The sequence below is a fragment of the Bidens hawaiensis genome, unplaced genomic scaffold, assembly GCF_021521415.1.
Source record: "Bidens hawaiensis isolate Kalapana, Puna unplaced genomic scaffold, B.hawaiensis_p1.1 tig00031815_1, whole genome shotgun sequence".
NCBI lineage: Eukaryota > Viridiplantae > Streptophyta > Magnoliopsida > Asterales > Asteraceae > Bidens > Bidens hawaiensis.
In genome coordinates this window covers 56,012-128,100 of record NW_027505225.1, presented here as the reverse complement: position 1 = coordinate 128,100, position 72,089 = coordinate 56,012, and the positions used below count along the sequence as shown (strand labels likewise).

The 72,089-nt window shown below is 38.9% G+C and overlaps 4 protein-coding genes and 1 pseudogene across 6 annotated transcripts; 1 reads left to right on the top strand and 4 right to left on the bottom strand.

Moving 5' to 3' along the window:
- Positions 1 to 19,445: 19,445 nt before the first annotated feature.
- Positions 19,446 to 20,066, bottom strand: LOC143611641 (uncharacterized). Its single transcript, XM_077085818.1, has one exon. The coding sequence runs from the start codon at positions 20,064 to 20,066 to the stop codon at positions 19,446 to 19,448; it is 621 nt and encodes a 206-aa protein (XP_076941933.1).
- Positions 20,067 to 26,499: 6,433 nt separating this feature from the next.
- On the top strand, positions 26,500 to 26,865 carry LOC143611640 (uncharacterized). The gene has a single exon (XM_077085817.1). The coding sequence runs from the start codon at positions 26,500 to 26,502 to the stop codon at positions 26,863 to 26,865; it is 366 nt and encodes a 121-aa protein (XP_076941932.1).
- Positions 26,866 to 37,508: 10,643 nt separating this feature from the next.
- On the bottom strand, positions 37,509 to 39,515 carry LOC143611630 (large ribosomal subunit protein eL30). The gene is made up of 5 exons (XM_077085807.1): positions 39,461 to 39,515; positions 39,054 to 39,094; positions 38,061 to 38,166; positions 37,835 to 37,936; positions 37,509 to 37,746 (listed from the first exon to the last, which is right to left on the bottom strand). The coding sequence occupies exons 2-5, from the start codon at positions 39,072 to 39,074 to the stop codon at positions 37,637 to 37,639; spliced, it is 339 nt and encodes a 112-aa protein (XP_076941922.1). The 5' UTR covers positions 39,075 to 39,094; positions 39,461 to 39,515; the 3' UTR covers positions 37,509 to 37,636.
- Positions 39,516 to 41,643: 2,128 nt separating this feature from the next.
- On the bottom strand, positions 41,644 to 45,395 carry LOC143611631 (chaperone protein dnaJ 49-like). 3 transcript variants are annotated; one of them, XM_077085811.1, is made up of 3 exons: positions 45,321 to 45,395; positions 42,111 to 43,238; positions 41,644 to 42,024 (listed from the first exon to the last, which is right to left on the bottom strand). In XM_077085811.1, exon 2 carries the CDS (start codon positions 43,163 to 43,165, stop codon positions 42,113 to 42,115), a length of 1,053 nt encoding a protein of 350 aa, XP_076941926.1. In that variant the 5' UTR covers positions 43,166 to 43,238; positions 45,321 to 45,395; the 3' UTR covers positions 41,644 to 42,024; positions 42,111 to 42,112. The 3 variants fall into 3 exon arrangements, with proteins under 3 accessions (XP_076941926.1, XP_076941924.1, XP_076941925.1); XM_077085809.1 differs by having other exon boundaries at positions 41,644 to 42,034; positions 42,122 to 43,238; XM_077085810.1 differs by lacking the exon at positions 45,321 to 45,395 and adding an exon at positions 43,371 to 43,497 and having other exon boundaries at positions 41,644 to 42,034; positions 42,122 to 43,238.
- Positions 45,396 to 61,187: 15,792 nt separating this feature from the next.
- LOC143611638 (uncharacterized) lies at positions 61,188 to 68,319 on the bottom strand (annotated as a pseudogene).
- Between the last annotated feature and the right edge of the window lie 3,770 nt (positions 68,320 to 72,089).

Here is a 72,089-nt window from a genome sequence, read left to right as displayed (position 1 = left end):
TCTTAGCGCGCTGCGAGAAGAACTACAATTCTTAGCGCGCTGCGAGAACAGTTCGCCTCGCGTATCGCAGGAACAACTGGTCTTCGCGCAGGCTTCCTTGTAAGGAGTCTGGCGCGTGGAGCTGCGCAGACAACCTTAGGCGGGAAGAAACAAAGGACACAAAAATAAGAGAAGGGGTTCAAGGCTTAAGGGCGGGACGGCGACAAGAGAGAGAAGGCGGAGAGAAGAAGAGGGACGGGACGGAGGAAAGGAAAAGAGAGGAAGAGGCGGGAAGGAAAATATTATTATTAAAAATAAAGTATAAATATAAATAAATATTAAATCATAAAAGAAAGAGATCGGATCGGAGAAACGGGTACCTGGGTCGGGTCTGATTCGGGCAGATGTCACAGTCTCCCCTACTTTAAGAAATTTCGTCCCGAAATTTATCTCGAAGTAGGTTGCGCAGAGAACAGGTGTGGGTACTTGATCTTCATTTGATCTTCCCGTTCCCATGTAAACTCGGCTCCGCGCTTGGACTCCCAGCGAATTTTCACGATAGGGATACGACTGCGCTTGGTTTGCTTTACCTCGCGATCCATAATCTCAACAGGCTTCTCAACGAAATGCATAGATTCATCAACTTGAACTTCATCAAGTGGAATGTGAAGGTTCTCGTCAGCTAAACACTTCTTGAGATTGGATACATGGAACGTTGGATGCACATTACTGAGCGCGGGCGGCAGGTCAAGTCTGTAGGCAACTTTTCCCACACGCGCGAGAATCTTAAATGGTCCAACATATCGAGGAGCAAGCTTACCTTTCTTCCCAAAGCGGACAACACCTTTCCAAGGCGACACTTTGAGGAGAACAAGATCACCAACTTGAAATTCGAGAGGCTTTCGCCTGCGATCTGCGTAACTCTTCTGTCGGCTTCTGGCAGTCAGCAGATGATCACGGATCTTGGCGATTTTATCGGTTGTCTTTTGAACAAGTTCGGGTCCTGTGATTTGAGTTTCACCTACTTCGCTCCAACAAATCGGGGAGCGGCACTTACGACCGTAAAGTGCTTCAAATGGGGCCATACCAATACTGGAATGATAGCTGTTATTATAAGAGAACTCGATCAAAGGCAGGTGTGAATCCCAATTACCTCCAAAATCAAGAACACAAGATCGGAGCATATCCTCAAGAGTTTGAATAGTTCGCTCAGACTGTCCGTCAGTCTGAGGATGATATGCAGTACTCATGTCCAAGCGAGTTCCTAGCGCAGATTGGAGAGATTTCCAAAAGCGAGATATAAAACGGCCATCGCGATCGGATATGATGCTCAAAGGAGTACCATGACGGCAGACAATCTCCTTGACATAAAGCTGCGCGAGTTGCTCAACACGGTAGTTTTCACGAATGGGCAGAAAGTGAGCAGACTTAGTCAAACGATCCACTATTACCCAAATGCTATCATGTTTGCTTGCTGTCAAAGGTAACTTGGTAATGAAGTCCATCGCTATACCTTCCCATTTCCACGTAGGAATTTCTGGTTGTTCGAGCAAACCAGATGGGCGTTGGTGTTCAGCTTTTACCTTAGAACAAGTCAGGCATCTAGCTACGAACACAGCAATATCCTTCTTCATACCGGGCCACCAATAAGAAATGCGCAAATCCTTGTACATCTTATCAGCGCCAGGATGAACGGAATATCGAGATTTATGCGCTTCACTCAGGATATCAGCGCGAAGATTCTCATCAAAGGGAATCCAGATGCGATTGAGATAGCAGAGAATTCCACTCAGATTAGGGACAAAGTGAGCTTCCGCGCCACACGCCAACTCGGCGCGAAGGTTACCATTACTGATGGATGCGCGCTGCGCGTCACGAATGCGCGATTCAAGGTTGTTTTGGATCGGCGCGAAGTGAAGCTGCGTGCGCGGCAAGATACAGTTAAGCTGGCAGGGTTTTCGGCTGAGCGCATCGGCTACCACATTAGCCTTACCAGGATGATACCGGATCTCACAATCGTAATCGCTGATGAGTTCATTCCATCGGCGTTGCCTCATGTTGAGTTCCTTTTGATCAAAGATATGCTGAAGGCTTTTATGGTCAGTGTAGAGGATACACTTAGTACCATAAAGGTAGTGTCTCCAGATCTTCAAGGCAAATACGACCGCACCAAGTTCGAGATCGTGAGTCGTATAATTCTTTTCATGAACCTTAAGTTGCCTTGATGTGTAAGCGATAACCTTGCCTCGTTGCATAAGAACACAGCCGAGACCTTGGTTGGATGCATCGCAATACACGACAAAATCTTCATTACCCTCAGGTAGCGCAAGAACAGGAGCTTCACACAACAAACGCTTGAGCGTCAGAAAGGCTTCTTCTTGCTTCGAGCCCCAAATATACGGTTTACCTTTGTGCGTTAGAGCTGTTAAAGGCAAAGCGATCTTCGAGAAGTTCGAAATAAATCGCCGGTAGTAACCAGCTAAGCCCAGAAAGGAACGGATCTCGGTAGGAGTGGATGGCGTGATCCAGTTCTTGATTGCTTCAATCTTGGATGGGTCGACATGGATACCCATCTTGTTAACAACATGGCCAAGAAACTGTACTTCATCCGACCAAAATTCACACTTGGAGAGCTTAGCAAAGAGCTGCTAGGCTCTAAGCTTTTGCAACACCAACCGAAGATGTTGCTCATGCTCGGCCTTGGTCTTAGAATAAATCAGAACGTCATCGATAAACACAATCACGAATTTATCCAAGAAAGGCCTACACACCCGATTCATTAGATCCATGAAAACGGTGGGTGCGTTGGTTAAACCGAAGGACATGACCAAGAATTCAAAATGGCCATAACGAGTTCGAAAAGCAGTCTTCGGAACATCTTCATCGCAGATGCGCAACTGGTGATAGCCAGAGCGGAGATCAATCTTGGAAAAACAAGAGGCACCTTGGAGTTGATCAAAGAGGTCGTCAATACGCGGTAAGGGATACCGATTCTTAATGGTGAGTTTGTTCAACTCGCGGTAATCAATACACATGCGAAACGAACCATCTTTCTTTTTAACGAACAACACCGGAGCACCCCAGGGCGAAGAGCTAGGGCGAATGAATCCTTTAGCAGTCAACTCTTGAAGTTGGCTTGCCAATTCTTGCATCTCAGCGGGTGCAAGACGGTAAGGAGATTTAGCTACGGGGGAAGCACCAGGGACAAGATCAATACGAAACTCGACTTCACGAGCGGGAGGGATACCAGGAAGATCATCAGGAAAAACTTCAGGGAAATCACGCACAACAGGGATATCGCGAAGCTTCTTCTTTCCTTCATCGGGTTTAACCACATGGGCTAAAAATGCAATACACTTCTTCCGCATGAGTCTTTGGGCTTCGGCGCAAGACATAAGTTTAAGACCACTGGAGGGTTTTTCGCCGTAGATGTGAAGATCACCATTTTCTCGAGGAATGCGAATCAACTTCTTGGCGCAAATAACTTCGGCGCGATTCTTTGAGAGCCAGTCCATGCCAATAATAACATCAAAGCTTCCAAGAGGCATGGGGATGAGGTCGATCAGAAAATCGTTTTCGTTAAGGTTAAGCGTGCAATCCTTAATCACTGAGTTAATTAAAACAGTTTCGCCATTAGCCAATTCAACTGAAAAATTTTCTTTTAAATCGCTGCGCGGTCGCGCAAGCTTTTGCTCAAACGCGCGAGAAATAAAACTTCGATCGGCGCCAGTATCAAAAAGTACAGAAGCATAAAATCCGTTAAGCAAAAATGTACCATTAACTACGTCATTATTCGCTTGCGCTTGGTGCGAGGTTATGTTAAAAGCTCGTCCGCGCGTCACTTGGTTCAAAATCTGGTTCACCGGATTCGCTTGCGTAATCTGAACTTGTAATCTCGGGCACGCGTTCCGGAAATGACTGGGATCACCGCAGTTAAAGCACGATCTGGGTCGTGGGTTTTGGTAGGTTGGTTGTGGGTTCTGCGGGTAGACTGGTGGTGTTGGCGTAATTGGATTGGTGGGAAGAACTCTACAGTTTTCCGCCATGTGACCAGCGCGGCCACATCGGTGACAAAGTCGACACGGGGTTTGGGTTGGGTGGTGAAATCTTCTGGTTGGGCAAAAGGGGTGGTTTCCTGTGTAAGGTTTCTTAGTTGACGGGGCAGGGAGTGCCGGATTGGTTAAGGCATAGTTATGGACTACAGGAGTTGGGTAAGTCGTCAGTGGGTTAGGCGCGTAAACTGGAGGTTGGTAGGTGGGTTGCTGGACAATGGGCGGGTTGATAAGCGCATAGGCTTTGCGCCTGCGCTTGAGGTTGTTACGGTTAGATGGTTCAGGTTTGGTTTCTGTTGGTTCTGGGACAGTCTTGGTGGGTTTAGTCTTCTCAGCTCCCCGCAGGAACAGGGTTCCTGCTCTAACATGGTTGTCGCTGAGCACAGCGGCCAACTCAATGGCGTCAGAGAGGGTTGCTGGGTTTCTGGCCCATACAGAATCTTGAATTTCCATGGGGAGACCCCCAAGGAATTTCTCGATGGCTCGGCGGGAAGGGGTAACAAGGTGAGGGACAAGCAGGCTTAGTTCATGGAAGCGCGTCGCGTACTCGCGCGCTTCGCCACTATACTGCTTAAGATTCCAAAATTCTTCCTCCAGGCGCTTAACTTCGTTGGGAGGGCAGAATTCTCGCGTCAGAATTTCTTTGAATTCCTCCCAGGGCATGCTAGAAGCAGTTTCTGCGCCACGCGCATGAGCTACTCCATTCCACCATGTAAGCGCTCTAGATTCCAGGACACTGGAAGCATATAGGGTTCGTCTGTCTGAGGGGCATTGGGTGTGGAGGAAAGTGTTTTCTATCTTCTCGAGCCATTGGAGCATTACGGTGGCTCCTTCAAGACCTGTGAACTTTGGAGGGTTACCCGCGTTAAAGGACTTAATGTTGTAACCAGAGGTGTTAGCATTGTTTTGGCTCAAAGCTTGGGCTATCGCGGCGGCCATTTCCTGGGAACGTTGCTGCGAACGTCTGCGCGAGGCTTCTCTCCTCTGATGGCGGCGAGATAGCGGAGGCATTCTATAAAAGTTTTAATTTTTGTTAATATCTTGGTTTTAGCGCAAAGTATAACCTTATAAAGCTTGGTTTCGCGGAGTCAGTTACTGTCAAAAGTTAAAGTAAAATAAATGACCCTAAATGCAGACTTAATAAAGGTAACAAATTCGAATCAAGAATCGACAATTCATGTATCACCATGACTTTCCGAATTCCCAATTTAAAATATACGAGCAAACGAGTATTGGGGATTGACGATTCATGCATCACCATGACTTTTCAATCCTCAATATAAAATATACAAGAAAATGAGTATTGGAGGTTGACAATTCATGTATCACCATGACTTTTCAAGTCTCCAACCTCAGAACATAATCGTAAATGGAAATTGAAAATCACTATTCATCTATCACCATGACTTTTCGGATTTTCAAATCCCAACAAACGAATATGCAAAAAAAATCAATAAAAATCGAAATTCAGCAAAAATCGAAATATCGCGAAATAAATCATAAAATCATATACTGCGCAAGCGCGAGCATATTTATAAACGAGTAATTAACAATAAGCGCGCAAACATGAGATTTCTCTCATGCGCGAGAAGGGACTCTTAGGTATTCTAGGCCGTTACGTCTAACCACCTATCCTAAAGTCAACGAGCTCTGATACCAATCTGTAACACCCCGACCAAAGGCGGATTATACATCGGGGCGCCACATATTGTTTCATTACTCGTGACACTATTGGGTGTCAATATTTAATAAATACATTCATTCGCGCACGCGCAAAGTATACACAAGATAACATAAAGCAACATAATTCAATATATTATAAGGCAAAATATTCGAACAATAATAACTTGTCTTGATACATTTTAATCTAGGTCCAAAAGTAAAAACGTCCTACGTGTCCACAAGCTCCAAATGTAGTTACAGCAAACCTGAACATGTGTTAAAATAAAACGTCAAACACTTGCGTGTTGGTGAGAAATCAAGTTTTAATACAATACATAGATAACAATAAATCTGCGCGCAACATGTGTATGTCTGGTTTTCAACAAGGGTGTATTCTGATCGGGACCAACTCTAAGATTCATAGACTGCCAGTGCTCCCAATTGAGCTCACAAACAAGAAAGACTGTGCAAGTGTAAACAAAAGAGAAAATCATAAACGATTGTTCTCCCGTGTTCATCTAATGGTACCATGAGAACTGCGGAATAGACCGACAAGACGGTTAATGATCCACACATACAAATAAACAGCCAAGTCTACGCCCTCAACACATGGGATACTGCGCGACTAAAGTTCATAAACAAGTTTAAGACTCTAAGTTTGTATGAACACATGAACATCCCAAAACATTAAAATAAAAAGGGATTAGGTACGAGATTACTCACTTGATAAACGATGCGGTGAAAGATAAAGCAAGAACCAACTTTAAACAAGCACAAGTTAACCTATAATTAAAGATTATTGTTTTAACGATTTGCTTTAAGTCTTGATTATAAGTTAGCATAATTAATAAGTAAATTATTATATATAATATATATACCGGAAAAGCAGGGCAGAACAGGATAGAAGGCGAAGGCAAAGAGAAAGGAAACGGCAGAGGATCAACGGCAGAGAGCAAGGAAGAGGAAGATAATAAGTGTTTGTGTGTGCAGTGTTAAGAAAATAACATTATTATTTATAGGGAAACCCTAGGGAACACAATCCCTAGAAAAGGGGAAAAGATCTCCAAAAAAAGCAAAAGATTCCAAAAGCAAAAGATATCAAAAGATATGGCAGCTGCAGGAAACAAGGAAAAGCTGACAGGTAACAGTAAACAGGCATGGGCGGGTCAGATAAAGGTACTGGTCAAGCATGGAAAAAGCAGATCTCAAAAGATAATGTCAGTCACTTTTTCTGTCAACCAATGGGGTTGGCGCGCATGCTGCGCCGAAAGTAACTTTTCAGACATAAGACAGGTTAGGTCAACAGCACAAAAGATAAGACAACACAAAAGCAAACGGCTAGATTAAACAGAAGGAAACTCAAAGGGTTTAGCGCGAGAAGGCTCGAGCGCACGCGCGAGGGCGAAGGCTGACAGAGCAAACCTTAGCGCGCCGCGGGAAGAACTATTATCCTTAGCGCGCCGCGGGAAGAATTACCATTCTTAGCGCGCCGCGGGAAGAACTTCCGTTCTTAGCGCGCTGCGAGAAGAACTACAATTCTTAGCGCGTCGCGGGAAGAACTACCGTTCTTAGCGCGCTGCGCGGGAAGAACTACCGTTCTTAGCGCGCTGCGAGAAGAACTACAATTCTTAGCGCGCTGCGAGAACAGTTCGCCTCGCGTATCGCAGGAACAACTGGTCTTCGCGCAGGCTTCCTTGTAAGGAGTCTGGCGCGTGGAGCTGCGCAGACAACCTTAGGCGGGAAGAAACAAAGGACACAAAAATAAGAGAAGGGGTTCAAGGCTTAAGGGCGGGACGGCGACAAGAGAGAGAAGGCGGAGAGAAGAAGAGGGACGGGACGGAGGAAAGGAAAAGAGAGGAAGAGGCGGGAAGGAAAATATTATTATTAAAAATAAAGTATAAATATAAATAAATATTAAATCATAAAAGAAAGAGATCGGATCGGAGAAACGGGTACCTGGGTCGGGTCTGATTCGGGCAGATGTCACACTGGCTGCCCCAACAAGCGTCATTTGGAACATATAACACCACGTGGGTTCCGTCCAATTGCTGACGGTTGCCCCCGCTATGAATCTGTTCAAATGATCGTCTGGATCAGATATACCATCATAAGTGCCGATGTTGGACATCTGTTTAGCACTCTTCGGGGCGATTGCTTCCGCAATGTCCCTTGCAAACTTGGACGTTCCCGCATTTGCAACAGTCGGTCTAAAGGTTTTGGAGAAGTCACGTGGGTTTCCCCCCGCGTTCCTTTGTTTGAAGGTTTCTCCAAAATTCCTTCTTCGTTGGAAGTCCGTTTCCTTACGCTTCCCTTTCGCCCTATGGCGAGGGTTTGCGTCGCTGTCGGACTCCTCCGAATCATCGTCCCAGTACTCGCACTCATTGCTCATGTTGAGCTGTTGAGTGCTTCCGAATTCGTCAGCCTGTTGGAGTGAACTTAAGCGTTCATCCAACTCAGCTTGGAATCCCTATTGACGTGCTTCCGCCCACGCTTTAACTTGATCAAGTGTTTGGCGGGGGAGCTTCGTCTGTCGTCTTTCCACCCGGGTGTCAATGAATCCCAGGGGAGGATTGTTTACTGCACTTGCCCCGGCTTGGGTAACCGGGGTAGTGTTCGTAAAATTTACTGCACTTGCCCCGGCTTGGGTAACCGGGGTAGTGTTCGTAAAATTTGTGTACTCTCCGGTGTTCCCCCCAGTAGCTGGGATTGTGGTTACCGGAGTTTCTTGGTCACTCGTTGGCCTTGGCAACGGAGTAACCTTAACCATCTTTCCAGAAGTTTTGAAAAAACTGAAAAAGAATTAGTTCTAGCTTTTATGCACGGATGGCGCCAATGAAGAAACACTAAGTGACCCCGGCTATTTACGGTTAATCTTAGGGTCAAGTAGATGTTTCCACGAGGGTTAGGTCCGGCAAAGATGGTTATTCCTCTGATGACCTGCAAAACAGACACCGTGAGCTCGTCACTGAGAAGGGGGGGTACCTCCTTGTGACCACCCTCCGGCGTGAGAATCAGACTAGATTACTCTTGAATATAAGTGTATATTAAGAGAAATTGCTAGAGCAGATATCAGATAATATATGGAGATATAAGATAATGATACCGTTCCAAGGTGTTGGAGTATTTATAGCCGAAGGTAGGTGTCCAAGCAGGTACAGCCAGCTGTATAATATTCCTTTTCTACCAACTGTGGGCTACGCACGTGCCGTGCTGGTGGTTGGTGGGTAGGCAGCGGCTGATAGTGACATGGCCGGCTGTGTACTATTCCTTTTCCACCAACTGCAGGCTATGTACGTGCCACGATGAGGGTTGGTGAGTAGGCAGCGGCTGATAGTGACATTAAGTACTAGAGCGTGCTGCTCGTCGTACTGTTGTCAGTGAGCTGTCACCCTGTGATTGGTTCATGGGCTGCGTTGGTCAGATCTTGTCTATTTTGTCCATACCTTGGCAGGTATAGTACAAAAGAACCTCCAGAAGCGTACGGACTGGCTCATTTGGGCGGGAGTATTCCCGCCTTGCTCATTCCTTCTTCAGGTGACATTACTGAATTATTGAGTTAGTGCCTTGTGCGTGTAGCCTTGCTATTAGTGCGGGTAGCCTTCCCTGATGGCTTGTATCCGCAGCTGCGGGAACAGGCGGGGTACTTCACCGTTGGGAGGCTTTTCCTGCGGGAACAGCTGGCGTACTGCGCGTAAGGTCTTCATCTCTCTGAGCATGGTGGGTCCTGCGGAACCAGTTGGTCTTTGCGCAGTCGTCCCTCTTCAAGGTGAGTCTTGCGGGTCCAACTGGGCCCTGCTGGGACCTACCTCTTCACAAACTGAAGCACAATTATCTGATCGTGCTCTTATTAATGTGTTACACATCACTGGAAATGTATCTTGTACGGTGAATGGCAGTACCTTAGTTGACAGCATAGTCCCAATACCTCCGTTCCCAAGTAAGATGACCATTCTAGTTTTATATTTCATACTAACTTTTATCCCCGTTTCACGAGGATTGTTTTGCATTTGTCGTTTCTAATACTGTGAATATATTTTTTGGATTATAATTTAATTTGTTATAAGGAAGTTTGTAGTATGTTTGGATGTATTTGATTCATTTAGGTTCAGTTATGTTCATTTTCGGATGAAACATTTAGGTTCGGTTATGGTCAACCAAACTTCCAGCCAATGATCAAGATGCACCCCCCCCCCCCCACAACAAGTAAACAGGGTCTTGTATTTGTTCATTTGTGTTCATTTAAGTGTGTTCGTTTATGTTTGTTCATATATGTTGAGTTATGTTCGTTTACCTTTGATCATTTATATACTTATGTTCGTTACATTCATTTATGCTTATGAACTGTTCATAATGGCAATTCAGATTCATTTATGTTTGGTTACATTCATTTATGTTAAAATTTAGATCAAACATTTAATGAATCATCTAACTTTTACAATAATTTTTAGTCAAATATTTCACCATAAATCGTTTGTTATAGTTTGGCTATTATTTTGTGAAACGTGTTGTTTAACATAAACTTAAAAAGAAAAATAATCACTAATGTAACTAAATCTATATAGATAAATTAAATTAGAGTTTGATGATGAAAGGGTTTCTATATGGCCCCATTCTTGGTGCCCTACTTTAGCGTTGGATTTACTCATAAACATAATTCTAAATATTAGAGTGAAATAAAACTTTCGCAAAAACATTTAATTCAACTATATATTACATAACCATTCAAATATTTTCGTATCAAATAACTCTTGTCTTAAACATAATATGAAAAGTCATTTAAAAACATTATAACATGCTTCTCAAGATGTCAGCCTCTTCAGTCCAATGTCATGTGCTTTCATTCAAACAAACTGTCTTAGCCTATTTTTCAGCATGCATACTAAAAGTCAGCTACACTGAGTGAGTTCTAGTTAATCAGACAACATGCATTATGTTCACATACTATATACTTAATCTGCTTTACTTTCTTTTGTACATAAATAAGTATATACATTCATTCTTACTTTCGTTCTTTCTTACTTTCATACTTTAATATTTTATCTTACTTTTACATACATACTTATACGCTTTAAAAAGCATTTCGTCCTACTGCCTCGAGAATAATTAGGGCTTGGTTCCCTTTCTGCCTCAGATATTATTAGGGTCCGGTTTCCTTCTGCCTCGGATATTATTAGGGTCCCGGTTCCCTCCTGGGATATTATTAGGGTCTGGTTCCCTCCTGCCTTGGATATTATTAAGGTACAGTTCTCTTATGCATTGAATAATCGTACAACCATACATTAGGCATACATATGTTCATATATGTTTACTTATATACTTCTAATTCTTTTTACATTCAATATCATTCATATATCATCATTAAACATACAAATAGCATACACTTACCACTTAATGTAAGTGTATTAACAAATCACATTAAGTATGCACACAGCCTCAAAAACATAACAAGAAAATGGGGCTAGAAACTCACATGTGTCATGTCTTCTCCGAGTTAACAGTAATACATTTCCCTAGTTATGCACGGCTAACTGTGTAATAATTATAAGTATCAATTAACCACCTCTAACTATATCATACTTATAGGATAGTGAAACCCGGAGCTACAAGGATCCGGGGAGGCAGCGCCCCTGGCAGCGGGGTCTAGGGGCGGCAGCACCTAGCACGGTCCAGGGACAGAGCCCGAGAGCCCCTGGCCAGGGTCGAGCTAAATTTTATTTTCATTAATAGTCCTATACTAAAAATTCATTAGAAAACTAACTATCCATGATTCTGGGTCAAGTCAAAACCAGTCGAATCAAGTCTAAAAATTAATCAAATTGGGTCTAAAAACCAATCGAATCGAGTCTGAAAAACCAATTGAATCGGGTCTAAAAACCAATCGAATCGAGTCAAAAAACCAATCGAATCGAGTCTCAATTAGATTGGATTCATTTCCATTTGATTTGGTTTGTTTCCATTTGATTCGTTCCCATTCGATTCGATTCATTTTCAATTCGGTTCGATTCATTTCCATTCGGTTCGTTATATCTTCAAATGAATCGAGTTTCTCCATAACTTGATTTAAACATGGTTCTTCGTTTCTTTCCTTCCTAATCACATCTGTACATCTCGTTATGCCCGTTTTAATGATAAAACGTGTTCCGGGCAATAACGACTTCATTTACTCAATCTAACACGGTCCAAACATCACCCGTTCGTCCCGTCTCATTCCAAACATCTTGTTTACATTCAAGTTTATATTTTTCTTACATGATAAGGCCCGATTTATCTTGGTATCACATTCTAGGGCAAACCGACTTCAAAAAGTTAGCCTTTACAACTAAACGTACCTTTTAGGGCTTCCGTTTGGTTCGAATATGGACCAACATGAGATCTTAGACGGATTTCTTGTGTGCTTCGAACACGAAATCCAACCTTTCTTCAGCTCGAATATAGGTCCAAAATGATGAGAGTTTTTGTGTGTGTTTCTGAGTGTGTTATGGAGGCTGGAAGATGGAAATGAGGGTTTTAGGGAGGTTTAAGGGTGTTTATATACCCCTAAGCCCATAGACCTAAGGCCTATCACCATCCCTTATTCCATCTTTTATTGTCCAATCCTACACTCTATTATTTTTATCTAACTTAATTAAATAATAACGCATCACTAAGTAAACAAAATTCTTTTATTTATTATTATAAAAAGTAGGATGTTATAGTTTCACAAATAAATGTGATCTTATAACCCGTTTAAGGGATATTCGGGTTTGGTGAGACCCATGACTCGTTTATTTTTTAACTTAAGGAGATGGTATGACGCGTTTAAGGGCTATCAAGAGTTTGGTGAGACCCGTAACCCAAAAAGATTATTGTTTGATGATGAAAGAGTTTAACAAATAAATTAGATGTTATAACTTGTTTAAGGGTCCATGAACCGCTTAATTTATAACTTAAATGGGTCTAAACCGGGTCAATTGAATGAGAGCTCACAATTTAGAAATAAAGAATTTTGGTAGCACAAAAGGGTGGTGGGGAGCGACCAGAGCGCCACACGTAGGATTTTAGAGATTTCGTTTATATATATTATATATTCTATTCACATCCAGGGGCAGACCTACCCTTGTGGTATGGTGGTCGGTCCTCCCTGTATAAAAAAACATGATTGACCAATGGTAGTACATAATGATAGTCAAATGAAAAATTCCCGACCCTATGAGAAAAAACGTTCATAATCCTACTTAATCTATTTTTGCTTTTATTGAACAAGTAATTAAACAGTTGAAATATATAATTTAAAGTGTTTGTATGTGATTTCTGTATTTTCTTGTTCACTGATGCTCTTGTCCAACTATCATGTAACGGGACTGTGAGAGGCGCTGGCATAACAAATACACTAGGAGCATTTAGCATCATTGTGAATTCGATTAATATAAGCAATAATCTCACCGCCATTTTAACTAATTGTATGGCAGTTGTTGCTACACCACTCTCGGCTTGTAACGCAACCCTCCCTTCAACAGGAACTCTTCGAGTGCCACTACGGTTTGTGGGGGACACCGTCGTTGGGGGTTTGAAAATTACGTGTATATTGGTAACGATGTTAAGACTAGTTGTATGATTCCGGTTTGCTTCTATATAATGTATGAATAAAGGAAGATAATGACTTCTATAATATCATCCATTTCGTAACAATGTGTTTAATGACGTAATATACCTCTATATATTGAGATGTAATATCTACCTATATAATAAAAGAGTAGATTTTAAGCAACCATTTACCATATTATTTCTTTTTACCACATGGCATTCAAATCCAATTCTTTGTCCACGTGGCATCTTATTTTTCATCCTATTGTTTTTAAAAATATCTCACGGGTTAGACCCGGGTTTATTATAACCCAACCCGGTTATGTGGAACCCTCTTTTATGGCATCTTATTCCTTATTCCACGCACCTTTCATTCTACAACAATACATCTCTCTCAATTGCCTTCCTCTTTGTTGAAAGCATCAACCTCGATCATCATCTATTCCACGATTGAACGAGGTATGTGATCTCATTTATCGATTAATTCTTTGTATACTAACAGTGTACACCCAATCACAACAAACCCAAGCTTTGAATGATTTGATCGCGTCAGTTCTTCTTCAATCTCTTGAATTCATATATTACTCTTCAAGGTTTAATTGTTACACGATTTCACGGTTCAGTTGGTTATATTTTAAGAACATATATTACCAATATTTTTCAGGCATATTAGTGGAGAAAGAATATTTGTAAGCATCACTATTCTATGATTAAGCTTGGAAATTTTTGATACATTATATTCCATCATCGCAAAGAAAGACATTTTTAATATTTTGAACTTATTGAAAAAGGGTTATGATAAGAATGAGTTTAGATCTAAATAAATTGTTTTCAAAATATTTAAATTAAAAGTTTTATTTGGATCTCCGAGTTTTGTTAGTTTGTCAAATTTTAGGTGGTTACAGTGAGGGAGGAGGGTGACAATGATTTGGTAAATAACTTAGTTTGTGAAATATGGTTAACTGTTGGAAAAGTTGATCACTTTACTAAATAAAAACACTAAGGAGGTTGCATAAATAATTCGGAAATAATTGGAGCTTATATGTTCTATGTAATTCTATTATATGAATACAAATGTTTGTAATTATTTATATTATTAAATTTAATTGTTTGTTGTTGTTTTATTATCAACATGTGTATCACATGAGTTATAACCTAGTAACTCTATGTCATGTTTGAATAAAGGTAGATATAATTATATTGTACTATTACCTATAATTACTATTGTTATCATTAGCCAATTTTTTAATACAAACTATTCAATATAATAGTAATATTTAATAACGTTAATGATGCTAAAATGAAATAATTAATCTAACCCACCACAATAATTAACTGGAACTAAAGTTGTTTTTTTAAAATATTAAATTAATATTGTAGTAAAAACATGCAGTCAAATAAAGTTTCATGTTAACTAGCGGGTTTACCCCAATGGCCAGAAACATGATGGATGACCCGGATGTTCTGGGTTTGAATCCTGATTTCGACCGGATTTTAGCAGAGCATTAAAACGTGTCATGCCTTCGGGCGGGGTGAGCTAACTGGGATTTACCGGGATCTTCAAGCCAAACTCGAATGCCAGTGTGGATCCCGATCATGTCAACATAGTTGGCCTGAGTGGGGTGGCAGGACGCGACGTATTTGCACAGTGAGATAACTTAACTATGAAAGAAACTCATTGGAAAAATAAAGTTGCATGTTATGTTGAGTGTTAAATGCACTTTTAAACGTATTGTATAATTTTGGGCTGAGTAACAAACAAAATTTTGTAGGCCCACAAGAGTGATTTGAATGGGAGAGTTGGTAAGGCGAAAATTCTTGTATTCCTTATGTACACGTTCCTGCGGCTCCTATTTCAATCCGTGTTCGACCGATCGATATACCCATAATCAATTCTTCAGTTTCCACATCGCATCAACCTGGGAGCATTAACCGATATGGTACATCAATACATGTTCCTATGCCCATTCCAATCGTGTCTAACTTTGCTAGGTAGACTTTCGAAAAGATTAGAGAGGGGGGTCGACACTAGAGGTGCACAAAAAACCCGAACCTGAACCGGACCCGATAAAAATACCCGGAACCGATTTTTTTATATCCAGGTTTTTAATACCCGAACTCGTACCCGACCCTACCCGTAGGGTACAAATAGGGTATGCATTTCGATACCAAAACCCGTACCCGGAACCAGACCCGATTTGTACCCGGTAATACCCGAAAACCCGAACTGGTTCCATACCCGAAACGGGTTTTTCAAATACCCGATATTACCCGAAAAATAACCGGAAAAATAATCCTAAAATGTGCAACCCCTAAGAAAATCCAATATATATCCGAAAAATACCCGAAAATAGGGTTTTTTTTCAATACCCATAAATTGGGTATTCAAATACCCGGTTTTAGAAGGTCGGTTCTATACCCGAACCCGATACATAGGGTATGATTTTTAGAGACAATACCCGGACCCGGACCCGGGTATTTGAGAAACCTGATTTGTCACCTCTAGTCGGCACTATTTTCAACGAATAAAATAAAAGGAAGCGGACACACGGGTAGGAGGTTTACAAGTAATTGGAATTAATAAGAAGAAAAGAAGGCAAGTAGGAGAATTAATTTACGCTATCACTGGACAATAAATTTAAGCTCGTAGTATATTAGCTGAATTATTTTGTTAGTTTTTTTTTATGAACCGTATTATTTGTTTTATTTGTTTTTCGTTCATGGTTGTTGGCTAAACCCCCTAGCTACCTAAGTTTGGATGAACTTTTGTTAACGTGTGACGCTTGTTTGTATTATGCTCTTGTTTATGGTATTTTGATTTAGAAAACAGTTTGAGTTTATTCATTCGATGCATGCGTGTGCTTAGATTTTCTTGATGATATTTATTGTTTCAAAGAGTCTTTGGTGAATGTCTTTTATATAATAGGATTCTGTTAGGTCGTTTATTATGTGTTCTTAACTAGTTTATGGTTAATTTGCAATAATACTATAGAAACAATAATAATTAATCAAATAGATATAAGTGTGCTGCTAATCTAAATATATGTGAGGTGATAGATTATGTGATAAGTCTTGTTTGATAAATTGCTAGATTTAGTTCTTCATGAGGAATCCGTATAGGTTTGGTTTATCGATTTGGTTTATCTAGACGAATTAATACATAAACTACCTTAAATACCGCGTAGTGAGGTATGATTTCGTTTAAAGGTATTTTTTTCATAACTGTGAGAAAGTCTCACATTAAAACTGGTGTTTTCAATAATTTAATAGAAATCCATAGGTGGCTTCTTTAGAAGGTTCGAGGTCATGTTCGGGTTTTCTTTAAGTGACTATTTTACGATCACAGTTTCATAACAAAGCATTTTTCGATTGATTGATAACTAATACATTGGGGATTCTAGCCTAGGTGGTTTCTTATCATCATTTGTTATAAAATTATATTAAATCGTCCTTTGTTTATTTAATTTGTTTCTATTTAGTTTTCATTACCCCCCCCCCCCCTAAAAACATAAAAATAAAATAGTCACGTCAGTTAGTTGAGTCTAAATAGCTAGTTTACGTAATTTAAAGAGTCATGTGGGTTCGATTATCCCGACTTACTTAGCTAGTTTACGTAATTTAGAGTGTCATGTGGGTTCGATTATCCAGATTTACTTAATTGTACTAGAGTCGACCGCTACACTTGCTAGTTACTGGTTTTAGTTAAGTTTTAAAAGCCTAGAGTTATTACTTAGTGTCTAGATTAAAATATTTTTAATTAATAAATTATAACTACTTTTAGCACATCACCCAATTATAGGGATAAAAGTGTGATGGTTAACGTTGATTCAAGATATATTCTCCGCTTCTATAACATGGTTTTCATTTGATTTGACACAAAATCTTGAAGCGTTATATAAACTGTTTTATTAAGCAACATTTTTCAATAGCATAACGAAAACAGTGGCCTTTAGAAATGTCATCAAATTGATCTTTGATAATTTATGGTTTGGAAAACCTGATACTTTTAGTTCATTTAAAAAATCAAAAGTGTCATCTAATGCTCTGTTGACAAATACCATATATACGTAGGTATTCCATTGAATTTTCTGAAAACATTGACATCAAATTATTATTAACTCTTGTACGACATCATTTTTTGACGCAACTATCACTTGTTCTTGAAAATATTATAAATTAGATGCATGGTCAAAAATAAAATGATACTTGAAACCAATTCGACATGAAATACTATCAAATGAATCATTTACAAGAAGATGATCAAGTATATCTATAACCGGCTCTCATGTCATTTAAATCACCAATTTTTCTTTCCTTCGCATAATTTCAAAAGCCAGTTTGCAAAGATTTTTGTTTCTTTCTTATCAAATGATTTACTTCCTAGACTTAAGATTAGGTTTTTGGTTCATTTAAAACGTACATTTTGCCCATGTAAATCACACAACAAATTATAATGTGTTTTTATAAATATAGTTAGCAAATTATAATAATTAAATAGTAAATTTAAAATATCATGACTTTAAAAAAATGTCTTTAAAGTAGAATATCAACTGTTTCATAAAATATTTATATAAGTAAATGGGTTTTAATCTAATAACATAAAAAAAGTGAGAAAAAGAACTTTATTTAGGAAAAATATGTATTTTTGGGTTTTTATTGCCAATTTATAAAATGTCATAAACACGTTTATTTATTTGTTAATTTATTATAATAAGATCAATTTAACAAAATATTGAAGGTTTACCATAATCTTTTCATTTTTGAACTATCGTTATTTGATTATTGTGCATGTTGTTAAAAACTAATCTTTTTGTTTACTAAAAGTAATTATATTTGTTAAATAAATTTGAGTTTATATAAAATAAAACGATTTAAATTACGAGATGATATAAACTTAAGTTGACTTTTATAACTAAAATTTGAACTTAAATATAAGATTTTGGTAGATATAGGTTGTTTGGTACTCTCTTAATGGCTATTAAGAGGCTACATCTTAATGGTTTATAGCCTCTTAGCGATTAAAAGGTAGCCTTAAGTCTGAATGGTTAAAAGATAATCATTAAAATGTAGTCTTTTAACCATTCTGATTTAAGGTTGTCTCTTAATCATTAAGAGGTTATGAACCGTTACGAGGTAGCCTCTTAATGACCATTAACAGCCTATTATGAGTAACTTATATAGCAAATATATATCAATTATAATTAAATATCTTAATTTATAAGATATAAAAGTAAAGACGTTTTGATAGGGAAAAAAATAGTAGTGAAACATGATGATGACATGTGACACAATAGATAGATTAGACCCGTGTTTACAAAAAGGTAAAAACAGCATAATATGCATAATTAGGCCATTTCACCGTCATTGTGATTTGCTACTGACGGCTAACTGTTGCACTTTATAGAGGATTGAACATATGAGTATATGACCTATTTTATGCCTTATTATCCTACCAAATAAGAATGACCAAGTTGCCACAACCCTAACACTAAGAGCATGTTTGGGATTGAGTTTGAAAACATTTTATTGGCTTATTGGTGTTTTCAAAGATCTAATAAGTTAACATGTGTTTGACAATCACAAAAATACCTTTTTATATTAACTTTTTGAAATAGTTTAAAAACAGTTTTCTAAAAATCACAAATCTTGATTTTTCAAAATGACATTTTTAAAAATTTAACAAGCTAATAAACAATTTTCACAGTCAATTCCAAACAACTCCAACACTAAAACAACTTTAATAATCTTTTTAAATATAATCTGCCAAAGTTTATTTATTTAATTGGTAAAATGGATATCTATGATGTGAGAAGGGAAGGTTTCAGCTACTTTTTTCATTATAAATAGTTTTTTTTTTTTAACAGCGAATTTCATTAAAACTAGCAAGAAGCTAGAAAACCAAACAAACAAAAAATTACAAGCGAAAGTTACACCAATCTTTCCACAACAAGTTTTTGAAAGATGAGCGGTTTTTAATCCAAAGAAAGCCTAACGATTTGATATCCTCAACGGTTTTTGAAAGACAGGCCGGCTTATTAGAAAAACTGACCTCATTTCTAGTCTTCCAGATGTACCAACACGCCGTAAGAATAATGCTGTTTAAGACCTTGTTTTTGTGAAACCCCCAATTAGTATCATGAACTTGAAGAAGATCACGCACCGTAAAAGCAAAGATGGGGAAATATGACATCAATTGCTAACAAATTGCCAAATTAACGTGGCAAAGTAACAAGACGTGAGGAGATGATCACTCGATTCTTCATAGTCTCCGCATAATCTACATTTCACCGGACCTACCTCAATGTTTCTTTTGGATAAAGCAACTAGGGTCGAGGGCCTATCCATTTCCGCTTTCCAAACATGAATGTTTACCTTTTTTGGGACCCAACTATTCCACTTCAAAATAAACGGAGCAGACGGGTTGGATATATTGAACAAGATCTTCTTCATAGAATTCACCGAAAAAACTCCGGAGGGATCGTTAGGCCAAACCCAACGATCCGGGGTATTAGAAAAGGAAGCTTGTTGTACCAAATTTAAACATTCCGAAAATTCTATAGCTTCATTTTGGGACAAGTTCAACCGCTTCCAATCCCACTTCCAAACCGTGTCATTACCAACTCTCTCATAACGAGAAGTAATTAAACATCCTTTATCTCTTTCGTTTAGAAACAAATTAGGGAAAAGATCTCTAAGTGGATCTTGAGCTGTCCAAGGGTCAATCCAAAATCTCATTTTATCACCCACTCCCATCTCCCCTTTGATAAGGTTGCCCAATTTTAGATTGGAGAAAGCAAGATGATTTTCCATTTTTGCAATATTATTCCACGTACCCGAAAGACGTTTCAAATGAGGAAGGATAGGCCAAGACCTATTAGAAGAGTGTAATGCCGAAATCACCTTCTTCCAAAGGGCGTTCGGTTCATTCTTGAACCGCCACCACCACTTGGTAAGAAGCGCGATGTTAGCGTCTCTAAGAGTGGTGAGACCCAAACCACCCGCCTCTTTTGGAGAAGTTACCCTATTCCAGTTAACCCAACAAATTTTCCTTTTATCTTCGTTACTTCCCCAATAAAGGTTTTATTGTAAACTCTTTCTCCCAACTCGTTTAACAAACTAGACAAATCGCCGTGAACAAAAGAGAATAAAAATGTCTGATCTTAAATACCATCAATTAATTTATGGTATAAATTTGTATTATCTATCAAAGCCGTTTCCGAGAATTGTTAAAAAGTTTTGACTCAAAGGCGAAAAAATTGGGCTTTAAGTAAAAAGGGTTTTTCTTTGGTTTAAAAAAAATATTTTTTAAATGAACTTACTTGGTTATGATTTGGGGTTTGTAAAAAAATTTGTATAAAACTAAATCACGTCTCTCAAGTGAGACTAGTTATCACTTACCACAACCTTTTGGTTGGAAGTCATAACAGTTGTATAATTGAGTTTAAACATTAATTACACATACAATTTTCTTAAAAAATATAAAAATATTTTTGGGTCTAACGGGATGTCGGGCCGGGGACCACCCTACCTATATTATAAACCAATGTCATGGGGGTGGGCGACTATTGATTTTTATATGATACCCCTAAGGTTCTAAAAGGTTACACAAACAACCCCTAATGCTTTAGAACAACCTCTCAAGTCTCACTCACATGTTACATAAATAAGCCATCAATTTACATGAGGTTACGCAAATGATACCGACCAATTCCCAACCCGTTCGTGTCGTAACGAAAGGGTTGATCGTAACTTGTTATACATAATTTAAATTAGTTTGGATTTGGTAACTAAATTTTGTTGAAACTTTCATGTTTATTTGGCCTATATATATCGTACAATAATTTTGACTAGTGTGTGCCCACCCCACCAATTTGATTTGATAATCAACTTTTTGAAATTTGTGATAGATGGGAAAGACGACATGACTGGCTAAAGAATGTTATTTTCATACATCAAGGTGATCAAGGTGTTGGTGGTTTTTAGTGTTACTAACTATTTGGGTAATAGATTTTTGCTTAAAGAGTGAAAAGAATATAAGAAACCACAAATAAAAAAATTAATCGGGTTACGAGGTGTGGAGTACCCACTCTATCAAGAGTATTCTGGTTTTCCGGTACCATGGAATCTGAATGGTTCTAAGCAATGATTTCGTGACTGGGCCGAACAATGAACAGATCTCCTTACTAGTTCATTGTCGGACCGGTTGACTGGATTTAGGAACCAGATAACGTCCTAAATTATATAAAATGAATTAAAAGTGTATATATCTAGTACACAACAAAATATGAAAATAGTTTATGTTTTGGCCTTTTGGATAATGTTTTCATAAAAGATATACACATCCCGACTCTAACTTATTGAAATGCTTCAAGAGCATTCTCAACCTGCTTCATAAAATTTTGTGAATAAGTTTTATAAATTATATGATGTGGTTATGAGTGAAAAAACGAGAAAATGTTATGTAAGAAAGTTAAATTTGAGAATACACTCACATTCTTTAATTATATTTTCTAGAAATAGTAGTGAGTGGATGAGCGAGAAAATCTAATGGTAAAGATATAAAATCAAATGTATCATTATTATTTGAATTTGAAAGAAAGAATGCAATGATTCTTATATTTTAGTGTAATTATGTGAATGTAGATACGTAACGGACCAGGCTTGTTCCAACACAACACTAATTACATGATTCATAAATATCAACTAATATAATCATAAGATCCATACATGAAGGAGCATAGAGCCTTCATAGTCATCTCTTTTTTTCGCCCCCACAAAAAAGGTTTACGTTTTTTTTTTAATCACAATTTCCCCTTTATTATTACTTTTTGCATAAGAAGACAAAACATTGTGTTCGACATGTGAGTGGATGTTAACTTGTTTTTATAATTACGGTCTAGTAGTGGAATCTGGCCCCGGTTTAATAATTATGGTTTAGTAATAGTGAGTGACTAATTTCCTGATATTAACAAAAGGTCACTGGTAGTGATCACGAGTTAGCTCGGGTGGTCATTGGGTTTTTTTCATAAGGTTTCCTTTTAAGGAGTTTTCGGGTTTGATTCTCACAAGTGTATGTCACTTACTGAGGAGAAAACCAATTTAAGAGAATGCCAACTCGGGTAAAGAGCGGTTGATGTAGAAGTTTCTCTTTGAAGACCTGTCAGTCGGACTAACGCCATTAAAAAACAAAATGTTAATTGTGAAGAGAATGGTTTGTGCCATATGAATTACGTTCAAAAGTCCATCAAGCATTGTGTTTTGTTTTACGATTAATTAAGTCAAAAGTCAGTCAACCATTATGACATTTTTGGGACCATGTTTTGCAAAAGGAAGTTTGGTTGGGTAAAAAAAAAGTTATTGTGGAAAATGGTCGAGAATCAAATTCATATCATAAGATTGATAATCATGATGGAGAAATGGACCAATGAGATAATGTCATACCAAAAATAAGGTGTGCGGAGATTTATAAAAAAATTATAAAAAGAAAAACAAAATCAATCATTGTTCAAACTCCCCCCACCCCCACCCCACCCACACACAAAAAAAAAAAAAAAAACCTCACCTCGGGGATCTTTGGCCTCGCCAAACCAGATTTCATACCCGAAATGCAATGCCAAACTGTTTGGGTGCCCAGAGGGAAGCAAAGCTCCACCCCCTGAACACCCTGTGACGAGATAAGAAGGCGAGCAAAAGACAGAGGGCTCAAAGTGTTAAAGACAGGAAGAGATGCCAAATAAGATTGGTGATAAAAGCTATACAATAATTTGGAGGGAAACACAACACAAAATATGTTGGTAATGCAACAAATAAAAGCGGAGAACAAGACTACAACTAGCCTATAAGAATTAATGTACTCTTGATTGCCAACGTTAAAAAGAGGTTTCACAAACATTAAAATAAAAAAGGGTTTTTCTAATTACATCGTAATTTAAATCGAATAACACACTTCTATACAATATTAAATAGCGTTAGAGCATAATTTTCTGTGCAAATTAATTACTAAAGAAAATCATTTGATCAAGTGTTAAAATAAATTTCCGTGTGAACTTAGTTTCTAACATTTTGTTAAACTAAGGGTAGTGGGGGTGAGCGGGGGGCGCGGCCGCTTACATGGCTCGCGAAAACCGCTACACCCCTCAGGTGGTTGGGGGCGCGGATGGGCGGCGTGGCTGTGACCACGGGGCGAAATAGCCGTTGGGAGGTTTTGGTTTATTAAAAATAACCGTTAGAGGCTATTAAATGTATTTTTTTTTAAAAAAAAATTCAAACCCACTATAAATAACTATCCATTTTATAACAATAACACACAATTTTCTCTACATTTCTCTGTAATACTTTAAAACCTCTCTAAGTTTCTCAAATTTAAAACCATGTCGGGCTCGGGTTACGGTAATATCAACACACAATCGGAGCCGGCTAAACCCGCAGAACAATCCCAAAAAGGTAAGGAGAAGAAAACCGGAGAAGCGGGATTGGTGAAGCTCGAGATAAAATTTAACGAATTGTCAAGTACCCACCTCTCGATTAGTGAAGCTCGACATACAAAAAATCGGTTAAAGAGTTTGGCATTTCTAGCTAAAGACTTTAGCCACCTACCGCTATCCGATCAAGCGATAACGGAGGAAGAAAAAGATTATATTCGGAAGAAATTGGCGGAAAAAAAATAAAAACGCTATTTTTATCTATTTTAAATTTATGTTTTTATTTTCATTTTTATTTATGTTTTAATGAAGTATTTTAATTTATATTTGTGTATATAACAAAAAAAATAATAATAAATAAAAAATCAATCAAGCTCCTGATCAAGCCCCTGATCACCTAGACCACTACACCCTTTAGGGCTTGGTTGAGGGGCTTGATCATGTGCCACATCAACGCTTACGTGTCAGATTTTGCTTGGCTCACTTAGAGCTCAACCAAGCCCCATTACCCTTAGCCTTAGTAACGACGAATTTTTTTAATTTATTGTTGTTATGGGATTTTACCTAAGACATCTCATTTATCAATGAATCACCAATTCACCATCCCATTGGTTTAGTTTCAGTGTTAAACCATTTAAAAAGTTATTATGTATTCTTTTTGTGAAAAACTGAAATAAAAATATTTTTTATGTAATCATTTTTAGAAAAATAATAATGCCAAAATGGAAGTAACAAAGGACTTAAAATAAAGTATTCTTGTTAAAACCGTTTGAATAAACCATTAGACGTTTGAACGTTGAACACGGACGTTGGTAAAACCTGGTCATTACGGTTGCCAGTCGATGCGAATTTATTCGACATCGGTCATGTTTGTTAAAGTATAGACAACAAAAACAAAAAAATAATATTAACAACCAATCAATGTCGTAAAGTTTACTATTTATCTGTAGGGGTTGAGTTATAATAAGAAGATTAGTTTTCCTAGGAAGGATAGAAAATAATCTTGTCCATTCATTTTAAAATTGAATGGTTGATATTAGATTAGAGATATCATCAAGTGTAAAACAAGGATACTGGCATAATAGGGATTACACATTTGTTGACTTTCTCTCTCCACATGCAAGGTAAATGTCAAATACCCCCATCATTTTAAAACGCCTATAACTTTTTTATACGACATTTTTTTTTTCAAAACAATTTCACCGTAATAACGAGTGTTTTTATCTTTTATATGAGTACCATATTGCTATATAAAAATTAAAAAAAAATTCATGGGTTTTTTACAAAGTGTGTTTTACCAAAATTGTGTTTTACAAAATTGTGTTATATAAGTGTGTTTTATTTTTTCATAGTGTTTTTTGCATTGTGTTTTTTACATTGTGTAATTTAATTGTGTTTTTCATTGTATTTTTGTCATTGTGTTTTTATTTTCATAGTGTTTTTTACATTGTGTCTTTTTCATTGTGTTTTTCATAGTGTTTTATTTTCCGAAGACTTTTCCGGCAAGGTGTGGCGGTGGGCCATGGTGGTTGTAGAAGATAAGTGAAAATTTAAGTGGGTTTTAGTTAAGTGGGTTTTTGAAATTAAATTAAGTGGGTTTTCAATATTAAGGTATTAAATAAAAATACTCTCCTTTCTAACCTTCTTAGGATAATCAAACTTCTTATGATCTTTTCTCTTATACGTAGTATTAAATGTTGCATAAATAGTTGTAACCTATTCTCAAAGATGTATTTAATAAAAATATTAAAATCAATGAACCCATTGAAGTTGTCTATCTGAATATCATTTTCTCTCACAAAGGTCATCTTTTTCAAATTAAACCGCTGACAAACACCAATAAACATTCAGTTAATTATTATTTTATAATTTTGTGATTCATAGATATTTTTAAAATATAAACAATATATATTAATGTTTTCGGATATTTAGAGAGTGGATTAGAGTGTTGTGAGTAAAGAAGAGAGAAAATATATTGATTTTTCTGTATATTTGAAAAGTTTCTGTAACACCTTATAAATTTTTAGATCTATTGAAAGTGGTTGTGAGTTAAAGAGAAAGAAAAATTATTGATAAAGGTATAAAAAGTATTATTTAATTAAAAATGAGAAAGAAAACATAGTAATTTTTATTGTAATTTTGGATTTGAAGATAAGAGATAGGATGCGAATGCTGTAAGACTTTGTACAAGATGTGTATTCTAGTAAGCAAGTGCTTAGTATTTATCTTAACGGTCTAAATCGTGTAATTAGTTTTGATGTTTCATATCTGACTCACTTAGAAACATCATCAAAGAGAAAACTATCCACTTAATAAAACTTATTTAGTCAGGTTTCTAAAACATTAACTATCACCCCATACCATTAGACAAAAGCAAAATCAAATGACCAGCAATAATGACTAAATTTAATGTGTATAAAATTATAAATGAAATCTCTAAATCTTTAATAATAACAATATAAATAAAAAAAATTGTGTTCCATATATTATTATAATCTATTTGTCGTCATTTCTAATGTGATGTAGTGGTATGAATCATGTGTTCTTTAATGAAGACCATGGGTGTCTAAATGAAGGAATATTATAAGACCGTGATCAATCTATGTGATCACCGATTCAATCCTAAGAACGTGTGAGTTTTACCACATCCGACGAGTTTATTACTAGACAATTCTCATTATAACATATTTGTCAAAGATGTATTTATAAAATTGATGAACCATTGACATATTATACCATTGACAAAGCACTTCAATAAAAAAACACTACCCACTAACCCACACACCCATTCACACTCCTCAAACCAACCCACACACAACACAATGATAACAACAGACGACCACCGGCGAGGAGCACCATACGGCATCCTCCTCGCCCTAGTCGTCGTAACCCTCATCGGCATACCCATCTTCCTCGGCGACGGCGGCGAAGCCTTAACGGAGTTCATCTCCGAGCTTCTGAGCCCACTGGGCCTCTTACTGCTTCCAATTATTCTGCTACTTGCTATACAATACCTGTCTTCTGATACCGGATCCTTTGTGTCCAGTATATTCTCTACCGGTGAACCCAACTCCATCCACCGTGCTAGTGGCTCCCCGGTGGGTGTGGCGCTTGTGCTGGTGATTGTGCTTGTGTTGCTTTATAATAAGTTTTCTATATTTGGTGGTGATGATGGTGGTGATGAGTAGTTTGTTTGTTGGAGATAGATCTGGTTGGGTGGGTAGTATTATGATATGTTGTTTTTGAATTGTTGTTGTTTAGTTTTGGAAATATAATTAGTTTATATACTTACAGTGAACAATTGTAAAACTGAAGATTTACAGTTTTTCGTGGTTTAATCATATTGCAGGTTTGATCTTTGGGTTTTAAAAATTGTTGATTTAGTGGGGGTGTAAATGAGTCGAGCTCGAGTCTGAGCTTGTTTAGGCTCGAGCTCGGCTCGTTTTGACTTACAAGAGCTCGAGTTTGACTCATTTTGAGTTTTTTTTTCAAGCTCGAGCTCTTGTGAGTGATTTTTACAGGCTTGTTTTGACTTACACGAGCTCGAGCTTAACTCCTTTTGTATTATTTTTCAAGCTCGAGCTCTAGTGAGTAATTTTTTCAGGCTCGAGCTCGGCTTGTTTTGACTTACGAGATCTTGAGCTTAACTCTTTTTGAGCTCTCATTTTTTTCAAGCTCGACCTCGGCTTGTGAGTAACTGATCATTCCGACGAGTAGATTTGCCGCAGATCTGGTTTGTTAGTGCACTCCGATCTGTTGTTTTTTGTTTTTGACTTTTTGTTTTTGTATTATTGTATTTTTTTAATGAAATATGTTTAGTTTATACACATGAAAAGGAAGGACTAGGGAGTATAGTAGTATGCTACAGTGAAAGTTGCATAAGTGATCCATTTGGTTTGATCATATTATAGATTTGGTCCTCGTCTTTTAAAACATGCAATCTTAGTCAAATACTCTAACTAGGACTGAGGTCAGCTCGTTTTGACTTAGAGAGCTTGAGCTCGACTCAAAAGTTACTTTTTCAAGCTTGAGTGGGCTCGGACTCTAATTTGTGTAGTACCTTAAATGAGCCAAAGCTCGATGGTGTGGTGTGAAATCAATACATAGAAGTCTAAAGGCATGAAAGTAAAAAAAATACACGAGGCTCAACGATCCATAACGAGCTTTTCAAACAAGGCTCGAGCTTAGCCTTGTTAACTAAACGAGCTTTATTTGAGACTTGAGCTCGAAAAGGCTTGTCTCGTTTCGAGAATACAATCTATCCAATCTCGAGTAGTCCCCATCATTTACCTGGTTGGTTTTTAACAAATAATGATGTCATGTCCCATTCATTTGAGCCTAACTATATTTTTATTATTATTATTATTATTATTATTATTTTGGATACTAGTATAAATTATGTTTCAAATTCCTAACATTTTACTTCATCACCTCTAATTATGTACCAAACCTTCAGTTTTTTGAAGTTTGAAAAAGTATTTTATTAGTTCTCCAAATTTGAAAAGGTCACACACGAATGACACATAACGTTATTTTATAGTCAAAAACAAATTATGATAACGGTCAGGACTAAAAACAACTTTTCACAAATGTTTGTACTAAGTTTGCAAGTTTTAGTATTTTAAGACCAAACTTGTAATATGACCATCCACAATGATCATTAGTATAAATAATCTACTAATATAATCACCACTGGTACGTTCACTCAACCACTAATTTACAAGGCGTGTGTTTCTCTTTGGAATTTTCATTTACCGCTATGGTTTATAAAGTTAGTGATTCGATCTCGATCAATTACTGAATCAATTGAGCCGAATCAATAAAATGTATGTAATTCTTGAGGAGGAGGAGGTTCAGTTATTGTTTCGTATTGCTCCATGGATTTTTTTTATTTTTATTTTTTGGAATTTAAGATTAGGTTTCACCTTCTTTTCATGTTGATTTTTCTGTTTTGTTTGTAAACTCATTAGGTGTTGATATCAACTAATTTTGAACGTTTAGGCTTTGCCGTAGAACAACTGCATATCAAACAAAAAGCACACAATGTAAGATGTGTACAGATGCAGTATTTAGTCAGAAGAATGTCAATTCTATCCCTGATCAGTTGACTTTATAACTTGCATGATTTAATGATAAAGGTTGGTAACTAACGACTAAATGAAAAATTCAGTAAATAATCTATTTCTAAAATTAAACTATTTTGAGAAGAACTAAGAATAGCAGATTAATATAATATAATATAATAACAAAATTTTACATTATTATATCAGATTGCTAGGCGAAATATACCATGAAAATGTATATCACAGTACCATCAACTTGTAATGATTAAAGCAATATTACTAATAACATGTGTAAAGAAATGGTTGTAGTGAAGTAATGTTTATTACTTGAAGGTGTTAGAAATACATAAACAACTACATCTATTTATACACAAATAAACCCTAGCTATCAACCCATAAAAAGCCCATGGGCTTTAGCCAACTATATGGGCTAAAACCCTAACTAAATACAACTAACACTCCTCCTCAAGTTGGAGCATAGATGTTAATCATGCCCAACTTGTTACAAATAAAATTTATCTGAGATTTCCGGAGCGGTTTAGTTAGAATGTCTGCTAGCTGAAAATTTGTCTTCACATGAACTGGTTGAATGGAAGGAGGATCAGTTTGTGTGCCTACTACTCGATCTCTGATAAGGCGGCAGTCAACCTCAATATGTTTTGTCCTCTCATGAAATACTTGATTCTTGGCTATGTGAATGGCTGACTGACTATCACAGTATAACCTCATCAAGTCATTAGAAACAACCCCGAGCTCTCTGAGAAGACGAGAACCCATGTCATCTCTGATGTTACATCTGCCATGGCTCTATACTCCGATTCGGCACTCGACCGGGAAACCGTGTGTTGCTTCTTACTCTTCCATGATACAAGATTTCCTCCAACAAACACACAATATCCGGTGGTAGATCGTCGAGAAATTGGACAACCTGCCCAATCTGCATCTGAGAACCCTGATATCCGATCATCTCCTTCTTCCGTGAAGGCACCTACACAACAATGACCCTGATCGGAGTATAATATACCCAAGCCAGGTCTTAAGATATCTTAAGACACGAAGGGCAGCATCCCAGTGACCGGTGTATGGTGTAGCCATAAATTGGCTCAGAACACTGACAGTAAAGGAGATATCCGGTCGTGTGACAGTTAAATAATTAAGTTTACCAACCAACCGTCTGTATCGCTCAGGATCTTTCATTGGATCTCCTTCCTTTGGGAGGAGTTTCTTGTAGGAAGCATTGGGGTATCAACAGGTTTACAACCCAGTAAGCCACATTCAGTTAACATTTCATGAACATACTTTCGTTGGGAGAGAAGTATTCCTTGTGGAGAGCGGGATACTTCTATGCCAAGGAAATACCTCAATCGACCTAAGTCGCTGACCTGAAACTGAGACTGAAGAAACTGCTTGAGTTCGGTAATCCCGACCTCGTCATCACCTGTGATTATAATGTCATCCACATAAACAACTACGATAATCCTATTTCCTTTCTGGTGTCTAAAGAAGACAGAGTGATCGTAGGCATTCCGAGTCATCCCAAACTGTCCCATAACACTAGAGAATCGACCAAACCATGCCCTGGGAGACTGTTTAAGACCATATAGAGAACGACGTAGTCTACAAACTTTCGAGGCCTCATCCTCAACAACGAACCCTGGGGGCTGCTCCATATATACCTCCTCCTTAAGAACACCATTAAGAAAGGCGTTCTTGACATCAAGCTGGTGGAGCGGCCAATGATTAATGGCAGCAAGAGCGATACAAATACGGACCGTTGGCATTTTAGAAACCGGAGAGAAGGTTTCATCGTAATCAATGTCATATGCCTGAGAATACCCTTTTGCAACCAACCGAGCCTTTAAGCGGTGTAAGGAGCCATCCGGGTGTAGTTTAACCGTAAACACCCAACGACAACCAACAATACGCTTCCCTTTAGGAAGTGTTTCAAGATCCCATGTATGATTGGACTTTAGAGCCCCAATTTCATCTTCCATAGCCTGTCTCCATCCTGGGTGAGCGAGAGCGCTCGTCACATTTTTGGGAATCGGGTAGGAATCAAGGGTAGTGGTGTACGCATGAGATTCAGGAGATAGGTGGGTGTAGGCAACATAGTCCTGAATTGGGTAACGAGTACATTTACGGGGTTCCTTGCGAAAGGAAATAGGTATATCGGGAAGTGGGGCACCAAGAGGATCATAAACGGGTGTATCAGAGGTTGTTGGATCGGGTAAGGATGTATTAGTGAGAGGTGTGGATTGCTCAGATGTAGACGGAGTATCGGAGGGTATTTCGGGGTCGTGGCCAGGGTGTGAATCAAGAGTCGCTGATGTTTGACCCCTACCTCGCCTAGCATATGTGAAAAGCAGTGGCGGAGATTCTGTCGGTGGGTCAGAATCAGTAGAGATTGGATCGGTAGAAGGAATTGACACAGGAACGGTGGGGATGAAGGGAGATGTGGGTATATCGAGGTCAGGAAATGGGTCAAAAACAGGAGTGGAACACTCAGGAAAGTAAGGACAGGACTCATTAAAAGTGACATCGGCACTAGTAAAGTATCGGTGAAGAGATGGGCTATAGCACCGATACCCTTTTTGAACCCGTGAGTAACCAACAAAGATACAACGAAAGGCTCGGGGATCAAGTTTGATTGTTTTCGGACGATGGTCATGAACATAGGCAACGCAACCAAAGACTTTAGGTGCGAGAGGAAAAGGAGTACCGGTGGGACATAGTACAGAAAACAATCAAACTTGATCCCCGAGCCCTTGACATTCTAGAATGTCTGCTAGCTGAAGAAAACAAGCAAACTTGACCCACCGACAGTGGTCCTCCTTGACTGAAGCAGTTGTTGTAGAACATGTAGGACCTGACGGGAAGATTAAGCGGTAGAGGCATCCAGATTCAAAACCTGTGCCAATCAGACGGTTCGTCCCTAGTTCCTGAAAGATACAGTGAGTAGGATAAAATTTAGCGGAGCAATTGTGTTGTTTAGTAAGTTGGCTTACCGAAGGTTATCGGGAAATTTAGGAACATATAGAATAGACGAGAGATTTAAGTTGGATGAGGTGTTAATGGATCCAACCCCCAGTACAGGACAGGAAGACCCATCAGCCAGTCGAACAGGTTGGTGGGAGACTTTATTAAGGTTGGACAGAATACCCGAGTTCCCAATCATATGATGAGTGGCACCCGAATCAATAATCCAAGATGAAGAAGGACTAGGAAGCGTACCTGAATCGGCCGTATTGGCATATGGAGCAGGAGCAGGAGTCTGAGAGGCTAGAAGCTGCTGGAGACGACAATAGTCTTCTTCGCTAACTGTGTAGGTGGGAGTGGAGGTTGGATCTGAAGTCTCACCAGCGGCAGCCAAACGAGCTTTGGGACGAGGAGGTGGCTGACTTCCAGGAGGGCGGTTCGGGCAGTCCCATTTCGTATGACCTGGTTCCTTGCAATAGTGACAAACAAGACCACCGCCCCGTCCAATACCCTTTTTGTGGATCATATGAGAACCTCGACCAGTACCCCGACCAGTAGATGTATACATAGCCGATGTATCAGTAGGAGGTAGAGTTGCACCATGATCATACATTTCCCGTAACAGGTGAAAGGTTGATCCAACTGAAGATGTAGCAGCGGAGTTGCTCAACAGTAGGGGTCGGGCGCTTGAATACTTAGGTGATATCCCGGCAATGAAGGTCATGACATCCATCTTGGCGTTTCGCTCCTCCTAAATCTTCAAATCAGTAGTGGGTGGAAACATAGTGCGAAGCTCATCTCGGAGTTTGCAGAATCGTGTGAAATAGTCGGTAAATGTAGAATCACCTTGCTCGGCCCGACCACAGGCTTGAACCACAGAATAAGCATGAGAGATAGACTCCTTAGCCGAAAAGGATGAAGAGAGGTGATCCCACATTTCCTTTACGGTGGAAAAGTTTTGAGCAATAGTAAGGATTTGTGTATCCATAGCATTCCATAGGGCCATTAAGATTCCGCTATCATCAATTTTCCATTCTTTGGTAATCGAGTCCGGGGGTGGTTTAGTGAGATGATCGTCTTTGTCCATACTTTCAAGCCCCATTTGGACAAAGAGACTCCACGAACCCCAATTTTTTTAGTCAAGTTTGATCGGAATGCGAAGAACAGCTGAATAATTAATAATACCTGGAGCAATCTGATTTTCTGAAGCCTTTTTATCAGCCATTGGATCTGAAAGTTTCTTATCCGAACGAATACACATGCGAACTGAGACTGAAAACTGGAAATATACGGCGGCCGGAGGATGGGGCACGCGCCGTCAAGCGGCGGTGCGTGGGTGGCAGCGGCGGTCTTCGGGTGGCGCGTGGGGGCGCGTGCGACAGCGGATCGGCGTCGGATTTTCAGGGTTTGCTAATCGGAGGGTGGTGGTGACAGTGGGAGAGGCGGTGACGGCGGAATATATCTCGAAAAAGGATTACGAGATCTGGACAGGAGGTAGACGGGTTCGGTTTCAGATCTAGGGCCGGCTGGTTCGGTTCAGATTAAGTGGCGGCTAGGGTTTGGATCGAGAGCCGTAGCTCTGATACCATGTAAAGAAATGGTTGTAGTGAAGTAATGTTTATTACTTGAAGGTGTGAGAAATACATAAACAACTACATCTATTTATACACAAATAAACCCTAGCTATCAACCCATAAAAGGCACATGGGCTTTAACCAACTATATGGGCTAAAACCCTAACTAAATACAACTAACAACATGAATAAAGCATTCATACATTACTACAAATATCATACACAATAATAAATCCATTGCATCATGCATGAGTTTGTCTCGTATGCACTTTGAACATGTTCATTAAGTTAAAAAAAATGTAACAAAGCATATGTAGCTTCAGAATTTGGGTGTAACCAAAGTTATCCTTCTGCAATTAATAATGTAATAGCATTTTTTTGAGTCTATGATCATACGTTTGGCTCCCCCTTGTGAAATTTGTTTGTGTAATGTTAAACAAATTACCATGGGCATCAATTTATATGGTGTATGTGTTATCAAACTGTTTTATAGTGTGTTAAATTTGCATCTAGATGTATATATCTAAATGATTTTAGTTCATAAGTCATACATTTCTCAATTTGTTGATTCAGTGGTCAACATCTTGGAGTCCAACGGTTTTATTTACATGATTAGTTGGTCATATACATGATCTTAGAGTTCAGTGTAATGTCTGTGACTTTTTACCTTAAATAATTAGCTAAAGTATTTTTACCATTTACATCTTCAATATGCTAATGCATAGTGAAGGTTTTTTTTCTCATACATATATATACCTTTCCATAAGTCCATATTGGTCTTTTTAGGTTTTTTTATATATCAAACGCCTAATTATTTTATTTAAAGATATATTTGTTATTCTAATACTGTTGTTTTGTAACCAGAATTAGTGCTTTAATTATTTATAAAAATAAAAATGGACAAAAGATGTTTGTGGGGCAATTACCCAACCTGTTTTGCTCATGAAAATGATCCGTTTTAACACATCATTCACCTCTTGAGCCGCCTATATTTTGAAAAGATATTTAGCTTTTCTTGTATATTTCATATTAATTCTGATGATTGGCTTTGACCTTCGGCTCCTAGGCCAACTGTTCTCTCTGTGGGTTGTCCGTTTGTCCCACACTCTTATTTTCGAGAATTAATATTATTATCTGCAAATGAATTTTCAGTTTGTGCTTAAATTTGTCTGAAGCAAGTTTGCAAGTTTAAATTTGTTTGCTTCAAATTTTAAGTTTTACTTCTTTCGATAACGAGATTAAACACATGAAAATTGTTCGGTCGAAGCTGGTTGTTTTTAAAAAGTACCAATTTGGTTAGGGTCAAAACGGATTCTTAGCAAAAGGAGTTATGGTCCAAACGGGTGATTTAAAGAAGTGTTAATTTGGTTCAGGTCAATACAAGCTATGTACAATCTGAATACGAGTAATAAATACAATGGCTGTGATAATTATATCGAAATACCATTTTGAGATGGCCATTATTTCTCTGTTTATACTGCCATGTATGATTTATCTTGTGGTAATTTCCTGTTTTGCTTTTAATTACTTTTTTATAATTAATTTAGTAATTATTGCTCATTTAAGTATAGAAAGAAAAATTACGTAAATTGTAAATGCAAGTATTCAAATATAATTTGTATTTGTTTATTATTAAACTTTTACTAAATTCAGCATTTTTTTTACTCAATCCCATATAGTACACGGGTTTATAACCTAGTTTTATTATATTTTATGTCTTGTACGATGTATGACGGTAATGCCCTTGTTATCATGGCCTACGTGGCGCGTAGGTTTGACAATTGGTCAGTTGCTATTCAAAATTCAACTCGTCGCACGTGCCCAGATCCATTGATTGTTGGATCCGGTTTTTAACTAAATAAATAAATTCAAGATCCGTTTATGGAAAATTAAATAATGCACATAATAAAAATTGTTTTTTTAACAAAAGTATATTGATAAATGGATTGCTGGCTAAAATCACCATATGAATACACTCGTCTTTTGATTCGAGAAAAAACTTCACCTAAGGTCAACGCTCGTGAACAATCGTCTGAAGGCACGACAATGCGATTAGATAAAATTCGTTCAATTTAAGGATTCAACTAGTGAACGTGACTTACTCGCATAGTCTCTCATCATCACCCTGGTGTCACTAAAACTAAATGTTGAAGGCAATAATTAAACATGGGTCATATGAAACGCCAATTCTCTTCCTTATCACTCCACCACCAGTTCATTGGTAACAAAAATATATTGATGGATGACGGTTAAAAAAAGCAAAGCAAATATTCAAAAATTACATCGAAATAATAAGTTTTTAAGCCATTCGGTCTGGGTTACCTTGATTTTACTGTTTTGACTATTTATCAAAAAAAAATATAAAACAAAAAAGAGAAATCGAATAAAAAATAAGATGTCTTTGCTTAAATCATTGGTCTTGAAAATAGCTTTATTCCGAATCTTTCAAATCACCCATCAGTGCGTATGCATAACGCCTTTCACCGCTTGTTTTTAAATTTTGCTCAGCTTTACCGTCTTGATCCAAGTCGCCATATCAATCGGCTTCATAACTATGGGACCATCAATATTCAGCCAAACTATGAATCATAAAAATTGTTTTTATGTTATTGAACTTTTGCATGAACATGGCACATCTAAAGGAATAATCACATACGTACCGGTTTGAATAATTACACCACTAGAGAATTATTTTTATTTGCCTTTGTTGTTATTAGTAAAATTTTGAAACACATCAAATTGATGTGAAAATAGCCTTGTTAAATTAAGATCTACATGGACAGACCAATAGCGATTGTTGCTGAAGAAAAGAAAGCGCGCTAACTTGTGAAACTGGTTTAAAACAAGCATGAGAATAGATAGATGGGTTCAGGGGCGTAGCTCAATGGGGACCCGGGGTGGCCCCGGTCACTGCCGTTTTCTCCGTTAGTAGGGTAAATTTCGCGATTTTCTCCGAAATTTTTTATAGGTATTACGCGCGGTCACCCCTAATGTATTTTTCCAACATTCTACCGGTCACCACTGATATTTTTTTTAAATATAATGCCCTATCGTTTGATTTTTTTTATTCAACCTTGCAATATTTATAAACAAAAGTTACAAAATAGTAGTCGAATATTAAAAGATTTGTTTTTATAATTATTTAGGTCTTTGCAATACTTCTTCTAAGTATTCACTTAGGGATGAGATTGGTACAGGTACCGAAATCCTAAATCCGAAAATCACAAATTTTTTATAAAGGTACCGGTATTGAAGGTAAAATTTGGGAAATACCGTTACCGAAACTTAAAACTTTGGTACATATTCGGTACGGGTACCGATACCGAATTTGCTTATCCCTACTCACCTTCCTCTTGAATATTTTAGGTTTTTGTTGGTTAAAAAAATATTTTGTTTTTTTATTGTAAGAACAATCATTTGAATAAATAAAGAAAAATTAGATATATAGATGCCATATTCTTTGATCCAACCCGACCCGAATCACCGACACGAACCGAATCGTTGACCCGGAAATTTTTGAGTTCGTGACTCCGGTCACCCCGTGACTAAACCCAAGCTTCGCCACTGGATGGGGTTCACTATAATTAATGTATATTTTTGTGATGATAAAAGCAAACACATGTGATTCGAATATTACATACAAATGATCATGTGCTCATAACTTGTTAATTGTTATATCATAAACAAAAGTCGTTAAAAAATTATCAAGAGCATCAAGAAATGTCAAACGAAACGGCTAGACAATGGATTGATCTCACCAAGACTCGCAACTGAAGATCCATGCAATAACTGCTGAATAATCCTAAAGAATACGGGAATTTTGATCATCGACAAAGTCAAGTGACTCAAGTTTAAGAACGATGAAGTTTCAAGTGATGTACAAAGACGTTCTAGCGATAAATTTCTGCACTATCAAGGATTAGTCAAACAATAATAATTGTTCGCGAGACGTTGTGAAGTTGATTACCACCGGCTAAGAAAGATAATTATAGTCTGTACAAACTCTCGGTTGAAAACTAAAAAGCGTTCGTACAATGGTTAAGTCAGCATCCATCAAAGAAACACTACACATTCGGTATTTTTTTTCAAACACTTGTGGAAAACTCGTTTCTTTTTCAGATAACGAAATAAAACCTTAGGTTTGCAACAAATAACGCACTCTTTAGCGTTAAAATAGGATGTTACAACCCCACATAGATATCATAATATGTTGCTTAGAAAAGTTAAATAGAACATGTAATTGATTAAAATCAACATTCAACCAACAGAAAGTATTAAACTGAATACAAACCAACAAAATCCCTCTAATAAAGCAGCTCTTATAAAAAAGGTACTAGAAAATAATCTCACTGATCTCCTGGTAGACTCTTGATGATATCAGAGTCGCCTGCATCGATGATACTTAGGCATGACACACGGAAATACTTTCCACACGCGGTTCCAAGATCGACGTTGTCTGAACACATGATTGAAATAAATTGTAATCAGCAAATGAGAAAAATAAACACATGTAACTTAAAAAACAATATCAATGATGAACTTACTTCCATTGTAATGGTGAACGCCAACCTTGGCAAGCATGGCGTAGTACTCAATCTCAGATTTCCTCAACGGCGGGCAGTTGTTGGAAATGATGATCAATTTGCCTACAATTCCCATAAATATACGACAAATAAGCCTCACCAACATAAATATAATCAATGCCATTAAAATTTATAAAATATTCATTAAATTCAATAAAAACTAAAAAAATGTTGGATTTAAACTAACCTTTGGAGCTTCTGAGAGACTCGAGCACGGTCTTGTAACCAAGAGTGTACTTTCCACTCTTCATCACAAGAGCCAACCTATTGTTGATACTCTCATGAGTCTTCTTCTGCAAATTTAAACAAAACAACAATCAACAACTTCGCAAATTAAAAACACAAAATGACTGGAACAATAATAGGGGTGCAAATGAACCAAGCCGCTCAAGCCCAAGCTTCAGCTTTGTAAGGAAAGCGAGCACGTGCAGGCTTATTGAGCGTTAGCGAGCCTCTTTTTATTTTTATAGTTTATCTCTTTTGCACTTTTATGTAGTGATTTCCCTCCGCATACTCGAGCTCTGGCTCATTTAAAGTACCAAAATATTTTTATAAAAATAATTAAAAAGATGTATATAAATTAATTGATGAATGATAATCGAGCCGAACCCAGGCTAAAAAGCAAGCTTAAGCTTTAAAAAAAGAGTTCAGAACTAGCCAAGCTTGAGTAAGTCAAAATGATCCAAGCTCGAGCTCAAGCTCTCGTAAGTCAAAATTAGTTCAAGCTCAAGCTCTCATATGTCAAAATGAGGTCGAGCTCAAGCTCTCGTAAGTCAAAATGAGTTCAAGTTCGTGCTCTCATAAGTCAAAATAAGCTAGAATTTGAGCTCTCGTAAGACAAATGAGATCACGATGGAGCTCTCGTAAGTCAAATTGAGCTCAAGTTTGAACTCTCATAAATCAAAATGAGCTCGAGCTTGAGCTCTCGCAAGACAAAATGAGATCGACTGATTAAGCCCGAGCTCGAGTTCGAGCTCTTGTAAATCAAAATGAGCTCGAATTTGAGCTCTCGTAAGACAAATGAGATCGCGGCGGATCTCTCGTAAGTCAAATTGAGCTCGAGCTTGAGCTCTCGTAAATCATAATGAGATCAAGCCCGAGCTATCGTAATTCAAAACGAGAGCGACTCGTTTACACTCCTAATATTCAACAAAATAATAATAAAAAACCAGTAATTTACCGTCTTCTTTCCAGCCACCATTGTAACTCCTAACAAATCAACTGCAAATTCAATACAAAACATCAAATCAAAACACAAACAAACCACCTAACACTATTACCACAAACTCAAGTATTCATCAAAACAAAACAAAAAAACTGCTAAAATAATTCAATTTTAATTTCTCATCAATCAACAAACATGAGAACGAAATCATTCAAATAAACGAATCCATTCATACAACACGTTTGCCTTAAATCTAACAATAACATGAACAAACAAATCGATTATAAACATGCTTATATTAATATATAAAGAGGTTGAATCTAATCAAATAAATAAAATAAAAGCAATACATACAACACGCAACTCAAAAGGTTAAATATATGTATAGATTTAACTCTAGAATGTGGATCAATTGATGATACCTGCAAACGGTCTAAGAGTTGTAGCAGCTGAAGATGATGAAGAAAGTGAAAGCAAACCCTAATTTAGTTGTAGCAGTTATATACTCGGTTACTCGGGAGGAATAAGTGGGCTGGGCTGGGCTGGGCTGGGCTGGGCTGGGCTTGGCTTGTATTATTTGACCAGAAATGGGCTCATTGTGTTGAACTAAAACATCTTTTAAAATTAAAATATAATAAAAACCATGACATCGAGTTATGGGCGGTTTGGCAACCTCAACACCATGAACGTATCTTTATGGGCGAGTAGAGGTGCATAAAATACTCGGTTCCGGATATGATCAGGACAGGTATGACCTGGTATTGGATTTATCCATGGAGCCATAAACGGAACTGAAACCGGATATACCCAGCCAAAACCCGACCCAACCCCGAACCCGCAAATACCGACTATACATGGAACCGGTTCCTACCCGACCTACTTTTAACTTTACCCGATTTCGGTTCCTAAAAATAACAAGTTTGTGCACCTCTAGGTAGAGGTGCACAAATCGGGTATGATCGGGTATTGGAAAATCGGGTATTGAGATAAATCGGGTAGGGTTCGGGTAGGGTATTAAGGAGAAAAACTCAACCCTATGTACCCGGGTAGGGTATAATCGGGTTCGGGTATTGGAACCGGGTACGACCGGGTATTAATACCCAGTTTTGAATTTGTAATTTTTTTATACATTTTTTTATTTGTTTAAAATTTAAATTTGCTTTGTAATGTATAAAAATAATTAAACTATATTACAAAAACCATAAATCCACTTAAAAACAAATTATTTATTTAGTAATGTGCATTTTATAAAAACTTAAACATAAAAGTTGTGAAGTAAACATAAAAATATACTATAAAAACTAATGTATTATTTCGGGTATTAGAAAATTGGTATCGGGTATCGGGTATATCCGGGTATCGGGTATAGGGTATGACCGGGTCCGGGTATCTACGGGTATAAATCGGGTACGGTTCCGGGTACGGGTATTGACCTCAAAATGCATACCCTATCCATACCCTACGGGTGGGGTCGGTTCCGGTTTCGGGTATAGAATACCCGGGTATAGAAAAAACCGGTTCCAGGTATTTTTTTTCGGATCCGGTTCTGAGTACGGGTTTTTTATGCACCTCTACATCTAGGGGCGAGGAGGGGTTCCGGGGTCCCCTGTTGTTGGACTTAGAACTTCTAAATCAGTACATATAGTTTTGTTAAATATAGCCAACGTATATTCAATAATGTTTTTGGCTTAGAAGCGAGAATATATGATTTTTTATAGCTCTAACCAAACCAATTAAAAGAACTTAGTTATCTTTTTTGGGAATTATGGTCTTTATTTGGTGAAAAAAACTAGGTTTTTTTATGTTTAAAAACTTAAAATTAACTTGTAATATCCCCCCCCCCCCCCCCCCGTTTCCCAATTAAACAGTTCAAGTTGCGCTATACGAACATATATGAAGGTACAAATGGGTAAAACTTTCAACATTATTTTGCAGCTTAATGGAATAATGGGTAAGAGGTTGGCTGACCGATTCCAAAGGTTTTATTATTGTAGAACAAACAAACACACTTAATGCTAAATGATAATTGATTCAGAGGCAATCCTTACTCCTTAATGGTATCATACAAAGGCTACCAAACATCCCCATAATTTTAAGCGTGGGCCGAAATAGTTTGAATCGTAACAGATATGTTAGATAGATTTCACAATGAGATGACGAGTAATACATTACTTGTAAAAAGGACTAACAAAAGTTTTCCTCGCAGACATTAAGTAGTTTTTAATGCAAGTTCGGCTTGCTTACTTCGGTTGTGTATATACATATAACTATAACCGAATCATAAAACTTGGTTATTAAAAATCATAACAGACTCGTTGGTTACCTAGTTGGTTTGGTTTTTTTTGTTTTAATCTGCTCACCTCTAATTTCCAGGTCACTAGATCATTACTTTGAACACCTTACATCAATCCTGAATTATTCGTAGATAGGTGATACGTTGAGCCCATAAGGACCATATAATCTTTAACACCGTCAATACGTCTTGAGCCCATAAGAGACCAACTGCAACTTTGCTACCTGATACCAATCGATATGAGTATTATCCTTGTGTTACATAACTTATATTTATTCGAAACATTTTGAACACTTATTTTTTGTGGGTTAAAACTCCATTCCAAAAGTACCTAACCGCAAAATTGACCAAATATTTCTGCACCGAACACAATAAGCACTTGTTTGCAAGATCAAACAAGCACCTCCTCCTCGTTTACAGCTGATGATTATAAGTAAATTATTTCGCAAACACGGTTATGTAATATGATTACATCCTCTCATAATAACCTTTTTCAAAAAACTAACCTGTCAGCGACAGTGGTATATCTTTACACAAATGCTACTACATCCATGCTAAAAATCAAACATCACAGAAGCGAGCTATAAAAATATAGGAAATAAACCCGACCCTCAAACCCGCATCCGCTAGTACAAATGCAGAAATCACTGCCAATGGAACAAGTCTCCATTTATTGACTCCAAATAAGTTTCTCTGCAGGAATCTAAAACAAATAAATCTATAGGAAATATTAAATATCAAGATTAATAAACGAAAGAACCGAGATCTAACATTCTAACCATCATGCTACCCCAAAACTTTCAAGTTTGTCACAGTGAGGAGTTGGCAAGTTTCTGCTCCATGAACGCCTCTGCATTTCAACATTGCAATAACGCCACAGCATATTTTTATATTCTTTGATCACACCATTCTCAATATTACTTCTTGCAGGCGTTCCAAGCGGATACTTCTGATCAAAATCAGATGATTTCACGTAAAACTCAACGCCATATTCCTTAGTCATCTTAGAAAACTGATAAGTATAGTTCCTTTGTAATGAATATTCAGGCTCTGAGAACGGGAGACACGCAAGCAATATGATCAGCAAAAACGGTAACAGTTGAAGAAGTAACATTAAATTAGGACTGGTCCCACCGCCGCCACCACCACCAGTAGGTTGACCGCCTGCTGCCCCCGCCCGTCTTGTTCTGTACATTTGAGCTGTACGAAACATATCACTTTGAGCAAAAAACGACCGAAAGATTTCATCAGCATCAAATTCATCATGATACATATTGTGTCCTGTTCTTCGTCTCCTAACATTATACTGCTGATTGTACTCATCTCCCTCAACATAACCTGTTTGATCATAGTGTCGTCTTGAGTTATCATCACTCAGACACTTAAACGCCTTGCTAACTTTCTTAAACGCTTCTTCAGATCCAGGAGCTTTGTTCTTATCAGGGTGAACTTTCAATGACAGTTTCCTGTAAGCCTTCTTAACCTCCTCAACAGAACAAGTTTTACTAACGCCCAAAATCTCATAATAATCAGTGTTTCTTTTGATGTTACGAACCACTTGAACGTGTTCTTCGGTATAACTTGGCTCTTTGTTCACACCTTCAACCGACTCGGAATTTACAGAGTTACTTGTAGCATGATTTTTACCATTTGATGGAGTGGAATTTGCAGAATCAAGGTTTTTACATGCTGCTAAAAGATCATCTACAGATAAGTTATGGTTTAACCGCTGTGCGATGCCAATAAACTTCAGAGCACGCTCCTTGTTTCCAGATGCAATCGCCTCTTTTGCAATGCCAATACATTTCATTGCTTCATCTTTATTACCATCCATATTGATTGAACAAGCTCAGCTCAACACTGAAGTTGCTCAATAAATTAACCAGTCACATTCACCGAGCACCAACCTATACGAATTTTGCAAAAAAAAAAAAAAAAAAAAGGAAGAAAATCAAAATTTGGGTTTTGTGAACAGTCAGATAAATTCAAACAAAGTACAGAAAAATTAAATTATCGTCAAGATCTTACAACAACCTTACCTAGTAAATCCCACCCACAGTGAAGCTAATAGTATTTGGAGTGTCGAATGTAGCCAAACCTTACCTCTATCCCTAGGTACAAAAAGGCTGTTTCCACGCCAAACAGACCAACAGACAAAACTAAAAATATAGAAAATATGAAGCAACCAATAACCGAAGAAAAGGTTAACTAGAGCAAAAACATATATACATAAATACAGGTAAGCGATAACAGACACGGTAACCTAAATTGTAAGAAAATCTAAACCCCTAGAAAAAGCTAATAACACAAGTGTACCATTCTCCTAAAAGTCATCAACCTTAATCCTACGTCTTCACGAACTCCTATCATATACCATGTTCTCAGAGATGCGTAATTCTATCAAATCTAGCCTAATCCGCTCTCCCAACTCAGTTTGGGCCCGCCTCTACTCCTCCTCCTCCCTCTACAGTAACGGTTTCAGCTACTCTTAGCTCTATCGCATCTGTCCTCTTCACATGCCCAAACCATCACAACCTCCTCTCCCTATATAACTCGAGTATTAAGGAGTGTAAACGAGCCAAGCTTCGTTTCAAGCTCTTTTTCTAATGCTCGAGCTATGCTCGGACTCGGCTTGTTTATTATTTATTAAATAATTTATATATAATTTTAATTATTTTCATACATTTTGACAAAAACCTAACATGCTAAGCTCGGCTTGAGCTCTTGAGTAGTACTTTAAATGAGCTGAAGCTTGGCTACGCAGCGTGAAATTAATACATAGAAGTCCAAAATAGTAAAAACCTGAAAATACAATAGGCTCGTTAAGGCTCGACGATCATACAAGATTTTCCCATACAAAGCTCGAGTCCGGGCTCGATAACTAAATGAGCTTTATTTGTAAACTTTTCACAGATGATGATAAAAACCAAAGAACCTAAAACCGAAAAAACCGACACTGACCAGTTTCAAAAATTCTAAAACCAAAACCTCAGTACTAGCCCAAAACCGAAATGTCCATGCTCCTACATGAAATTAGACTATCAACAAGATCTTCATCCATATAATTCAAGCATTATACTACATACCAGAACTCTGTAAACTTTACACAGATGATGATAAAAACCAAAGAACCTGAAACCGAATAAACCGACACTAAACAGTTTCAAAATTTCTAAAGCCAAAACCTCTGTACTAGCCCAAAACCTAACCATGCATGCTCCAACATGAAATCAGGCTATCAACAAGATCATCATCCCTATCATTCGAGCATCATACTACATACTAGAACTCTGTAAACTAGATAAACTAAACATGAATCAGGAAACTAATTACACAGATGATGATAAAAACCAAAGAACCTGAAACCGAAAAAACCGAAACTGAACAGTTTTTAAAATTTCAAAAACCAAAACCTCGTACTAGCCCAAAACCGACGAAAACCAAACTGTGCATGCTCCAACATGAAATTAGTCCATCAACAAGATCTTCATTCTTACAATTCAAGCATTATACTACATACCAGAACTCTGTAAACTTTACACAGATGATGATAAAAACCAAATAACCTGAAACCGAAAAAACTGAGACTAAACAGTTTCAAAAATTTCTAAAACCAAAACCTCAGTACTAGCCCAAAACCGACCGAAACTGAATCGTGCATGCTCCAACATGATATTAGACTATCAACAAGATCTACATCTATATAATCCAAGTATTACACTATACATCTATAAACTAATCAATAACTTACACAGATAATGTATCAAGGTAACCTAGGGTTTCACAGTTTCACAGAATCACAGGCCATAACATCTAAAACACAAATAATAACTAATCAATAACTAGAATCAGGCTAATGAATAACAAACTACTAATCCAAACTATAATATCAATTGATGAATGATTATACATGAAGAATCTAGAACTTAAATTATACATGTGTAATTAAAACGATCGATAATAAGAAACTGACGGTGAAATTAACTAACCTTCGGTGCGAATACGAGTCGATTAATCGAAGATACTGAGATTAATTTGACCTAATTATAATTAATTACAGTGGCTAGCAGTTCTATTACGGCTTGGATTCATTGGATTGAATTGGATACTTTGATTTCTTGGTGGTACGTCTGGCAGTTTTGGTCCTTGTAGTTTGTACGCGTACCATGTTTAGTCCTTCGAGTATTGATAGCAGGGAGATGACTAGATTCGGTACTGGATAGTACCACTGATCTTTTTTGTTCTGCAAGGTTCTGTTTTACGGTCTAATATTGGATACAATAGTATTTCGAAACGTCTAGTGACCTTCAACCATAAGAACAACCCTGTTTTTACCATTAGCAAGAACTTGTTTCAGTTGGTACAACATTTGCACATTTAGATGTTATTGTCGTACTATCAAGAGGATTAGCTGCCAAATGCATCTATCCAGGTGTAGATCCTTTAGATTTTTGGTACTAGTAAATAGTAATGATACCAAGTTTTGAGCTTTTGGTGTTGATATTTCTCAAGTTTTGCATGGAATACTGGTACCGTACATATATCAAATATTTTCAAATTTTAGAATCGAGATTTTCGGATCGATACCGGTACCATCTCGAGCTCATCACTATAAGTAACTATAAATGTACGTTTATAATTATGTGAAAACTAGAAACAAAAATAAGTTATCCACAAATTGAACATAATGTTACTCGAGAATATATGTGTTTTCCAATGTAAGATGAAATTAACAAATAAGTTTACTTTAATTGGTTGCGGTGAAGGGTGAATGTTGTTTAGATGGCAATTAAATTGATGAGCGAGAACACCATGTCCCTCCACTCTTTTTTACATAATTTTGCGTAGTGAGGCCATGTGTTATGGGCGTAGGACACCCCTCTCCACCGCAAGCCACCAACATGATTTTTCCCCTGATCTTGTTGTCGTGTGATGTGCGTTGTTTTCCCCGCTTCACGTCGTCATATGATGGCTCCACCTGGAACTCTTTGGGGGCATTCCAGCATCCATAATGCATGACCAGGATCTCGTTGCTCATTCAATATGTTTTGGTGAGGTGACGTAATTCATTGGGTTAGGATACTTTATTTATTTATTTTTTGTGTTATAAATATATTAATGCATTTAAGTGGAAGCGAATATTGAATGGCAAATGATGATTGGTATAACATATTTACGTTATTATAGGTTTTACATGTCCCAATATTTACTTTCTCGTTTTTTCACTTATTTATGAGCATATAAATAAACTTTATTTTATAAAATGTTGAAGAATTTAATTGTAAGCATAAGTAATACTGTGAATAGCAATATTTATAATAAAATTATTAACCATGACACCGATATATAACATCATTTTCATTTTTATGATCAAACTCTATAATTGCATTTTTATATATGTGTTTTAAATAGTGTTTACTTTTGAAAGACGGTACCATATTTCTCGGTATATGTGTCCTTTTACACAAATGAAATTCCAGTATCTTTGTCCATGAGTAACACAATATTGTCTTTTACTAAACATCGTGGGTGTTAACATGCACGTGTGTTGTTATAGTTTAGTAAAATGGCTTAGGTGTTTGTTTCTCTTCAAAAGCACTTCTTCACCTCTTTTGTCTGCGCCGTGCAGACTACGCGCAGACGTTGGGCTCTACAGTGTGTTTGTTTTTTCGAAGACGTTTCATTAAAAAAACGTATGTGCGTCCTCTTCTCCTAAAAGCATTGTTCAAAACACTTCCCACCTCTTCTCATCTTCTTCTTATTTTTTCATCAGACAACAAAACAACTTCACCCTCCTCCTTCTCCTCTCAAACCCTAGCTGCATCCTCCACCCTCCACCGCCGGCCACCCTCCGCCGCCGAATCTCTCTCTCTCTCCACCACAGAACCGCGGCTTCTCTCTCTCTCCACCACAGACGTTATTTTCAGTTTTACGATTAATAATTATCTTCGCGTGTAATCGATCTCAATTTGTTAAATAAACTTACGGTACTCTAAAGTTTATAGTTTAACCTAAACTTTCGATCATTTATGAGTTATATATATAATATATGCTTAATATGTAGTCGGAGTCGAATTATAATATATCACTGTGTATGATTTGATGTTACCCGTTGATCTCTTACGGTGTGTTTATAATGATATGCTCCTTCGTATAGTTTTATCTTATCTTTGATCTAATTACATTAATTGCGGTGTTGAAGATTCGAAAAAAGCTCGAATCGAGCCTGAAGAAACACTAAGTGAACCCACAGGCAGATTATAGATAATCTGGGGGTTAAGTAATGTTTCCCACGGATGAGGTCCAGCAGAGAAGGTTGTTCTTCAGGGGGACCTGCAAAACAGACACCGTAAGCTCGTCACTGAGAAGGGGGGGTTCCTCCTTGTGACCACCCTCCGGCGTGAGAATCAGACTAGATTGCTCTGAATATAAGTGTATATTAAGAGATTGCTAGATAAGATTGAGATATCAGATGATCCTCTTACCATTCCAAGGTGTTGGAGTATTTATAGCCGAAGGTAGGTTTCCAAGCAGGTACAGCCGGCTGAATAGTATTCCTGTTCTACCAACAGTGGACGTATGCACAGGCCATGCTGGTTGGTGGATAGGTTACGGCCAACAGTAATAAGGTCGGCTGTATACTGTTCCTTTACTGCCGGCTGCGCACTGTTCCACCAACTGTAGGCTGCGCACGTCCCCTCGTAAGGGTTGGTGAGTAGGCAGCGGCTAATAGTGACAAACAGTACTAGAGGGTGCTCCTCCTCGTATTGTTGTCGGTGAGCTGTCACCCTGTGATTAGTTCATGGGCTGCTCTGGTCAAATTGTCTGTTCCGCCCATACCTTAGTAGGTATAGTACGAAAGACCTTCCAGAAGCATACGGACTGGCTCATTTAGGCGGGAGTATTCCCGCCTTGCTCATTCCTTCATGTGACTACTGAAGTAACGAATGCCTTGTGCGTGTAGCCTTGCTGTTAGTGCGGGTAGCCTTCCCTGATGGCTTGTATCTGCAACTGCGGGAACAGGCGGGGTACTTCACCATTGGGAGGCTTTCCCTGCGGGTACAGCTGGCGTACTACGCGTAAGGTTCTTTGAGCATGGTGGGTCCTGCTGGAGCAGTTGGTCATTGCGCAGACGTCCCTGTTCAAGGTGAGTCTTGCGGGTCCAACTGGGCTCTGCTGGGACCTACCTCTTCAAGTCCCCCCAGTCCAATGTTCTTCTCATGAATTATTAATAAGTGAGGTGAACTTTTGGACTTAGCAAGGGGTTTTGAAAAGGGTTTAGTTTTTCGGTTTTCCGTGGTGATTCATCCCGCGGTTTTCCTGATGTCACGCAGAAATTCCCGACTTTTCTGCTTGATCTTTGGGTGTGAAGCGGGTAGGTTTGTAACCTCCTCGCACGTCAGGAGCGTTGAGTCCTACTTGTGTGGATTCTCCGTGGGGTTTTGGTAGCTTTCAACATACTGATCAATTATGCTAAAACCACCAATCCCATCATGGAGTTTCGAACAATATAGTTCTCGACGTTCCCGTCATGCGGGGATGTTATTCCCGTTCCCGCCAGCATGGCCCATTAGATCCTTCTTGGTTTGAATTCCCTGCAGAGTGCTAAGTATGTAAAGGGTTTTGCCTTGACACTGTATCCACACTTGTCTTACGGTTACTTTACTTCCAAGGTATTCCTGGCGTCAATTCCCTGCGGGTGCTAAGTATGTGAAGGGTTTTGCCTTAACACTGTACCCGCATCCGTCTTATGGTTACTTGGTTGCCGAGGAATTCTTGGCTTCAATTCCTTGCAGGTGCTAAGTTTGTGAAGGGTTTTGCCTTGACACTGTACCCGCACCTGTCTTACAGTTACTTGGTTGCCAAGGTAAGGGGTATTTTCCCGCTTACTTTTGAATCTTTTTGAATTTTGAATTTTGAAATTCGAAGAGTTGGTGGAAAGAAGAACAGTCCAAAACTCTGAAACGTCGTGCGACGGTTTCTTCTGACTGTGTCAGGACGTGCAGGAAGTTATGGTGACGTGACAGTACATGGTCATTCCAGACGCTTTTTCAGGCGCGTGGGCGCGATTTTTCGGGCGCGTGGCCGCGAAATTAATGGTATGCATCCTGTCAACAGCTGTTGCCAGCTTGCTTTTTGCCACGTGTCATAGTTTCATTGCACATTCGCTTTCTCTCTCTTCCGCATTAATTTCATCGCATTAATTGCGATTAGTATATAAAGGGGGAGAGGGTTCTTTGTAATCCACACTTTCATTCTTCTCTTCATCTTCTTTACGATTTCCGGCGAATACTCACCTTTTCAGGCAAGCATTCTCCCGAAATCGTTTTCTCCTTTCCTTCACAAGATGTCGTCTCGTGATGTTGAATCCACAGCCGATGACAAGAGTACTGCTGGCGAGTGCCAGTGTGCTCTGCCTGGCGATCTGTACCAGTATGTCGTCAGGAAGTTCATGCTCGAGTCTCTCGAGCCTGAGTTTCCTGAACCCCATCATACTGTGTACGATGCCCCCAGAGGCAAGATCGGGGTTTATGCAGCATTCTTTGTTTATGGGAATCTTAGGTTCCCATTGACAAAGTTTGTTTACCGTGTCTTTGAGAGGCACGGTGTTCATTTGACCGAGTTGCACCCCATGGCGATCGCTAAGATTCGCCACTTTGAGTGGGTGTGCCGGATACTGGGCATTGAGCCCTATGTTGACCGCCTGATGACCTTCTACACTTGGAGGTGCATCCAGGGGTGGTACACGTTGACAACCCGGATTAAGGGTTTAAAGATCTGCGCGACCGAGCGCAGTCTTCGCTCGTGGAAGCGGGAGTTCTTTTTCATATCCGCTCGCGCCATCCCCATTGCCATGAAATTCAGGAACGGGCAAGTACTTCCCAGCTTTCACGCCTCCAGCTACCAGGAGGCGGAATGGTTTGCGAAGATATCTCGGGTCCAATCTCCGGTTTACCGGTTTGCGGAGTCCGGGATGGTGATGCTGGGGATGAGCCGGGTGTGGAAGGAGGCTGATGCGCGCAAGATTCCGATCGTCCTCGAATACGGTTCGAACTCTGTTCCTTAGGGTATGCCTTTTTCCCTTTTGTTGATTTTGAATTTCTTCTAACTTTTTCTTGTTTATTTCAGAGGGGAACGACTTGCAGTCGCTCCTGAACCCGCGGGAGGCTGACGGTCCCGCACGGATGGGTACTCGCGCTCTAGATGAGAACGAGTTGCCCATCCTAGATCAAACGGCGGATCGGTTCGTGGAGGTCTATCCGCTAGGCCATGAGATCCTTAGCGCCCGTCGGCCAGGTAAGGCGCTCTTCGACCCTCGACCCCTCAATGTTGAAACCTCTGCTGGAATTCCTCTAATCGTATGTTCTGATGAGGAATCCGCAGATGGTCCTCCGTTGGTGCGGAAGAAGAAGGCTGCCGGCGGGAAGGGGAAGGAGAAGGCCTCCACTGCCGATCCAGCGCCTCGGTCTGATTCGGAGACCGAGAGCGAAGAGGTGGCGGGGAATCCCGGTGGTGGTAAGACCACAGCTCCGGAGGTTGCGACTGTCACCTCCGGAGAGCCAAAGAAGACGACGGTGACCGGCGCAAAGAGGCCGGCTCCATCGGGTCCGTCCCCGCCTCTCCGTACCTTTAGGCTCAAGAAAACCCGTAAGTACAACTTTCCTTTAGCTTTTATCTTCATAGCTTAATCTGTTTAACACTTTTCTTCTTTACGCAGGCGTGGATGTTGGCGCATTCCAGGGTGAAGCGACTAGTAGTACCTCTCCGCCAATGACGGTAGGCTTGGTCAGCCTACCTGAGGCGTCGACCCAGGCGCCTGCGCCTGCTTCCGCTGGTTCAGTTGCTCACTCGTTTTTTACAGCATCCTTCACCGAGCCGGCGGTTACTATTGCTGCGGATTCCGCGGCAGCGACCGCGACGGCGACCCCGGCGGCTGCTACCATGCCCCCGCCATCGGCAACGACGGCCGGTCCATCAGGTACGCATGGGGCTTCCCGCCAATCTTTGCCACCTTCCCATCTGCCTGACCTCTTGGATGGATTTCCTTTGGGTTCAGGTGATGTGTTCGGCGGCTATCGGCCTGTTATTGACCCTACAGGTGCGTAGGGTTCTTCTGGCCCATTTTATATAATTATATTTTATCATCTTTTCCTAACTGCTTTGTGTTTTTTGCAGTGTCAGATTCCAATGAAGTGTATGTTCCACGATGGAACATTCGCCGAGGAACAACCCTTCGCACCCCTGTGGAGTGCGTGGAATGGGCTCGTCACGCTGCTCCCAGTGGTGCGTTGGGGGAAGCCATGGCTAGCTACCAGGAGGGTAGGCTAACCAATGAGCTTCGGGTTCTCCTGGCCCGGATGCAGCCGCGCGTCGAGCTGCTTTGTCGTGAAAACGACAAGTTAAAAGCAGCTCGCCTCAAGGAAGTAGCTCAGGCGCGGGCTGTCCGGGAGGAGAATCTAAAACTTGCCGCAGTGGCTGCGGAGAAGGAGAAGGCCTTCAAGGCCCTCGAGGTTGAAGTTCAGGCTCGACTCGAGGCCCGTTCCAAGGCTGCCCAAGCTGTTAATGAACAGCTTCGGCTGGCTAAGGAAACTGCGAGGAACGCAACCGAGAGGGCCACCAAGGCTGAAGCTGTTGCTGAGCCTCTGCGCGTGGAGAATGAAGAACTTAAAGCCAAATTAGAGGCTCTCCAGCAGGCTCATGATGCCTTGGCGATGGAAGACGCCAAAAAGCTCCAGGAGATCTTGGACCAGAGGGGGGTGCTTGACCATACTGAGCGGAAGCTAAAGGGCGTCGAAGAGGCTGCGGCTAAAGAAGTGTTGCTTGCCAACCTTAACAAGAGTGAAGCCGAACGCGCCCGTAACGAAGCTCAAGCTGCCCTCCAAGAAGCTCTGGTTGCCAAGGAATGGCTTCTTCGAGAAGCGTTGTCTCAGGTAAGCTTTCATGTCTTTACGCTCTTCTTTGTAAATAGAAAGGGTGTTGACACTTGTTTTTTTTTTTTTTTTTTTTTTTTTTTTTTGTAGGTTGTGCATCGGGTCTTCTCAGAGACATCTTACGACGATGCTATGAGCGCAGCCCTCAACGCTTCTCACGAGGATGGGGAACGGGCCGGCTTCCTGCTTGGTCTAGGGTTCGTTGAGAAAGGCGTCCCGCCTTCCAACTTCCCTTTGTATAATGTGGATACTGAAGCTATTTACGACCAAGCAGTGAACCAGTATGCTGCCTTCCCGCATCCGGTGGTGGAGAAGGTGAATGAAGTTGCTGCTGCTGATGATGGGCTAGCTATCCTTAAGGCTTTCCTTGAACTGCCACGCTCTACTGACGGCGCTGGTCCAAGTGGAAGTGGCCCTGAAGCCTGATCCTGAAGATCCCTTCCCGCCGCTAGGATAGATTTAGTTTGTATAGATTTACTTTCTTGTAGGCGGGTAGTTACCCGGCCATTCTTGTAACGAATATTTATGAAATATAAATCTTTGTGCGGCTAAGACCGCTTCTTTCATTGGATTCCCTGCTTTATAAACGTTATATGACTTGCATACTTTAGTTTAAATTAGCAATTTTCCAAGTGTTTAGAATAAGTTAACCTTTGAACGTGGTAGATAGGTGTGAAGTTTTGCTTCCTCTTCCGTGATTGTGCGGGTAGGACCGTCACTTGCACGCAGTAGGATGGCTAAACTTCACCCATATCTGACCTGCGTGTAGGTATTCCTCATCCTTTTTTAGGATAACCTTTGAACGTGGTAGATGATAGGTTGAAGTTTTGCTTCCTTGTTCGTGATTGTGCGGGTAAGACCATCACTTGCACTTACAAGGATGGTTAAACTTTACTTACATCTGACCTGCGTGTAGGTTTTCCTCATCTTTTGAGGATAAGTTAACCTTTGAACGTGGTAGATAATAGGTGTGAAGTTTTGCTTCCTCTTTCGTGATTGTGCGGGTAGGACCGTCACTTGCACTTAGTAGGATGGCTAAACTTCACCCATATCTGACCTGCGTGTAGGTTTTCCTCATCCTTTTTTAGGATAACCTTTGAACGTGGTAGATGATAGTTGAAGTTTTGCTTCCTTGTTCGTGATTGTGCGGGTAAGACCGTCACTTGCACTTACAAGGATGGCTAAACTTTACTTACATCTGACCTGCGTGTAGGTTTTCCTTATTTTTAGCGTTGTGTTTATGCGGGTTTTGCCGCCTTCCACACGTAACGACTTACTTCTTCCCCATTTATGCGGTGAATACCGGCACCAGTGTGGGAAGTTCATAAGTATAAAGGTAAAGTTAACACATTATGAAAGGAGAATCATTTCCATTAGAAGTGGCTCTAGGCCTTTTCTTTACAAGTTTTGGAATTGATCTACATATAACATTTGCGTAATTGAGCTCCATTCCATGTTCTTGGGATGGGAGTGCCATCGAGCCTTTCGAGCCGGTATGCGCCCTTTCCCAGGACTTCTTTGATAATGTATGGCCCTTCCCAGACCGGGGCCAGTTTTCCTGGGCGTTCTTGGTTCGAAGCCTCGTTGTTACGCAGTATGTAGTCTCCTACATTGAAGTTGCAGAGTTTTACCCGCGTGTTGTAGTACTTTTGCATTTGTCGCTTGTAGTTCTCTTCACGCACTGCGGCTAAGTCTCTGCGTTCCTCGGTCAGCATAAGATCCAACCGTCTTTCCGCATCATTGTCTTCTGGCTGAATCAAGATCCTTGGTGAGGGTAAACCAATTTCGACCGGGACCATGGCTTCCGTACCATAAATGAGGCTGAACGGGGTTTCTCCCGTACTGGCCTTCTTCAGCGTTCTGTTTGCCCAAAGGACGTGCGGAAGCTCGTCCACCCAGCCGGATCTGTGTTCCAAGAGTCTTTTCTTGATGCCTTCGACGATGCTCTTGTTTGCTCTTTCCACCTCACCATTACCTTGCGGGTGTGCCACTGAGGTAAAGGTGTGGGTGATTTGAAGTTCTTTCAGCCACTGTTGTAGCTTCTTGTCAGCAAAGTTGGTGCCGTTATCGCTCACCAAATTCTGTGGAAGTCCAAAACGACAAATAATAAATTCCCAAATAAATTTTTTGATATGTTTCGCGGTTGTTTGGGCTAAAGGTTTTGCTTCTATCCACTTGGTGAAGTAGTCGATGGCTACCACTAGGAACTGAACATTTCCTGCTGCTGTAGGAAATGGGCCTGTCACATCGATGGCCCACTTCTGAAATGGCCATGAAGAAGTGACTGGAACAAGTTCATTCTTCGGGCGGTGCGTGTTGGGTGCGTAAAGCTGGCAAGACCTGCATTTTCTGATGTATGCCAGTGCATCCGTATGCATCCCCGGCCAAAAGTATCCCGCGTTGTTTAGCTTGGCTACAACAGCGCGGGGACCTGCGTGTACTCCACAGATGCCTTCGTGTACTTCCCTTAGGAGGTAGTCAGCATCTTGGTTGTCCACGCATCTTAAGAGTGGGCCAAGAAAGTTACGTCTGTAAAGGATGTCATCTATCAGTTGATAATTCAGTGCTTTACAGCGTAGTTATCTTGCCTGTGTTTTGGATTCTGGTAGTGTACCTGCCGCAAGGTATTTTATTATTGGTGTCATCCACGTTTCCGTGCTGGTTTGGATGACACAAATTTCCTTGTGCGGGACCGATGGTGTCTCGAGGAGTTCAATGCGGATATCCTTTCCTAAGTGGGTGAAGGCTAATGATGCAAGCTTGCTTAACGCATCCGCAGATTTGTTTTCACTTCGCTTGACGTGTATGACTTTGCAGTCATTGAAATCGCGCATAAGGGATTTTGCTCGTGCGAGGTACAGGGCCATTGTGTCGTTCACGGCCGTGTACGTCCCGTTGATTTGATTGGCTACTAACATGGAATCCACGTAGGCTTCCAAGTTTTTCACTCCCATCTTACGCGCAATTCTCAGCCCAGCCAGGAATGCCTCATACTCGGCTTCGTTATTCGTACTTGGAAAATCCAGTCGAATAGCGTAAGTGTATTCTTGGCCCGCTGGGTTGGTTAGCTTTAGCCCTGCGCCTGAACCCTCGTTATTGGCTGCCCCGTCAGTGTAGAGTCGCCAGACATCATTGATGTCTTGTGCTGGAGAGGGTTGAGCCTCTTCCTGGCACTCTTTTTCCCGTGATGCAGGCACTTCTGTAATAAAGTCGGCCAGAACCTGGCCTTTTATGGCTGGTCTTGGCTTATACTTTATCGCGTACTCTCCCAACTCAATTGCCCATTTGGCTAGGCGTCCCGATAACTCGGGTTTGCCTAGAACGTTTGCAAGTTTGAAGTTGGAGAGAATGGTGATTGGGTGACCCTGGAAATATCGTCTTAACCTGCGTGAAGCGTGTATAAGTGCGAAGACTAATTTTTCGATGGTAGAGTACCGGGTTTCTACGTCTGTTAGGATATGGCTGACATAATAGATTGGCATCTGGATGCCTTTTCGCTCTACTAGCAGGACTGCCCCGGTTGCTCTATCAGTTGCGGAAAGGTATAGGATTAACTCCTCTCCCGCTTCTGGTGCTGTGAGTGTTGGGAGTTCGATCAAGCGTGACCGAATCTCCTGAAAAGCTGCTTCCGCTTCTGGTGTCCAGCGGAAGTGCGTTTTCTTCAAACAGTTTCTCAACGTTGACACGAAGGGAAACGACTTATCCGCGAGGTTTGCCAAAAAGCGATTAAGTGCCACTAGTCGTCCATTCAGTGTCTGAGCCTGTTTGATGGTAGTAGGTGATTCCATTTTGATAATGGCTTCGACCTTTTCAGGGTTCGCTCTGAAGCCATCTTTAGTGACGATGACCCCCAAGAACTTCCCTTCTTCCATTCCAAAGGCACACTTGCTTGGGTTGAGCTTCATGTTTATCTTCCTGAGCGTGTTGAAAGTTTCTTCGATGTCTTTCAACATCGCTTCTGGGTCAGGGCTTTTGATGACCAAGTCATCCATGTAGACTTCCAAGTTCCTCCCAATTTGGGAATGAAACTCTTTGTCCATCAGGCGTTGGTATGTGGACGGGGCATTCTTAAGTCCGAATGGCATCATTTGATAACAAAATGTGCCATCGGGCGTCCGAAAAGCGGTTTTGTCCTGATCATCAACGGCCATGTGGATTTGATGGTACCCCTTATACGCGTCCAGGAAGCATTTAAGGCGGAATGGTGCCAACGAATCCACCTTAAGATCAATTTCAGGTAACGGATAACAATCTTTGGGGCATGCTTTGTTCAAATCCTTGAAATCTATGCACATGCGCCATTGCTTGTCATTCTTCGGTACCATAACGGGATTTGCAACCCAAGTTTGATATCTACTAACGCGTAAGATGCCTGCGTCAAGAAGTTCCTTGACTTGGGTTCTACACGCGTTAGTTTGTTCTGGCCCCATTACTCTGCGCTTTTGTACGATCGGTGTGACAGCCGGATCGCATTTGAGCTTATGCTCTGCCTTACTCCGGGGTACACCAGTCATGTCAGCTGGTGTCCACGCGAAGATGTCGGCGTTCCTTTGTAATAAGCGCTTAAGTAAGGTGCGTGTGGGATCAACAATTGTTGGGCCAATGGTTACGGCCTGGTCAGGGTACTTGCCATTGAAGGCCCATCTTTCTGGTTCGGTGATGGTTGGTTTAGCCATCTTTGGTTTGGGTTTAGATGAGACAGATGCGATGCATACCTGGGGAATGCCGGTGATCATCGCTACACCCTCAGCTGTTGGCCATCCCATCATGCCGTGGACTGAGGATACCACGGCGTTGAATCTTGCCATCCCGTCTCTCCCGAAGAGAATGTCGTACGTGTGGTGTGGCTTCCTCATCACGACAAAGTCCACGTCTTCTGTGCGGGAGTGTTTTCCATCTGTAAGAGTGACGGGGAAAGATAGGATACCCAGGGGGGTGTTTGTGCTGCCATCAAACCCTTCCATCGAGGCGCAGATCGTTTCCAGGCGCTCCTTGTCTTCGTCATCTAGCTTGTCGAAGAACTGCCTGTACATCACCGTTGACGAGGCGCCGTTGTCAGCAAGAGTGCGAGAAGTGATGTAGTGCCCCAGCTGGCTTTTTATGACGATAGGGCCTTCTTTGCTGGGTCCTCCTGGCACTCGCGGGAAGCGCACCTCAGCTTCCTTCCACGCGCATGGTTCTGGCGTTCGCCTTTTTCTTCCTCTGATGTTGCCATGAACCATGTTGATGCTGATGTCAACGGGCTTTCGTCCGTTGCCCCGGTACCGGTTGTCGTTCCGTCCTCCCTTCTTGATTGATGCCACCAGGTGTGCCAATCTTCCATCCTTGACGAATGCTTCAACAATATCCTTCAAGGATGTACACTCTTCCGTACCATGACCTTTTGTCCCGTGGAAGTCACAGGATTTGCTCTGATCCGCATTAGGTCGGTGCCGGATCACTGGAGCTTTTGGCCACGGTAGCTTTTCAGTGGCAAATATCTCCGTGACGCTTTTGGTGAGTGGCGTCCACCGGTGCTTTTGGCTTGAAGGGTGTGTGTGATTTCTTCCGCCAACAAGAGGGCGAGAGCTGGATGAGGTGTCAAAGTTTACCCTTGACTGCCAGATACCTAGCTTCCTCTTTTTGTTCTGCCGGGCGATCCGGACATTGTTCTCTCTTGTCCTCTGCGTGTAGAGGTGTGTACTCTGGGGGAGGTCCCTTCCCAGTTGCTTCTCCGTCTCGGCAAAGCGCTTGGCCGCCGTCATGATGGCATCCCATGTTGATGGCATGCCATCCTTACCCGTCAATGTGCGGATAAGCTCCGGGTATTCGGCGCCTTGGATGAAAGCAGCGCGAACAAGATCTTCACTTACGTTGCCGAGACTTAGCTTTTTGGAGTTGAAGCGGGTGATGAAGTCTAATAAAGATTCATCCTCCTCTCTAACGCAGTTGAGGATTGTCCACTGTTCCTCGGTGTATTTCCTCTGTTGGCTGAAGTGCTGGCTGAACTTGTTCTGAAAGTCCGCCCAGTCATATATGTGGTGGACCGGTAAACGATCGAACCATGCCCTGGCCGCTCCAACCAGAGTCATCTGGAACATATAACACCACGTGGGTTCCGTCCAGTTACTGACGGTTGCCCCCGCAATGAATCTGTCCAAGTGGTCGTCTGGGTCGGATAGACCATCATAAGTGCCAATGTTAGACATTTGTTTGGCACTTCTCGGGGCGATTGCTTCCGCAATGTCCCTTGCAAACTTTGACTTTCCTGCATTTGTAGCAGTTGGCCTAAAGGTTTTTGAGAAGTCACGCGGGTTTCTCTCCGCATTTGTTGGTTTAAAAGCTTCCCCAAAATTCCTTTTTGGCTGGGAGTCCGTTTCCTTACGCTTCCCTTTCGCCTTATGGCGAGGGTTTGCGTCGGTGTCGGATTCTTCTCTCTCCTCGTCTGAGTACTCGCACTCGCTGTTCATATTGAGCTGTTGGCGAGTACTGCCGAATTCGTCAGCTTGTTGAACTGAACGCAAGCGTTCATCCAATTCAGCTTGGAACTCTCTTTGACGTGCTTCGGTCCACGCCTTCACTTGATCTAGTGTTTGGCGAGGGGCCCTCGTTCGTTTTTCCAACTGGGCATCAGTGAACCCCAGTGGAATATTTACTGCACTTGCCCCGGCTTGGGTAGTCGGGGTAGTGTTCGTAAGATTTGTATAACCGCCGGTGTTCCCCCAGTTGCTGGGGTTGTGGTTACCGGGGTTTCTTGGTCGGTTACTGGCCTTGGGACCGGAGTAACGTTAACCATTTCTTCAGAAATTTTGAAAAAACTAAAATAGTTCTAGCTTTTATGCACGGATGGCGCCAATGAAGAAACACTAAGTGAACCCACAGGCATATTATAGATAATCTGGGGGTTAAGTAATGTTTCCCACGGATGAGGTCCAGCAGAGAAGGTTGTTCTTCAGGGGGACCTGCAAAACAGACACCGTAAGCTCGTCACTGAGAAGGGGGGGTTCCTCCTTGTGACCACCCTCCGGCGTGAGAATCAGACTAGATTGCTCTGAATATAAGTGTATATTAAGAGATTGCTAGATAATATTGAGATATCAGATGATCCTCTTACCATTCCAAGGTGTTGGAGTATTTATAGCCGAAGGTAGGTTTCCAAGCAGGTACAGCCGGCTGAATAGTATTCCTGTTCTACCAACAGTGGACGTATGCACAGGCCATGCTTGTTGGTGGATAGGTTACGGCCAACAGTAATAAGGTCGGCTGTATACTGTTCCTTTACTGCCGGCTGCGCACTGTTCCACCAACTGTAGGCTGCGCACGTCCCCTCGTAAGGGTTGGTGAGTAGGCAGCGGCTAATAGTGACAAACAGTACTAGAGGGTGCTCCTCCTCGTATTGTTGTCGGTGAGCTGTCACCCTGTGATTAGTTCATGGGCTGCTCTGGTCAAATTGTCTGTTCCGCCCATACCTTAGTAGGTATAGTACGAAAGACCTTTCAGAAGCATACGGACTGGCTCATTTAGGCGGGAGTATTCCCGCCTTGCTCATTCCTTCATGTGACTACTGAAGTAACGAATGCCTTGTGCGTGTAGCCTTGCTGTTAGTGCGGGTAGCCTTCCCTGATGGCTTGTATCCGCAACTGCGGGAACAGGCGGGGTACTTCACCATTGGGAGGCTTTCCCTGCGGGTACAGCTGGCGTACTGCGCGTAAGGTTCTTTGAGCATGGTGGGTCCTGCTGGAGCAGTTGGTCATTGCGCAGACGTCCCTGTTCAAGGTGAGTCTTGCGGGTCCAACTGAGCCCGAGCTGTAGCCTCAAAATAAGCTTGGTTAATAAACATGTCCGAGCTTGAACCAACCTATTATTTATATAATAGTTTTTATTTAATGTATAGTTATTTAATTTCAGTTTATTTTAATAGTCTGCAGACGTTAAAAAACAAACAGTCTTCTTGTTGCAGACTGCAGAGATTTGGTCCACCTCTTCTGCTACAGATGTCTGCAGGTGGTCCGCAGACTGCAGACATTTTACCTTTGAAAAAACAAACACCACCTTACTTACACTGAATGATTGACATGAAAGATGATTTTTTCCCTCACACTTTATATGTTTCCTGAAAATGAACCTGAAAGAAGTAATATTTATTATTTACGAGTTAATGCTTAATTTTACAACTTTGTGAAGGAAAAGGTCAAATAATGGATCCAATCTAGAGATGTTCAACGAAACCGGTTCCTGGAACCGAACCGGTGGACCCGAACCGGTTCCTACCCGTTTTTTGTAGGAACCGGACCCTATCTGATTCAACCCGATGATCCGTGACCGGTTCTTGCATTTCTGAGTGGGGGCGGGTAGGAAACGGAACCGAACCGGAACCGGTTCTGGAACCGGAATCGGTTCCTAACCGTTTTTTTGGCCGTTTTTTGACCGTTGGGGTCAAAAATAGCCGTTTTTTGACCGGTTACGGTACAGGAACCGGGTTAGGAACCGGTAAGAACCGGTTAGATAGGTTAGGGGTCCGAGGGTGGGAGAACCGGTTCGGTTCCCTAACCGGTTCGAGCCTGGAACCGGTTTGAAAAGGGGTTTTGAATATAGGAACCGGTTAGGAACCGGTTCCGGTTCCTAGTCCCAAACCGTTTTGAACACCTCTAATCCAATCATCCAATAAAAGAATTTTGGGCCTGGACAATAATGGGCCTCAAATACGTCTTCGGTCTTTATTAATTTGTAGGCAGACCAACCAACTACTACCAAAAGTTAAAAATTTTATAATGGTAACAAATGTTTAAACAAAAGTTGAATCAAACATTTTTTGAAGTTAAAAAAAAGTTCTAAAAAAGAATAAACTCAAAGAAGCAACAGTTGACTTTTCTAAAAAGAGTCAAAGCTGATTTATTGACTTTCTAAAAAGTCAAGACATGCAATTAGAGAAATCCCATCAAATTCTTATTGGGTAAAAAAGTTGAAATCATGGTGTTGGACACGAAGTTGTTTCAGCCATGAGGAAAAATCTTTAATCTTTTCGTCGTCACCTTTGTCGCTGTTATTCCACACGTTGCCTTGCATTTTGTAAGTTGCTAGACCGAACGGAACAAGATCCAACGCTTCTTGATCACCTTCTTCATTGTAATCTACCACAATATTAATCAAGGGTCTTAACACAAATGTGGTCCATTAATATTACACCAAATTGAAATAGAATTAAGAAATTGAATGTGAAAATCAAAATATAACTTTTAATGGGACGGAGAAAGTATTTATGATTTGTTTAATTGTTTTTATATACATATATATCTATAGATATATATTATTTTTAATTTTCTTATATATAAAACATAACATATACTATTTAGTTCTCTTACCGCAACAATGTTTATTTAATGAAAATTACTCTCATGGTTAAATAAATAATTTGTTAATTTAAGATCGATCCTAATCAAGCTTGATATATGAAACGAACTTTTTGAACTTTTAGTATATATAGTAACTTAACTAATTTAAGTCCTGCTTTGTTTGAACTTTTAATGAGTCTTGGCCGTTTTTAAGTAGTTCACAAGCAACTCGACCGTATAGTTTACACCCTACTAGCATTACCTTAGTGGGGCAAAAACAAGCAGTGTTTCATAATAGTATGCTTTTTAAGAAAATGTTTTATTATAATATTATATTTGAAATAAATAAAAAAAAAACCTTGGATTTACTTGTGATATGTTACCTTGGAAGGAGGATGATAGAGTATGGAAGGTGAGGAAACAAGTGCAGAGATCCTTACTGTAAATGCTAGCAGGAATATGATAAATAGGGTACCTATACAACAAATACCAAAGAAAAAATAAAACATTTTTAAGCAATTTATTAAACTGTAATTTTTTTATTACTATTTTGAATGGCTATTAACAATAATTACATACATTATTTCCTTGTAAACTACGAGTGTGAATTTTTGACACGCATAAATGCGTTAAACAAGTACCATACATGTCAGCCTAGCGAGTTTGTATATATGCGGTTGACACATTTAAGTGTTTAACCCATTTGTCTATTTTTTATTTTCATTCAAAATGCTATTATGTAAAATTTTAAATTATTCGGGTATTATACCAAAGTTAAAAGTTTAGAAAGAAGTTGGCATTGTTTAAACAATTAAACATAATTGCCTAAAAAATGTAAAAAGAACTTTTCAAATTTCTTTTTTGTGAATTTAAACATTAAAGTATTAATATAAAAAAATATATCAACAAATACATTATTTATTAATTACACAGGTTATGTTCGTGTAAGGTGCTGTTTGTTTTTGCAGACATAAACTGTCTGCAAGCTGATTTCATCTGTTTTCATGTCTGCAACTGAAGATGTGGTCTGAAGATCTGCAAGCTGAAAATATAAGACTGTTTGTTTTTATAAGCTGATACTGTCTGCATAACTGTCAAACTTATCTCACAAGATAGAAGTCATTTATTCAAGTTACATCTAGTTTTTAGTCTTTGCTTGCCATGCCGATTTGGTTTTGGTGGGTGGTGGAAGGTGGTGGTGGTGGATGGTGGTAGTGGCGGCGGACGGTGGGTAGTGGCGGTGGATGGTGGTGGTGGACAATGGGTGGTGGTGATGGATGGTTTTGGTTGGTGGTTGGTGGTGATGGATGGTGGTGGTGGTGGGTGATGGATGGTGGTGGTGGCGGTGATGGATGGTGGTGGTGGTGATGGATGGTGGTGGTGGTGGCGGACGGTGGTGGTGATGGATGGTGGTGGTGGTGGCGGACGGTGGTGGTGATGGATGGTGGGTGGTGGACGGTGGTGGTGATGGATGGTGGGTGGTGGACGGTGGTGGTGGCGGTGATGGATGGTGGTGGTGGTGGCGGTGATGGATGGTGGTGGTGGTGGGTGATGGATGGTGGTGGTGGCGGTGATGGATGGTGGTGGTGGTGGCGGACGGTGGTGGTGATGGATGGTGGGTGGTGGACGGTGGTGGTGATGGATGGTGGGTGGTGGACGGTGGTGGTGGCGGTGGATGGTGGTGGACGGTGGCGGCGGGGTACGGGGGTGGTGGTGGCGGCGTACGGTGGGTGGTGGTGTTGGCGGACGGTGGTAGGAGCAGTGGATGAGAGGGTGGCTGCAAAGGGAGAAGAGTAGGGTTTTTTTGTGAAGATGTTTTAAGCAAGATTTCCTTGCTTTTCTTTTAAGATGAAAGAAGATAACTTCAGATCTGTTTTATGAAAAAAAACAAACAGTCTTCAAGGGTAATGTCTGCGCGCCTGCAGACATTAGCTCCCTTGAAGATGTTTGAAGAAAAAACAAACACCCCCTAAGTCTTTTCATATTTATGTTATATATCATGTTTATGTTTACAAGTCTTTTTTCATATTTATGGTTTTTTTCATTAATTTTATTTAAGTCTCATGTCACCATCATGAAAATTTTACCGCCAACATGGTCATTCACATGACACCATCAAATAGACGCCAAATAAACCATTAAGACAACGTGATGAAATAGGGAAAACTGGAAAAGTAAATATACAAAGATAATAAAATAATAATAACCAAAAGGGGAAAGGATAAGATGAAAGTGAAACACCAAAAGGTTGGGCCCCGGTAGGAATAACGTTTATTCTTTAAGTTTTAATTATTTATTAGGTTATGCATAGTGAAGGGGTTATAAACTGAGGCGTTTTGCGTTGTGTGTCGCTCAGTCAGTAATATGACTGTTCAAAGGGTAAGATCATACCCTTTTACCTAATACCCTACCCGGACCCTTTACCCTTGTAGGAAGAAACGTGGACCCTCGACCCTACCCTCTAACCAATAAAAGGGTCGGGTATAAATAAGGGTTTCAAGGGTCTAACTCTTTACCCTTTAAGACATTAATCACATCTCTTTTTTCTGGATTTATTAGTTTCATATCTCATAAATGACTTTAATATATGAATCCTAGAACAATTATACTTTCATTTAATAACATAGTAAAGTTTAACTTCGAAAGTTTATCAATCATTTGAGCTGATGCAAACAATATTCACATTCACAAATTACTCGTAGAGAACAATTTAGTGATTTCCATATATATGTTTCCATTCAGTAGTATGACCCTTATTTTTATTTTTCTTAATAGTTAAATTTCTGATGAATCATATATGAAATACAAACCTCTCATAAATTTCATATTAATCGAGAATCTGGCGTATATCTATCTAGTAAACAGGTCAAGGGTTTGAAAAAGGGTCGGACCCTTGAAACCTTTTTACCCTTTAAGATGAAATTTAAATACCCTTTACCCTACCCATATTATTTATTTGGGTCTAATTAAGGGTTTTAAGAGTCGGGTAACCGGGTTTTAAGGGTCCAACCCTTATATTACTCACCCCTAGTAAGCAAGGGGTGAGAATATATTTTTAAGGTGTAATGGTGCAGGGGCTACAAATAGTAATATAATAATAATAATAATATATACCAGTTTTTCCCCCCGTATTACGGAGGTTGTTTTATATTATTTGTTTCTAATATTTATATATTTTTTGAATTTTTATTTTTTTTATTGTATGAAAGTTAATAATATACATATGGTTTGATGATAAATTGTTTCACAAATAAATGAGATGTTATAATCTGATTTAAAAGCTATATGGGTTTGGTGAGACCCAATACCCGTTTATTTTTTTTATTATAAAATTAATTTTATTAATTATAAATAATATATATCTTTTTTTAAATAAATTATATATTAATTTTTAGTATATCCCTACTTTATAGGATTTTTATATCAAATATTTGGTGAGATTAACTTTTAATTTAATGAGATGTTATAACTTGTTTAAGAAATATCTGGGTTTGGTGTGACCCGTACCCGTGAATTCGGGTCAAATGCATGAGAAGTTTCCATTTACAAATAATGTAATCTGGTGGCTTGAGAAAAAGTAGGGAGCAACTAGAGAGCTTTTAAAAGTTTCGTTTATATATATTATAGATATATATATATAATATATACATATATGTATATATAACACACACACATATCCATACATGCCGGCCCCGCCACCTGAAATTCGCCCCTTCTTCAAGGCGACGAGAAGAACTCGCCCCCGCCCTTTTTCGCCCAAAAATAGGCAGGGTGCTGTGTTCGCGCCCCTCTGCGCCCAAAATCGTCCAAATTATAACCCCATAACATATGACCTTATATAGAGTTTTTGTTAGTTTAAAAAATATAACATCCTGATAACCATATTTAATTTCTTTATTTTATTTATGATCTATATATTATTCTTTATAGACCAGATTTTGGTATATATTTATTTAAGTGTTGGGATCAAATAGATGGATAAAGTTAAAATACAAATGAAGACAAATATAAAAAGTGTGAGAAAGGTTTGTGATTACCAAAAAAACCATTAAAATAATAACTTTAAAAAAAATCATAACTTAAAGTATAAATGAAAAAAAAATTAAAAAAGTGAAATGTTTCCACCATAATTTCCGTTCAAAAAATAAAAATAAAAAAATGATGAAAAAACACAATGCCGAGATCAAAGACACAATGACATAAATGAACAAAAAACATAGTTATAACAAAAAAATATACAATAGATCACAAAATATAACACAATGTTAAACAAAATATAACACAATGTTGAATAATATAACACAATATAAAGAAAAAAAGACATAATCAATGACGTAAATAAACACAAAATACAATGATAAACAAAAAAACACAATGATCTTTTTCACCCACCATTGTGTCTTTTTTTTTAGAACGAAAAATATGGTGGAAACAATTTTGTGTTTTTACCTTTATCCTTTTATTATTAAATTTTGAGTTATGAATATTTTATTATTTTTTTATTTTTTAAAAGTTTATTTGTATGGCTAGAAGTATCTCTCGTCATTTTCATTTTTATTCCCCCTCAAAAATAGCCTTACCCTCAAATATATATAAAGTAAAACATATAAAAAAAACTTGAATAATTGTGCTAGCACTATTTATTATTACTTTATAGTTATTTAATGACTAGATTACTTCACAACAATTTTTGTTGTGTAAATACTTTAGTCAAGACTAATTACTTTACCTATTTCATTTTTTCCTAATTATATTAATATTTATTACTTTAAATTTGAATACAAATATATTAAATTCAAATAAATATACACATACATTTAGTTTATGCTTGGATTGTCTCACACAAACACAATCATAATTTTACACTAAAGATTCAAGTTTTAATTTTGACAAGTAATTTTTTTAACTAAACAATAATTTTTAGATTTTTTAGATAAATATACCACGTGTGGGTTTGAGGATTTGACTTTGAGATTTCAAACCATGTATTCTTTAAATTAAGAATATCAACTTGTTTGATTTTATGTTTGAAAATGCCACCAAACATTAAATATTACAAATTAATTTATTTCCGTCAAATTATAAAAGGAAAAGTATAAATTTCATACATAAATTTGATTATATATAAAATAAATAATTCGTAAAATACATACCATGCAACGGACATCCAACTAGCTGGAGATATATCGTTGATGTCAAATGTTAATAATTCGGGATAATTTTGAGCCAACTCGATAATCTACATAAAGAAAAAACAAGACAAAACTTATCAGACCAGGTGTAGTGGACGATATTGGTGGCCTAAAACGATGGGGGTACACTGTTCCCCGGGTGCTTTGGGCTTTATTTGGGTGGGTGCCGCCTACTACAAAACACCGGATATGGCAAGAAGTCGGGTCAATGATTGGTGGGTGGCTTTGTTTGTTATTTTATTATTATTAAATAATAATAAGTTAATGACTGGGTGCTCCGTTCACTGCATTTTTTTTTTTTGACAAAAAAACACCTATCGTGATATAACATCGTATGGCGCAAATCTACTACAGATACAGATGGTCTTAGTAAGTATTTGTATTTATAATACAACTAGGTAGCTGATGTCTTTTTACATGTAAACCATACGTGCTTAATTATTAGTCTCAATAACTTAATGTATATTGAACATACCAATGGGCTGGCAACCCATTAGTAAATGTACTGAGTTAATTAGAGATTTGTAATTTATTAAACCATTTTGAAAAAAAAAATGTTACCTAGTTATTTCTTACTTTCTTAGCATTAAATCATACGCCACATTTGTAACCATTAAATATACTATTATGTGTATGAAAAAACAAATGGATGAATTAACAGTTTTAGGATTATAAATGCAATTAAAAAACCAATTAAAATCATTGACTTACTTTATCCAGAAACGGCACTCGTATGTATGGAGAGCAAGATTCATCAAACTGAACATAAAGATGATCTTCATAGCTTGAACAACCGAGTTTCGTTAAATTGTTATCGTTAGTGTCTTCATTGTTGTCATGGTTAGAGCCAGTGGTGTAGTTTTGTTTATAAATATTTGGATGGCAGAAAGATAAGGGACATAATATTGAACAATACTTTCACCGGTCTCTAATAAAATAGGCACACCAACACCACAACAACTCCATTCATCATAAATCTCCCATATATCTTGTAGCTTTGTATGTGCAGTTTTGTATCCGATGTTTGTTTGTACTTCATTGATGTCACTCTGCGAAAATTCCACATGTTTTCATCAAGACAAATAAAATTATGGGTCTTGTTATATCACATCATCAAATGTCCGTTCACAAAACACTCAAATAGTCAATTAAAAAAAGAAGGAAAGACTTTGGAAGCTATTGGTCAGAAAGGCCGTTTGGTGATTATCCAAACGGTTGTTCTGACCATAGACGGAAACATAGAAAGTTTTTGGTCAAAAGGGTCGTCAAACCCCAATCTGAATGGCCGATTGAAACGGTGTGTGTATAGTTGTCCCTAATATTTTGTGTGTGTGTAACTGTGTGTGTATATATATGTATATGTATTTATAGGAGAACTTACCAAAGGAACAGAAGCATGCTTGATAACAGGAGTAACTGAGTGAAGAAAGGTCTCAAGATTTGAACAATGCTCAATGGAAGAACATGAAGAAGTAGTTATAGACATGTTTTTAATTATCCTCTGAAATTAAATAATACATTATATATTTTCTCTTAATAGCTCTCTCTATGTGTGTGTATATGTATATATGTATGTGTATCAATGTTCTTTGCAAATTGTGATAGTTGAAACATAGGCAATGCTATTACATAAATGGAGGTATAGGATTAATGTGATTATTTATGACAAATCAATTTTTTATAACTCTAGTACTTATTACTTTTTAATAAAGTGTGAAGGAAACGGTTTAAAATAACCTTCTAGCTAAAGAAGACCTCAAATTTTCCAACCATGTATATGAGTACGAACACACCCAATGTACATTAACAATTATGAACAACTATCACATTGTACCGAGCAACGTTAAAACATTTCGTTGATTTTGGTCTAAGGTAAAGGGTTTTGTATGTTGTGATTATGTAAGATAGCGAAGATGTTTATTAATAACTAAGTGACATAATCGACTCTAGACCCACCTCGAGAATCATAGTAGAGAGGTGACCACGGGGTGGTACCAATCTGGTCGAAGATGAGGGGGCGGTGGCTAACGAGGGAAAAGATAATTTCTCTTGTATTAAACGTCAACTTTTTTGAACGCCTAAATTTCATCTTTAGCTTGTACTTGCAAGAATTTAAACCGAAAACCTCATTAGACCAATAAGTCTAAGAGTACCCATAGGCCATAGCGGTGGGCGCAACCAGACCGCCATGTCGTTATCTCTCCTCTTCTCCCTCCCATTCTCTCTCCTCTCTGCAAGTTTCCCCACTCGCATATTTACCCGAACACAAACAAGTGAATTATAAATGTGTATCCCTAGGGGTGTGCGTGGTGCGGTTCGATGTGGTTTTAGGCTAAAACCAAACCGAAAACAAAAACTTCCGTGTTTGGATTTTTGAAATCATTCGGTTTCGGTTTCGGTTCGGTTTTTGCCATTTGAGCTTGAAAATTTGAGGCCGAAAAAAATAGTTAGCACAAAATAATGTATTTAAGTATAAATAATTTTGTTCATTGTTAATTAATAGGTGGTTATACATTTGACCAAATTTAACTGAGTTACATATTTATTATATTCTTATAAATTACTTAAAATGAAAAATAAAAAAATTAAAATTTAGGAATTCAGTTCAGTTTTTTCGGTTTTTATTACTTGGAAAACCAAAACCGAACCATTAGTTCGGTTTTTACAAAACCATATAACCAAACCGTCGTTTTTGTTTTGATTCGGTTTTTTCGATTTCTTGCGCACCCCTTCGCATCACCATAACATTTCATAAATATTAATATTTTAGATTATAATTGCAAAATCCAAAGTTAGAAGCAAACTTTACAACACTCATTTCATACACACACAAAATACAAAATCTTATTATCCACCTCTTAAATCTCACATATATGAACCAAAAGCAATAAAACAAACAAACAGCCCACAAAACAATATCAAAAAAATCAATTTAGCAAAAAGAACCCCTGCAGCAAAAGCATGAAATCACACAATATAAGCTATAAATTAAACTCAAATTGAACAATACAAAGAATTCAAATCTTGACAAATAAAAATAAAAATCTGATGAGCCTTCAGATTTTGTGTGAATCATCATCATCATCCAGAGATAAAATCGTTATTGCAAGAATCATCATCATCATCCACATAGAACACAACTGATGAGCCTTCAATAGCTGCAAATAAAAATTGCTGAATATGATTAATCTCAGCCTGATTTAAGTTCTACATAGAATAACACATTGGAGTATATAACAAAGGCTCAAATGAAAAGCACATTGCTGGCATTTGCCAGAGTACTTATTAGTGATAATTGGATACTGTGCGGTTAAGCTCTTTTTCAGTTTCATTTTTTGGTAGAGTAAGACAAAAAAAAATAAACAGAATAAAAATATAAGCAACAATTTGAATATCATTGCCCCAACTTATACACATTTGGGATAAACATCAAACATTTGCACCCTCTAAACATGGACAAGTGAGTTTCCAGATTCTCTCTAATGCTTTTATCTTCTTGTGTATGAATCAACTGTGATCACTGTTCTGTGAATGTAGTGTCTCAGTCACCATAAGTACATTGATGAACTGTGTGGATATGAGATTATAATGATGTTTCTTGCAACCTAGTTTGGTTCTATTTCCAAAATGAGAGCCATGCATGAACCTGATTTTGTTTCTTGCAACCTAGTTTGGTTCTATTTCCAAAATGAGATCCATACCTACTATCTCTTTGCTAACATTAAAAGTCTGCTTAAAATCAATTCAAGCTTTGTTAACATAAAAGTCTGCTTATGATCAATCCAAGGGAAAATAAATTTGCATTCCCAAATAATAGACCTTCTATGACCATAATATAACCTTAAACTCACATATTTCATTTAACTAAAATGAAATATTTTGTATACGTGCATAAACCATAGCTGAATTGAAGTAAATTAGTTTAAGAAATGCTATAAACGTTAGTTTTGATAGTAAGCTAGACCTAACGGTTACATGTAAGTGCAGTCGTATGTGATGTAATTAGTTATGTCAAGAGGCAACAGTTCCATACTCCTTCCCTCCTATGACTTACAGCATAAACAATTGTCACAGATCTTCATAAGTTTGCAATGCCATACTAGCAATTAGCTGCTAACTACATGTAGAGAAAGCAACAGAGGCAACAAAAGTCTGCTTATGATCATTTCAAAAGAAAATAAACTTGCATTCCCTAACAATAGTCCTTCTGTTACTATTACATAAAACTCACATGTTTCATTTAATTGAAATGAAATATTCGTATTCAAGTATAAGCCGTGGTTGAATTCAAGCAACTTTGTTTAAGAAATGCTAAAACATAATGGTTATGCCAGTAAGTGCAGTTATGACAGTAAGCTAAACCTAATGTTTACATATAAGTGCAGTTGCATTTGATTAGCTACATCAACAGGCAACAATTTAAAACTCCTGACTGTCTTATCTAATATACAACATACAAATTTGTCACAGATCTTCATAAGTTGCAAAATCATTATAACAATTAGTTGCAAACTACATGAACAGAAGGTAAACAAATAAATAAATACATATATATAACTAAAAACTACAGTATCTGAATTAAAGCAAATAAGTTCAAAAATCCTAAACGTTAGTTATGTTAACAAACTAAACCTAATGGTTACAGTTTCATATGATTAACTAATAACTACATCAAAACAACAATTTGATACTCCTTCCTCCTATCTAATCTACAACATAGACATTTGTCACAGATCTTCATAATACTAACAATTAGTTGCAAACTACATGTACAGAATATAAATAAATAAACAACTAAAAAGTACAGTAGCCGAAGCCAAGAAAATTAGTTCAAAAAATTCTAAAATGTGAGTTATAATAATAAACTAAACCTAATGCTTACAGTTTCATGTAATAAACTAACAAGTAACAACTACATCAAGAGACAACAACAGTCATTCTGTGACCATCAAATTACATTAAACTCGCACATTTCATTTTTATGAAATGAAATATTCATATTCAGGTATAAGTCATAGCTGAATCCAAGCTAGTTTCAGAAATACCAAAACATTATCTTTGATAATAAGCTAAACCTAATAATTACATATAAGCTCAACTGCATGTGATTAGCTACATCAAGAGGCTACAATTTCATACTCCTTCATCCTATGTAATCTACAACATACACATTCCTCACAGATCTTCATAACTTTCAATATCATACTAACAATTAGCTGCAAACTACATCTAATTGAACGTCATCATGCATAATAACTAAAAAGTACGGTTGATAATCAAACTTGTGTCGCTCACATCAACATGAAAGTTCGAATCACGGCCAG

Coding starts and splice junctions, on each gene's coding strand:
- LOC143611641 (XM_077085818.1), bottom strand. CDS start 20,066: ATGGAAAATCATCTTGCTTTCTCCAATCTAAAATTGGGCAACCTTATC.
- LOC143611640 (XM_077085817.1), top strand. CDS start 26,500: ATGATAACAACAGACGACCACCGGCGAGGAGCACCATACGGCATCCTC.
- LOC143611630 (XM_077085807.1), bottom strand. CDS start 39,074: ATGGTGGCTGGAAAGAAGACG. Junction 38,167..39,053: donor TGGTGGCTGGAAAGAAGACG/GTAAATTACTGG, acceptor TTAAATTTGCAG/AAGAAGACTCATGAGAGTAT. Junction 37,747..37,834: donor CGTTCACCATTACAATGGAA/GTAAGTTCATCA, acceptor TCATGTGTTCAG/ACAACGTCGATCTTGGAACC.
- LOC143611631 (XM_077085809.1), bottom strand. CDS start 43,165: ATGGATGGTAATAAAGATGAAGCAATGAAATGTATTGGCATTGCAAAA. Junction 42,035..42,121: donor ACAAACTTGAAAGTTTTGGG/GTAGCATGATGG, acceptor TATTTGTTTTAG/ATTCCTGCAGAGAAACTTAT.